The 72089-nt window shown below is 36.2% G+C and overlaps 1 protein-coding gene across 2 annotated transcripts; it reads right to left on the bottom strand.

Annotated features, from left to right (window-relative positions):
* Positions 1-16408: 16408 nt before the first annotated feature.
* On the bottom strand, positions 16409-53833 carry LOC145112574 (dihydroorotate dehydrogenase). 2 transcript variants are annotated; one of them, XM_079048725.1, is made up of 4 exons: positions 53633-53814; positions 52991-53151; positions 16883-16957; positions 16409-16717 (listed from the first exon to the last, which is right to left on the bottom strand). In XM_079048725.1, exons 2-4 carry the CDS (start codon positions 53141-53143, stop codon positions 16556-16558), a joined length of 390 nt encoding a protein of 129 aa, XP_078904851.1. In that variant the 5' UTR covers positions 53144-53151; positions 53633-53814; the 3' UTR covers positions 16409-16555. The 2 variants fall into 2 exon arrangements, with proteins under 2 accessions (XP_078904851.1, XP_078904852.1); XM_079048726.1 differs by lacking the exon at positions 16409-16717 and adding an exon at positions 17765-17828 and having other exon boundaries at positions 53633-53833.
* Between the last annotated feature and the right edge of the window lie 18256 nt (positions 53834-72089).

Raw genomic sequence — 72089 nt, 5'->3', positions numbered from 1 at the left:
TAAATCAAGGAGATGAGTCATACTTCGTTTCAGAACAAGTCTTAGAGTCATACTCCAAGACTATAAGTTGAGTGGCATATCTTAAAGAAAGGTTTATAACAGTTGTCAAATGTAAGAGTAAAAGTGTCCTACTCTTGTACATTTGAAGTTGGTAAGTTGTGATGTTTTGGATTAAACAAAGACCAACTAAGGCCAATTGTGTGAAGTGTTTGTCTTGATAAAGAATCCGCACTATCTCTTGAATATTTGGCAAGATAGTCTTATATGTCAAGAGGACAGTGGGCGTCTTAAAGATCCTAAAAAGAATTTCAAGAACTAATCAAGAATAAAACTTGAGGTTCTTCACTAGCACACGACTTGAGGTTTATAACCTATCATGTTGACATATTTTGTGCCCATTCCAGTTAAAGTTGGCTTTGCATAGGAGTTCTGAAAGTTCTCAATTGGTTGCATAACAACTTGGAAGCAATGGCAGGCCCTGTACTGCCAGGTGGCAAGAAGTTAAGATTGCATAAGTTCAGTCCATATGAGTTTAGATTTGTCATTATCCTTGTCTTGTGACTATGGTTTTGACGATTCACATGGATAAGAACACATACACCATAAAATCTAAGGGTCATAAGGTTTCTCTCCGATTCATGAAAATGATGGTGAGGAAACACTTCCACCAAGTAGATTTGAAGCAGATGGCAAAAGGTCTAAACAATTGAGACTATGATACGGCATCCCTTTTCATAGTTCTGAAATTGTTTAGACACACATGCATGCTATCTAAGGAAAGGTGTATGATTTTGATAAAGTTTTATCAAAGCATCTCGTATCAGAAATCTGAACTTTGGTAAGGAAGTCAATAAAGTATTGATTTCTAGAAGTCCAGCTGATTTCTGAGTACATGTCAAAGCTAGTGGGAGCATAAGTGTTATGCTAATAATCATCATGTTACTGGGAGTATGATAATTATTGTTAGTGTTGCAAGTTAACAATGTTAATTATAGAAAACAAAAGTTTCAATTCGTGAGGCTGCAGGGATTGAAAAAGTTGTTTTGCTATAATTAAGGGATAGGATATACTTCATTTCAGTTCTAAAGGCTTAGATTGAGACCTTAATCATCTTTAGTCAAGAATATATATATAAATTTCATGTTGGATTGGTTCAACTTAAGGAAATTTTATATATTGCGTTCTCAAAATTCGATTATGATTACGACATCCCTCTTCATAGTCAAATTTTGAAAACATGGCAAATAAAAATATTGTAGCAAAAGACTGGTCTAGAATCATGTCTTTATGGGAGACATCATGAATCGTGTACCATTTGCTTTGGGTACAGGATCGATTACATGTGCTATAATATTTGTCATTTCTAAATTTTTCCAAATGCCCAGAGGCATTAAGAAGGGAAAATGTCTAGAATTGGATATGACTAAAATGATTAAGCAATTGTCGAGGACAATCTAAGGCTTTACCAAAGATTGGTTGCTCAAGGACAGTTAGAAGTATAGTGTTAACTTTGGAAGGACCATATTGACCTAATCTGAAAAGAGGCAACTTTTTTCAGAAGGGGTAGTCAAAATGGGAATATGGAGTTGTCTCCATAGGTGGAAGTTATCTGTGTAAGATTAGAAAACTTAATGCAAGAAGCATGTCCAAAGCAATGTACTTTGAATATGAGACTTAGTTTCCATGGAGTTGATCTCCATTGGAATACCTTATAATGACTGTTGACAAGTCTTTGTGACTTTGTACATATTCATTACAGGAGGGTCAGTGCATATAAGTTTAAAATCTAAACAGATTTCGATAAATGATAGGAATTTGAAATTCTCACATTTTTCGATAAGGATTTGGGAGTGTGAAATTAGAATCATTGAAATTATGTTCAATTGGTTTATTTCACAAAGTAAGGATCATAGACAAACATAGAGTGCATACTTGGTGTATGGCAAAACTATTGTTTAAGAAAAACATAGTGTACATGCTTGGAGCATGGGACAACTAGTGTTTTTAATTCAAGTATAAAGTTGATAAAACCGAAACAATGAATAATGAGTAATCAGTATGGTGATAAATAAAAGTGTTTATTTATATTCATAGGGTTTGATACCATATTTGATTCATTTATTCTTGTGTTTCACTTTGCATGTTTTGACTTCCAGAATAACTAAGTCGCTCTTCCTGAATGATTAAGTTATTCAAACCATCCACAGTCGGTCATATGTTGGAAGAAGATATGAATCAAGACTGTCATGGGTTGGTTTGTAGAGGTCCAAGTTGGTGGACAAAGTGATGCTACAACACTCATGAGTGCTCATAAGTTCTGAGTATTGGATTCAACCCGCGCTCATTTGAATCACTTCATGGATTTTATCACGAGTGATCATGAGACGATAATATCTTATATTCTTCAAACCTAGAGATATGAGTTGTTACTATGAGTTGGTTATACATTGATTGCACGGAAACGCATTTGGTAACTCGATGTTATAAAACGTGCCTTTGTGTATGATTCAACAAGTAGTAGAACAAGCCATATGAGTCGAAGTTTATCCATTCCTTTTACCTTCGGGATAAAAGCGATATCTGTGGGCCCCTCGATGATTTAGCGATGACACATGTGAGTGCTTGGCCAAGCCAGGACTGATTTGATTTGTTCAATCAGTCAGTCATCATAAATCGAAAATCGGGAAACAACAAATGGACAGAGAGAATGATTATAATCCATGTCTCAGTCCATATGATATCTAGAATGGAGGAATATATGATCCCTTATCTAATGGACAAGTCATTGACAAAGGTCAGAGTTCATCAGCAAGGTCAGAGTTCGACAGAAGCTTTTGAGAGTTACGATTGCCAGTTGGTTTTTGAAGTCATACTCAATAATAGTTTTAGACTTATCCAAGTGAGAGACTGTTGGATTAATGTCTAAGTCCATTACAATAATTGGTAACACTTGACCCGACCCGGCATGGTCCATTTGGGTTGCATGGCATCGGGACAATTGGATAGACAAGATGAGGAAAAAGGATACTAGTGATTTATATTAATATATTATAAGTTCTAATATATTAATATATAATCATATTATTTAATTAGTATTGATCAAGAATTAATTTATAATTAATTAAGTGATCAAAAGGAACTAATTAAATATGGACTCTAAGATATATGTGTGTGATGGGCCAAGTTCATTTAGGTTGGGCTAAGCTTTCATGGATTGTCCATGGAGTGTTTAACCCATGGATCATATGAAATGAAAGGTCATGGGTATTAGGGTTTAACCCTAATCTCCACACTATATAAAGATGTCCTTGGTTGGTGAAATGGGCACTAGTGTGTGTACACAAAAGGGCAAGGCCGATTTCACTAGAGAGAACCAAAGTATCCTTATTCTCAAGGTTATTCCAAGTGTTCATGGTGTTGTGTGAACCATTTGAGGTGTCACACTTGGGGCACTAGGCACTCAAGCTTCATGAAGACAAGTTACATAAAAAAAAGGTATGTATTCTATCTATTTTATTACCCAAGTATATGATATTTGTATGCTAGTATAGGGTAATATCTTGGAAACTTCATATTTGCATGTATAATAGAGAAAACATAGATCCAAGGTATTTAGGGTTGTATGTGCACCATAGGATGTTTTAGTATACTAAAACCCAACATAACCTAGTGGGTCAGCATTGGTGCCTTCGTCCCACGAGTACAATGAGGTGAAACTCACCTCAAAGTCTGAAATGTATTTGAACAGATCACAGCTCCAACTGATGACTCTACCAGTCACCTATAGAATAAACAGTGACCTAAAATCAATCTACCACCCAAAATGACCTAAAGTCAAACTTGATCAAAGTCAACGGTAAACGATAAACGTCAAAGTCAACTCCAGCTGGTCGCCACGCTGTGGCATTCCTTGGCCACGCCATGGCCACAATTCGGTAAAACAGACGAACTTAGCCTAGTCTCTAGGCTGTGGCAGCCTAGGCCACGCCGTGGGCACTAGGCTCCCAACAACTTAACGGATTAAGTTGATTTCTTTGATCCTAAGGTTCCAAAGCCCAAATCCGGTGCATTCTAAGGTCCAATGGATAAAGTTTCAAACTGTATCCCTTTAGACCATCTAAGAGATAGAGATCTCATTTCTTAGTTCTAGAAAGGGCAAAACATAACTTGGCATAACTCATTAAGCACTTAATCATGAAGGCTCCTAGTTCCACACTTCCAGAAACGTTTCTAACATTACATAACAACATAAAAACCTTTACTTTCCATACATACATGTCCAATGCATGTCTTAGACTCTATTAGGTCAAAATGAGGGTTTTTGACCAAAACTTCCATGCATGATATTAAAACTCAATACAAATACAGATCCAAGGTATCAGAGGCCCTAAATGGCATGGAGATTGATAAAGTTGCAAACTTTATGAGATCTCACTACTCAATAATCAAGTACATGAAGATTTTGGGACAAAACGCAAGATCTAACAACCTATCATGATAAAAATCAAGTCTTGGACACTTACAAGGGTCCAGAAGGTTGCTAAAACAAAGGAAGATGGCTTACTTGCATATTCTAAGCTCACGTCTTCTTCTTCATTTCTTCAGTTGCTTCAAAAAGCACCAAAACAAGGTTTAAACAAAGGAGGAAAGGATTAGGGTTTTCAAAATCTCAAAGATGCTGATGGAGGCTGAGGGTGAGCAAACCCTAGCCTCCTCATTCCTTTAAATAGGGAGCAAAACCCAGAAATAGGGTTTTGTCATTCGCTAGCTGCCACGACGTGGCCATATACTGCCACATCGTGGCGGCCTTAAATGGATCCGTGATTTTTCTTGAAATGTCACGTTGTGGCGCCTTTCCCACATTGTGGCAACTTAAAAATGCTTAAAATATTGGAAATTTAATTACCTTGGGATCCGGATGTTATATATATATATATATATATATATATATATATATATATATATATATATATATATATATATATATATATATATATATATATATATATATATTAGAAAGTTTATCTTTATATAAGACATTTACAACATGTGTTCCCTCACATGTTTAATTAAAACATTGTCAGTCTTACCACGACTAGGCTCGCCCACTATAATGTTATAAGAGTGATTTAAGGAGGTCTCTTTAATTCCTAATGATGTCAGTTTTTAAAATCTCGTTGCTTACCACCCTCACCGTATCGTTGCATTTTGAGGGTGGGTTACCGAAAAGGTTTGTGTAACGTCCCAAATACACCGATAAAATTTTCATTTAAAAACATTAAGTTATACAACCATTTATTCAAAATCCAAACATGATAAAACGTATTTGTAAAACATTAGAGTAAATCAAAAGTATTTAGTGCGGAAAAAGCCATAAGGGGATGTTGTGCAGTCATGTCGGACCCTTCCTTTTGGAACTGGAAGTACCTGAAAATGTTTAAAACACAAAACCGTAAGCACAAAGCTTATGAGTTCACCAAAATACCACATACCATATATAATATAGGGAATTCTATGTGACAACCATAGTCTTACAATCACTATCATGACATGAGCCAAATAATGGTCTTTCTTTGCCATGTTAGGGGCCAAAACCATGGTCTTACAAACAAGTGCCAAGAGCCACCTCATGGTCTTCCATGCAAGCATCCTACATATAACTGCCAGGGCCTAGACACTGGTCTTTCATACAGTTGTCAAGGGCCACCACATGGTCTTCCTACATGATATAGTGAGAAGACTCACCTGTCTCACAAACTCATCTAACATACTGCTCAAAGCCATGCAATTGATGCTACAACACACCTATCAAAACATATAAGGTCCAACCTTAGCCTACACACTAAATCCAAGAATCATGGCCAAAAGTCAACCCAAGTCAACAAGTGATCGGTCCAAGGTCAATCCTCAAAGTCAACAGCCCAAAATTCATCACATCTAATCGTCACATCGTGGCCTTCCATTGGCCACGGTGTGGCAGCATAATGACAAAACAGTCGAGTTCTTCCCCAGTCGCCATGTCGTGGCGGCTAGATGTTACGCTGTGGGAACTGGGTTTCAGCAGCTTAATGTATTAAGCTGTTTTCCAACTATTCCAAGAGCTCCAATGCTCATATCTGGTACACCCCAAGGTCTTAATGGATAAAGTTCCCAACTTTATCCCTTAAGTCATTCCAATAAGCCAAAACTTCTAACCTTAATTCCTTAATGACATTATAAGACATGAGTTCATCCTTTAAGCACTAAATCACTAAAGCCACCCACTCAAACTTTCCAGAATACTTTTATGCTCCAAAAGCATCATAAAGATCAGTGCTTTATGGACATGCATGTCCAATGCATTTCTCTCCCAAATTAGGTCAAATCCATGGAAGAAATGAACTCAAACTTGTGTATGATTCCAAATACACAAAGGAACACTATATCTGAAACATATAATCTCAAATGGACCTCTAGGATCCATAAAGTTGCCAACTTTATGGAATCCATTCCTTCAAACTCTCATAATATGAAGAAAAGGGACAAAAACTCTAGATATAGAAGCACAAACTAGAAATCTTGGAACTTGAATACTCACAAGGGTCTAGAATATGCTGAAAAAGATGATGAAGAAGTTTGCTTGTTGGATCAATGCACCAAATACCTTCTCCTTCTTCTTCTTCTTCTTTAAGGCACCAAGAATATCAAAATCAACCACAACCCCTTAAGGGAGGCTAGGGTTTTGAGGTAGAGGGTTGGAGGCTGAAGAGGATGCCCTAATCCTCTGGAAATGTTGCTTAAATATGGAAAGAAACCCTAAAATTACGGGACTGGGTCAGAACAGCTGCCACGTCGTGGCCAACCTACTGCCACGTTGTGACACTCATCATAAACATGTGTTCCATACAATCAGTTCCACATCGTGGCACTCATTAAAAACACGCATTATTTTCAATCAGTGCCACGTTGTGGGCATCCTTGATCCACGTCGTGGCATAGAGTTTTTCCCAAAACCCCATCATTGGTCCTTGATAAAAAGCGAGCTTAACCAATCTGGAACACGGGTGTTACAGTTTCATAGGATGATGTTCAAGTTAAAAGTATTAACTAAAAGTATTATAACAAAATCCCATTTTATATAATTAAAAAATGTGAGTCTTAGGCTACCTATGAAAATCATACATTTTCTTTATAATTTGTTGATGGAGTGTGTGCGGTTTGCCGGCACATCAATTTGATATTATAGTTAGAAATGATGTGGTACTTGCGAATCTCAAGCATAAATTGAGTCGGGGATCATTCGATTTTTGCATGGTTGATTCACCATATGTTCTATGATCCACGACCTCCCTGTCATAGAATTTAGATGAACATAATCCAAGATTAACATGTCATTGACATTCAATGAATCTAAAAAGATCTAGAGATTTCATAGTGATTGAAATTAGAGAAGAGTATTGCCTACCTAAATAACTTTGTGGTGCGTTTAGGGCATCGCTTTACACATTATAGAGCCAAATACGGATCCTAGCCTTGTAAATAGTTTTTGATTTTGGGTAAATTATTTTCTAAGGATTAATAAAAAAACTAGAATGGAAATTAATATTGAATGATGTTTATAGTTTTATCCACCAAAATCCACTACTATAAAGCTTCTAAAAGGATAAGCTAAAAGGACTGGTCAATCTTGTCTAAATTTGTAGTTTGAGAATAGTTCTCACGAACAAATAGAAAGATCATGTCTTAGATAAATCTCTTCTCGGGGTTCCTCCAACCATTGTGCTCTAAACTATAAGATATTGAGTAGCTTTGGAGCATGACTAAAATATCTTGAGGTTAAAGGATTATGAACTAGTTAGATTCTAAGTTTGTTTGAGGGCAAGGAAGAAATAAGTGTATGGTATTTTGATATTGCCCAAATTAGTCATATATTTTTGGGTTATTATCTTAATATTTAGGGCTTAATTTATATAACTAAAGATAAAAACTACCTAAAATGCTTTGTATTTGATAAACATAGTAAAATTCGTGGCTTGGAGCAAAAGGAACAAATTGGAGCTGAAAAGAGCTGAAAAAGACTAAGAATCAAAAAAATGCATAAAAATATGAAAGACGTGTCACGCTCTTTAGAAAATCAGAAAAATCAGAAAAAGATTCCGACAACGAAAAGAACAGACCAGATTAGGCTTAGTGTCGTGAACACTTATCCTTAGCGTCGGGAAATTACATCGACTTAAAAACCTATAAATAGACGTTTTCTCAACCCTAATTCGATGTGCAACCCTTTTGGACTTCTCCCAAGATGTCAGAAGGTACACTGACTTAAAAAGCTATAAATAGGCGTTTTCTCAACCCCATGTTTTTTTTAAAACAAATTTAAAGCTATGGTTTAATCCAAACAAACAAGGTTTAACAAAACAAAACATTTAACAAACATCAAAGTTTAAACAAAGTAGTTTTAAAAACAATCTCTTGGGTGTTACTAATATTGTATCAAATAAACCATAGCAAGCAAACCAAGATTTACAAGATCAAGGAAATTGTAACTTATGTTCCACTAGTTTCCTATGGACTTCATTACTTCTAGAATACTTCACACCTTATCTATCACCTGAGATATATGGAATTAAAAAGAGATACATAAGACAAAATGTCTCGTGAGTTACATGAGTTTTAGACCACATAACATTTTCAATCATTTCATAAATAAAAGAACATTTCATACATAAAATCCCATATCTTATCATGGGCTTCATTACTTATTCTCTCATTTCATTATCTTTTTATCCATTTTCACTTTAGAAGACCAAGGTGGAAAGAACAACATCAATCCACCAAGGCATCATTTTCCAAGACCTAGGTGGAAAGAACAAATCAATCCATCAAGGCATCATTTTCAAGACCAAGGCGGAAGGAACAAATCAATCCACCAAGGCATCTTTCATATAGGACATCTACTTCACAAGGGGGATGCGCTACCCCCATCAGATTACCCTAGACCTCTTACGAGGCATCATGGTTCAGACGGGTTTTACTTTACTTTTATTTTACTTTCTTTCCTTTTTCTTTTAACATTATCATATAATCATTAAGCAATTCAAATAGACATACTTTACTTATCAAAACATTTTTCCAAAAGATAGTTTAACATTTAAACGTTCTTTGCTTTCAAAAACATTCTTGCCTTCAAGGCATTCTTTTAAAATATCCTTTCCAAACACATTTGAAACTTTCGTTTCAAAACATTTCATATATCAAACATTAGTGTTTCATTATCATAAAATCATTTTGTCATGTACCCCCAAAGTGGGAAAATGTCAACACGTACTCACCTAGTTCTCTAATATAGATTAGCTAGTCCTCTTCTATCTCATTTACTTAGAGCAACACTCTTAATCACCACCTATATAACATGGATGGACATAAGTCATTAAAATGACCAAAATACAACTCATAGATTTTTAACATTTAGATATTCCTCATAAGCTTATTTACTTCATATTAGGTTATATATAAAGTTTCAGGTCAACCATGGGTCGTTTACTAGGTTTTCCACGAAAAACAATACACTAAAAAAAACCTTTGACACCCCCGTGTCAAAGAGGCACGCCCCCGTGTCAAAACTGCAGGTCACCATTTTGTGCTGAATTTTGCTAAAAGTTTTGTAAGTTGCTCCCTAGACTTCCAATGGCCACCAAAATTTACCAAGTGATTATTAAGGACTAAATAAAGGTTATAAACTTCTCAAATACCCAATTAACCCCTATCCTCATGATGAATTAATCATTAAGACCTTTATCAAAATGTTAAGTTCATAATGCTTACTAACACTCAAATGAAAGGGTTAAGAGCTCAAGTTGAACAAGAACATTCTTTAACCAATATGACTTATTCCCAAATCATATAATACATCATTGGGTGTTTTCAAGTTCTTAAACATTACACAAATCTCATGTTAATTCCATAATGGAGTTATGGAATGTCCAATTCCATTCCAACTTTCCCATTTTGCCCTTATGACCAATAACTCCATATTTCAATCTATGTATCAAACATCTTAATTTTTTAGTTCAAATCGTCACAAGAGTATCCATTCATGATTATGAGCTTCCTTTACTCATCAATTATTCAACTATAAAGGATTCCATTGTTTTCATCATTTTGTCCCCAAATCCATTTACATTTAAGCTTATACATGATTCTCCCATCATGGATGAATTTGAGCATTCCAATTGGATTTATTGCTATCAAATATCATCTAGGTCATAGAATCCAATTACATGTCATCATCAATTGCAATATCCTAAAATTAGATTTCTAGGGTTCATGGAGCTTTTTACCAAAATCATCAAATCCATCAATAAGATGATTGGATTGAGATTAGAACCATGGAAACCACTCAAGGGAGGTTAAAAAAACAAACCCTAATCATTTATTGAAGCTAAATTCGACAATGGGGTTCAACACTAACCCATAAACTCGAAAATAGAGCTAGAGGAGGGGAAATTATACCTAGCAAGCCTTTGATTCCTCTTCCTTTTGCTTGGATGCTCAATTCCCCACTTGAATCAAAACCTAGATGATGAAGAAGAGTAAAAAACGCCATTACCTCCTTTCTTTATTGAAAAACACGATCAATGAAATGAGGGGAAGGAAGGTATGCATCTTATTTCCTCAATTTTCATATTTGGTCCCTCTAGTTTGCCCATTTTGGCCAAAACTCACCAAACCTCAATATTTATCACTTTAACTTAAGTTTTGACATAACAAATCCTTCTCCATTCATTATGTAGCTTGTGTAGTCCCTTTCATTAATTGAGTCAACCATTTGGTCAACTTACTTTGTTAATTTGGCACTTTTAGCCCTTTAACTTTTAGAATGTTATTATTTTCACCTCCAACTTTCTAAATTTCATATCAAATAATGACATGACTATTCCTTGATGATTTAACTATATAAATAATATTTGATTTATTTACTTTATTATTTTAAGAACATAGCCTTAAATTTTAGGATGTTACATAGTAGATTTATTATTATGTTTTTCATGTTTTGTCTTTCGATTTTGGGGTAAACCCCAAATGTTTTCACTAGATTAGATGTAACTTGTAACGTCCCAAAAACACCGAGTAAAAATTTCATTTTAAATAAATCAAAACCATTCATTCATTTGTTCCAAAAGACAATCAGAGTAACAGTATTCTCAAAACATTAGAGTAAAATCAAAAACAACAAATGCGAAATAAATCTCCAAGGGACGCAGTGCGAACAATCAGGACCCTTCTTTTTGGAACCAAAAGTACTTCAAAACATTTGAAACATAAACAATAAGCACAAAGCTTAGTGAGTTCCCCAAAATACCACATACCATACATAAGATAGTGAATTCTATGGACCAAATCATAGTATTACAGTCACTTCCTTCCATGGGCCAAATCATGGTATTTCCTTGAAATGCTGAGAGCCAAATCTCAGTTTTACATACAAGTGTCGGGGGCGACATCCTGGTCTTCCATGCAAGTATCACAAATATAACTAGACTCCTACATATAAATGTTAGAGGCCAAATTCTGGTCTTACATACAATTGCCAAGGGTCAGATTCTGGTCTTTCATACAATTGCCAGGGGCCAGATCCTGGTCTTTCATATATATGCCAGGGGATACATCCAGGTCTTCCATTCAAGTATCACAAATACCACTAGTATCCTACATAGTATAGTGAGAAGACTCACCTCACAGACATAATCCACAACAATCAGCTCACACCGACAAAAAGTGGGTGCTACACACCTCCTAATAAACCATACAAGGTAAACCCTAAGTCTACCTTCTAAAACTAGAAATTTGACCAAAATTCAACCCATGTCAAAATGTCAACGGTCAAGGTCAAAGCCAACAGTCAAAATCATCATCAGCTGACTTCCACATCGTGGATAACGAACTCAGTCCCAATCCAAAACTCCAATTACAAACAACCTAGTCGCGGATAATCCAATCTTTACACCGTGGTATACATGTCACCACGTCATGGCTAACTCCAGACAAAGCAATTGCGGAACCTTGATCCACCACGTCGTGGCACCCAAATGGCCACGTTGTGGGCACTGTCTGAAGACAACTTATTTGCATAAGCTCTTAATCCGCTAAGCCCTTAGCTTAAACTTTCCCGAAGGCTTATAGGGATCCTAGTGGTTCATTAAAATGTCAAATTTATAGACATGCATGACCCATGCATGTCCTCCACTCAACTAGGTCATAATGAAGAGAACTAACCTAAAATTCCAAACAAGATCCACAAATCTCAATCAAAACCTAGATCTACAAGATATAAGGCTTAAGGGACCTAGATGAGCCATAAAGTTGCAAACTTTATCTCATTGGATCATTCAAAACTCATCAAAGGACCCAAATAAGCAAAATAACCCTAGATCTACTAAGAAGGAATAAAAAATGTTGGATCTTGAAGCCTTAGAAATGGTCGATAATATGACCTCAAAGATGGGGAGGAGTTGTTTGCTTGATTCTTGCACCAAAACTTCTTCTTTTTCTATCCAAGTCCACCAAGAACACCAAAATGAGCCAAAACTTCCAAGGTAAGCTAGGGTTTCGATTTTAGAGGGTTGGAGGCTGAAGAGGATGCCCTAATCCTTAGGAGATGGTGCTTAAATATGGGAGAAACCCTAAAATTATGGGCTTGCTCTGAAACAGACGCCACGTTATGGCCTTTCTCTTGCCACATTGTGGGGCTCATCAGAAGGACACGCTCATTTAAGCCATGCCACATCATGGGAATCCTTGCGCCATGTCACGGTGTAGATTTTTTCCCAAAAAATCCATCTTTGATCTCGTTAAGTTTTTAGTTAAACCATTCTAAAAAATAGGTGTTACAACTCTCCCCCACTTAAATTAGATTTCATCCTCGAAATTTGTCCTTACAACTTACTATTACAACACGAGTCGGCGCCGCTTGAACTACCAGAATCCAATACAACACTGAAAAATCACCTCAAATAGACGATCACCTTCCGACACCGCTACCCAACAAAAACTTAGTAGAAATCATGTGACCCAACAAAGAAACGAACACCGACATACCAAAATTAACCTACAAAGAGAAAGAATAACTACTTTGTATGAAATCTGAAAACTCTATACTATGCTCGACTTCCATACGGACAGAACCACTCCAACCGCAACCATTTTGACCACAATCCACAATCTGAGTTGACCAAAACATCGCTGACCCTGCATCGTCTTATTGATAACTGGAAAACAAACTCCATAACCATCCTCCGATGTCGACAACCTTGCACTCGAATACAAAGGTGAATCCAAACATGAGCCCCACCAATTGAAGCTACACTAATAAACTGGAATACATAATCTGTGACCGACCGTTGAAGCTGACAACCTCTCACACAGTCGTACAACGAGACTCCAACCAAGATTCTGACCGACAAAGGCTATCCTAGACTATACTTCAACATGGCTCTAACAACCCTCAAGTCCAAACAAAGAACGACTAACCAACTAGCACACGAACGACAACAAGTTTGTGTCACCCTAAGTGAATGCTACAGGCAAAATCATAGTCTTACATTACACCCGACCCAAATCAGCCAACGGTCTATTTCAACCATGTGCATGTTGTGCCCCTCCTACAGTCTTACTAATACCCCTGCAACGGTCTATCTCAACCAAGTGAATGCTACGTCGAAAATCATAGTCTTACAACACTCTTGCAATTATCGCGGGCCCACCCTATGGTCTTGTCAACAATCCACAAGAATACTCATCTAAAATCAACACGACCCGAACCCCTAGCCTGCTAGACCCTATCAGGTGTTTGGGTTGTGCTTCGAACCCTAAAGCCTTAATCAGACAAGAACAGGAAGAGATGCCCTCACACAACCCTCAACCTAAACCTAGACACTGACCCAAAATGTGTCGCTTCAGATGCTTCACGTCTTTAGACGAGATAACTTTGACTCCTCAACATCTACTTCCCTGATTGCAACTAATTGTTGAACATTATTCCTGGTATAAGCTTCTATTCATACAACAACCAGAACTAGATATTCTCTTGTCCTTGGATATGAAACTCTGGGTTGACCCGTGCTTGGAAATATTTCCATTAACCCCAAGCGATTCTCCCCCACTTGGATTCAACTAAACTCTGACAACTTCATAACCTTTCGAATTTCCAATCTGACCCAAAAACTTTACTATTTGGTTCTTAACTTCCACGCCTGACATTACTGGGCATAAGAGAATCTGAATTCTTCAATCAACTTCAAGAGTTCCACTATATGACTACAACCCATAGCGACAAGACCCCAGGAGTTTCAACTTGTTCTTTCAACCCCACATCAACAAGCAATCCAACCAAAAATCTTCCCAACTTAAAGCAATAACCACATTTTTAAATAAATCGAACAGGCCCTACCAACGCACAACTTACCTAATAAAACAAGAGCATCTCGAAGGAAGAATTCCAACATTAACCATAATGTTGCACTTAGTAACTTGTACCCTTTTAAAGTTTATTTTATTTAAATAGTTAAATAAACATTTATTTGATTTAAGAAAAAAAGTTGTTTACCTTCTAAACACATCACCATTTCATATCATCATACTATGCTTAGGTGTCCATAAAAATATGATGTGATAATGTTTTAGCACATGTTACTACTCCCTATAGCCTTAAAACCATGTGGAAATTGACAATTACTTATTTATAATCGTATTTATAGGAAATCTGCAAAAAAATCTTTATATTTTGGCTCTATTGACAAAAAAATCACCCCTTATTTTTTAGAATTTTTTTTTTTGCAGTTTAACCATTGAAACCGGTAACACTTGCAAAACAACCCTTGTACCCGGTTAGTGTTGGTTTTAAGGGTTAAATTGCAAATAAAAAAAATCATGGATGACTTTTTCGTTAATAAAGTTAAAGTTTAAGGACTTTTATGGGGATTTTCATTTTTAAGAAAACTTATATTTATTTGAAGAAAACTTAAATTTATTTATTTAAAAACATAAAATAAAGATATCATCCACACCCCTTTCACTAAAAAACTTACTTTTTTTTTTATTAAAAAACACAATAATAATAATTTATATATTAATTTTTGGGATTTTTTTTATTCTCTTTAATAAATATCATTACTACAACCATAAAGATATCATATAAATACAAGTCCTAAATAGAGCTTCATGATATATCTGACCTAGAAACACAATTCTTAAAAAGAATGAAGAAGGTGGGTCGAAGATGGTACTGATGGGGGCTACTGGGGTTTCGTGGTGAAGATGGTGTTGTTGGTGACAGAGTGTGGTGGTGGTGATGTGTAAATATGAGGTCTTTTATGTCAATGGTGACCGGCTAAGAGGATGCAAAACCCGATAAAATGTTAAAATGAAAAAAATTGACAAATATGACGATTAATGAACACAAAAACAGACTTATGTTGATTTGTCGTAAAAGTGTATTTCTAGGCCACACGTTGTGTATAATGGAGCTCTATTTAATAATAAAAACCTCTGATAAGCTTTTATTTCCTGATGTGTCGTTCGGTTGTGAAAGGATCTTCGGTAAGTTGTAGTTTTATGGTAAACATTTTTCACCCAAAACCTAAAAATTCAACAATGAAGTAGCATTTGACCTAGAAATGCACTTCTTGTAACAAATCAACAAACTCCTCTTAAGTTATATAAGTTATATAGTATATAGATGGTATTTTTATAATTGTAGTAATGATATTTATTAAAAAGAATCAAAAAAATTCCAAAAATGATATATAAATTATCATTATTGTGTTTTTTAATAAAAAAATATCTTTATGTTTGACTTTTTTTAATAAATAAACATAAATTTTCTTCAAATAAATTTAGTATATATAAAAAAAAGAATATCTCTAGAAAAATCCTTAAACTTAATTTTATGAACGAAAAATTCATATATATATATATATATATATATATATATATATATATATATATATATATATATTGCATCTTAACCTTTAAAACCGGCACTAACCAGTTAGAAGGGTTATTTTGCAAGTGTTTACACGTTTCAATGGTTAAATTGCAAAAATAAATAAATAAATCGTGACTTTTGTATCAATAGAACCAAAATATATAGACTTTTTTGCATATTCCTCAGTCTGTATTAATATATTTAGTTATTTACTAACAAAACAAGGTTATTGAAGTTAAAATCGCATAATTATAACTGTTTTTACTATGATAATCAGTCTGATTACACTTATTTGTTACCTAAAGAAATTAGTTTGATCAAACATTGCTAAACATACAATTATAAATTCAATAAAAATATTCAAATTTTCAACACATTTCAAGGAAAACAATTTCAACCACTTGGACAACAATAAAAAAAATAAAAAGTTGGATAACAAACAGATACGAAAAAAATATCTATATTGTAGATCAAACACAAGTGACTTAAAAACGATTTTTGACTAAACATTAGAACGTGTAGGTAAAATAACTTTTGTTAACGTTATAAAAATATATAATAAAACATTATATTTAAAAGTAGCTTCCTTTCCTAATTCAACATGCTACAAACAAATTTGCCATTTGACAAAATTAGTCCCTCGGATTTCACAACCATGTCAAGAGTGAGAGGAACAAAACTTCGAGATGGGCCATAGAAATGTGGAAACACGTTGGAACCATCCACATCTTCATAAATCAATCCATCGCCAAGCTGCAACAAACAAGTCCAACTCACAAAAACAATTAATTCCATCAAAGTGATTACATAAAATTAAATAATCAAAATCAAGTTAGTTTTAACTAGTAGCAAATTGACTATTTTACCATAAATTATTATAGACGTGAGTGAAGATAATTGGACATGTAACTGTACTACCTTTTTACAATCAATCTGGAGCAGGAAAAGATACTTTGTAAAATTCAGGTAGAACGATTCTAAGACCCACTTTACCTACAAAATAAACGAATTATTTTGTCATGGATGCATACCATAAGGCTGTTGTTTCTATATTCTAAAGAAACCGATAGGTGCAGTTTTTGAATGGCTCGGTTTTGAGGTGTTCTCATGTTGTTTCAGGTTCAACGGTTCGATTTTAAACCGATTGTCGGTTTAATGAGGTGGGTCAGGTTTTTTGGGAACCGTGAAAACATATTTGATTACATTAAAGCATGATGCGGTTTTTCCAATGTCGGTTTCTTTTATACGAGACTTCAAGCCATGAAAACAGACTCATTAATAGCCAAGCAGCCTAATGACCAATCAAACTTCAAACCGAGAAAATTGAAAACACTTATTAAGTCATTTCTTTGATTCCATTTGCAGCCCACATGCACAAAGTAATGAGCTATCAACTCATTTCTTTGATACTTTCCCACCAACAAAAAAAAATAAGGATAAATTCAAACCAACAAAAGTTAATGATAAATTTCGACCAAGTGTACAAGCCATCTATGTGATATATTGTGTCATCAAAAATCCATCAAATGTATTTTGTCAATCCACTTGAGCATCCTAAATATGAAAAAAAAAGGACAAAAAATCCAAACGAAAACCACAATAATATATACGCCAAAACATAGTATGTTACTCACGTGCTAGCCTGTCGCCAAGTCGATCAACGTATATCCTTGAAAGATTTTTGCATTTTGAAATTGTATGTACGTAACAAATATATATATATATATATATATATATATATATATATATATATATATATGATAATAATAGTAAGTACCTCAAATATGAAGAAATCCTTACCGGTGTCTATAGCCACCAACTTCTCATTGAATTCATCTATTTGTTTGCTCGGCATAAGTGTGAACTAACAAGTAAAATACATATAACGGCTAGAGTTTCGTATTATTATCAAATAGGAGATACAAATATAAAAGAAGAGAAATACATAATTTATAGACTAGCTAATTAAGGTTTTCTAGCCAATGGGCCAACATAAACCCAATACAAAATAAAGTCCAAAATTTTATTAGGCTAACATTCCCCTTCAAACTCACAATGCAACAACAATAAACATTGAGAGTTTGTCAAATAGAAAATGAAATCGAAGAGCAGTAAATGGTTTCGTAAGAATATCAGCAATCTGCAAAATAGAAGGAACATAGAGAAGGGAGATAGTCCCTTCTAGAGATGATGTGTGAAATGACAATCAATCTCAATGTGTTTTGTGCACTCATGAAACATTGAATTTTTGGCAATCATTATCGTACTCTCGTTGTCACAATACAAAATGATGTAGATGGAAACACAAGGATTCAGAACTGTGTACCACGAAAATATCTCAAAATACGAAGAACGGTTCCCCAATGAACAGTAGAATAAGCAGTGACAAACTGGCTAACCACATGAACTGCATGAGCAATATCTGGTCTAGTGACAGTGAGGTAAACCAAACTCTCTACAATGGTACGATAAAGGCTTGGATCTAATAATGAGACCATCAGTTGGAGAATACTTTGCATTACTCTCTATAGGCATATCAACTGTCTGATCATCCTTGAGTCGTGCACGTTCAAACAAATCTAAAATATACTTCGTTTGAGAAAAAAGATAACCCTTTGGAGATTGAGAAACTTCAATCCCCAAGAAATAACGCAACAAGCTCAAGTTTTTCATAGCAAAATGGTGAGCCAATCATGCTTTAAAGACTATACCATCATGATCATCACCAGTAATGTAACACTTAAGTCGCCACGTAAGAACTCTTACTAATTATTTCATTTAATCATGGACTAGTCAAGAGTACGTTGGGCGTACACAAGGTACGCACGACGTACTCCTTAAGTGGTCACCAACTCATGCATGGTTGAGTTCTAACCCACAAGATCCGATTTTTATGACTTCATGCACCTTTAAGAGCCCAAAAGGACATCTAAAATGGTCTGGAGTAGTCCATACTCCATGAGACCAAGGTTATGAGACCAAAATATGCTAAGTTCTTCCCCAAACTTAGATCTAGACTTAGAATGAACAAGTTTCAGACTTTATACCTCCAATGAGCTAGAAATGATAAACAATATGTGGATCTACAAACTCCTTGTCCAAAGCTTCTCCTCAAGTCTTCTTCTTCTTCAAGATCACAAAAGAACACCCAAAAACTCTTTGTAAGCTCAAGAATGCCCTCAAGATGGCTAGGGTTTCGAGCTTAGCATAAAAAGACAATGGGGGCTGATAAGGTGATGAACTTGAACGACTTAATGAACTTAAATAGGGTGTAAATCCTAAAAATTAGGGTTTGCCACTGGCTTGAGTACGCCCTACGTACGCATGGGTACGCCCAACGTACGTAGGGGTTATCCCGATTCATGCCCTAGTCAAGAGTACGTTAGGCGTACACAAGGTACGCACGACGTACTCCCTTTGCATGCGTGAATCGGGATAACCCCAACGTACGTTGGGCGTACCCATGCGTACGTAGGGCGTACTCAAGCCAGGGGCAAACCCTAAGGAAGATAGAAATCCTTTTGGGCTCTTAAAGGTGCATGAAGTCATAAAAATCGGATCTTGTGGGTTAGAACTCAACCATGCATGAGTTGGTGACCACTTAAGGAAGATAGAAGGCTAAATCCATGGTTTAAGCCCCATTAAGTCATGCAAAAGCATAAAGTTGGCAACTTTATGGCTTAATACACTTTAAGGACCTTAGATCTGAATTTGGACGTCAAGAGCTTAATGTGTTAAGACTTTTGGAGAGATTTGGATGTCTGACCAGTACGTCGGGCATACTCTTAAGTACGTTGCGCATACTGGGCTTGCACCCCGATTTCGGATCAACTGCGTGCGTCGGGCGTACGAGCCAGGTACGTCGCGCGTAGGTCTGGCTGTAGGCTTTTGGAGTCTTAGGCTCGGGATTAGTTGGCTTTTTGCCTTATTTGGGTTTAGGCCTTGGGCCCTTTTGTGGTATCAGGTCATTTGTGGGCTTTAGGTCATTATGAAGCTCTCGGGCCTATGTTGGGCCTTAGGGTCCTTTTTGTTGGACTTGGAATACCTTTTGGGCCAGTATGGATTCGGGCCTTGGTGGGTTAGGCCCAATAAGGCGAGGACTAAAGTTTAGACCAATGGATTGGATTATGGACCTAATTTCTAATTAGGGTTTCATTATTTGTGATTTAGTGAGAGGATTATGTGAGTTAGCATCTCGAGTGTGATTTGATACCTTCAGTCTGAGGTGAGTTTCGTTCACTATATCCGTGGGTCGAAGGCACCAATGTCGGCCCACTAGATTATGTTTGTAGTATGATGATTGTCTTCGTGATAATTATCTGTTATGCTTGTATCTGGTTGATGTCTCTGTAACTCTTATTGTTATGATTATATGTGTTAGTAGTAGGGGTGAAATAGACCCGATAGCGGTTGAAAGATACCGAAGGGGTGAAATAGACCCAGTACCGGTTAAAAGATACCGAAGGGGGTGAAATAGACCCAGTACCGGTTGAAAGATACTGAAGGGGGTGAAATAGACCCAATATGTTTTTGACTGTTGTATATGTATGGTATGGGGTATTTTGGGGGAGCTCACTAAGCAATATGCTTACAGTTTTCAGTTTATGTTTTAGGTACTTCCAACTCGAAAGGGAAGGGTATGCCCTGATCGCACCGCATCCGCCCGTATTTTCCGCATTATATGATTTTGGGATTTGTACTCTGATTTTATTACACTATGGTGCATCTTTTGATGTTTTGACATGTTCATCAGACATTTTGGAATGAATTAAAAATGAAATTTTTATCTGTAAATTTTGGGACGCTTCAAGTAATAATCATGTCATCGACATATAAGGAAAAAATAATCCGACCTATACTCGTACACCGAATAAATAGAGTTGAATCATGATTACTTGGTCGAAAACCAAACGAAGTAATCATCGTATAAAATTTCTCAAACCAAGCACGAGGGGCTTGTTTGAGACCATATAGTGCCTTCCAAAGTCGACAAACTTCACCTGGTTGGTGAGCAATACCTAAGGGAGGAGACATGTATACTTCCTCATGAAGATCACCATTCAAGAACGCATGTTTGACATCCATCTGATAAATCTTGCATTGGCAAATGGAAGAAACTGCAATCAATGTGCGAACAATCGTCATTTTTGCAACATGAGCAAAAGTTTCCTCATAATTCATACCATACTTTTGCGCATGCCCTTTCGCAACAAGTCTGGCAACGCTCAACGGATCAATCAGACTTTGTTTTGATTTTATATACCCAACGACAACCAATCATGTGCTTTCTAGGCGAAAACGGAACCAGATCCCATGTACGAGTCTGATAAAGAATTGCAAGCTCCTCAGCCATAGTGGTCTCTCAAAGGGGATCATAGACAACCTCTTTGTACGATGATGGCTTCGAGAGACGATGTACATTAACAATAAGTGAGGCAAAGACTGGTAAGTAAAAGTAATAGACAAAGTCAGAAAGCTTTGTAGACTTATTATTCCGATAAGGCCTCGATGGTGGAGGATTCTGATCAGCTCTAAGCAGAGGATCAACAACGGGTGGTTGATCAGCGGCAGATGGTAGATCAGGTGGTGGATCAGTAACAGATGTTGGATTAGTGGCAAGTGGTGTATCATCAACATCAATGTTAAATGGATTAATAGTATGAAACTCCTCTCGAGTTGCATCATGTGACTGACCAGGAACGCTATAGAACGGAATGTGTTCTAAAAAGAGTGACATTGCGAGAGACATACAATTTTTTATTCGACGAATCATAACACCGATAACCTTTCTGGCCAATATTATACCCCAAAAATACACAAATGACTGATTTTGAAGACAACATATCTCTCTACATGAGGCTTCATGACAAAGCAGGTACACCCAAACACTCGTAATAAAGAATAATTTAGAAGTCGCCCAAACAAAATTTTATAAGGAGACTTCCCCGAAGTGTGCAATACGAATGCGATTAATAACGTAAGTAGCGATAATAACAGCTTCTCCCCCAAAGATATTGGGAACTTGAACAGAGAATAGTAAGGATCTTACAGTTTCTTATTGATGTCGATGTTTTCTTTTTACAACACCATTCTGTTGAGGGGTGTCTATACATGATAACTGATGCACAGTACCAACATATGCCAACAACTGTTTAAAATCATTGGAGGTAACCGGGGATTGGGCCCCACACATCAGAATGCACAATATCAATGGAAACGAATGACACTTGTATTAAACGGTAAAACAGAAAAAATTTCCAGTTTACAACCACAACAATCAAAAATATCATCAGTTCGCAAAGAATCTAACAAACCAGTGGAAACCAAAAACTATAAACATGATGCTAACACATGTCCCAAACGAGAATGTCAAAGATATTAAAAAAAACGACGAAGGACTTAAAAGAAAAGTCGATAAATCAACACTAGAGGCAATAACATCAAAAACATGTAGTTGCTCTAAAACATAAAGCTCTCCAAGTCTACGGCCTATCCCAATCACCCTCCGAGACCGAATGTCATGTACACAGCAGAACAAATCAGAAAAGAAGACCCAACAACCAGACTTACACAACTGACTGACCGAAACAAGATTCAAAACAAGTGTGAGAATATAATAGACATTTGTTGAAGATATATAAGGAGTGACAATATAACCAACACTCTCTACTGACATAGGTGTAACACTAATAGACATAAAAGAGAGGTGTACGAGATGATAATGAAGCAAAAGATGACAAATATGGTGACATGTGATAAGATGCACCAGAATCCAATATCCACAGGGATAAAGCAATACCTAAAGTGTTGGATGAAGAAAGACTTGAATGAGACATGGAAGCTGATATGGCAGTTGGATTGGCAGCAATGAACTGTCTGGACTGCTCAACAATTTGGGGATCCAAGGCTGATGGTGGTGTAAAATCTATCTCATTCTCAGCTGAAGGTGCAGCAGCATCGTACTGTGGTGGCCTAAAAGGTGGAAACGAGGAACGTGGCTAAAGTTGTCCAGAAGACTGAGACTGTGCAGGTGATCTGGTTTGTTGTTGTTGTTGATTTCCCTTGCTTAACAACAAAGGACAATTTGTTTTCCAATGGTTCTTCTTACAGAAAGCACACTCATTAAATGTAACTTTAGGACCAATCCTAGTTTGAAGACTGAGGTCGTTGTCGAACAACAAAGACAGTAGGAGTGGCTGTTTTGGGACCTTTGTCAGCATGGGACTTGATACGAATTTCTTCAGCAATCAACTCGTGAACAACCGAATCAACCATGGGAAGAGGTGTGCGATGCAAGATTGATCAACGCAAGCCTTCAAAATCTGAACGTAATGTCATCAAGAACTGAACCAAGCGTTGCTCTTCCTTTCTATCAGTATAAGGCTTAAAAGCCTTCAGCTCAGCAGGTTCTATAAGAGAGCCAACTGATCCAACCAATCCGACATAGCTGCATAGAATTCCTGAACACTGAGATTGTTCTGTTGGATGGCTCGAATATCAAACTCTAACTGAACTGCTTTGCAAAATTAGACTTAGTATACAGCCTATCCAAGTGATCCCAAACCTCCTTTGTTGTGTCATACTTCGCCAACTGAGTACCAATAGACTGGATAACAGAACTATTAATCCAAGTAATGATCTTGGAGTTATCAGTCTCCCATGAATCCAAAAAGGTTGTATAATTCACAGCCTTGTCATCTGTTGGTTTTTCCTTGTCACCTTTAACAATCCCCCACATACCCTTGCCTCGTAAGAAATTCTTCATTACATAACTCCATTATGCATAGTTCTTGCCATTGAGTTGGGTACTAACGGACCGAAAAGAATCATCTTTCGTGGCTATATTTCCAATAACAGTTCGATTCGCACAACATCGTGTCTGCCACAACTCGCCTCCAAAAACGAAAATACAAATGATCAATCGCGCTCTGATACATGTAAACTAACAAGTAAAAGACATAGAACGGCTAGGGTTTCGTATTATTATCAAATAAGAGGTACAAATACAAAAGAAGCGAAAGACGTAATTTATAGACTAGCTAATTAGGATTTCCTAGCTAATCGGCCAACATAAAACCCAATACAATAAGTACCAACTAGTTAAAGATAGGTCAGTGTAGATCGTAGCTAAACTTGTGCACAAACTAAGGCTTTCGCGGTCTTGATGCTAAGCAAACTTCTATACTTATCTATGACCTGATCGTTGGTACTAAATGTCGACTCTGATGTAACCATAGAGATCGGCATTGCCAAGTGTAACATCCCCCTCTGGCACGTATCACAATATTGTCCGCTTTGGGCTCCAGGCACGAAAACTTCCCAGGGGGTCACCCATCCCTGAATTGCTCTTGCCCGGGCACGCTTAACTGCAGAGTTCTTGTGGGATCTGCTGCCCTCACGACTTTAAAACGCGTTGTGACAAGGAAGGTATCCACACCCCTTATAAGGAAATGTTTCGTTCTCCTTCCAAGCCGATGTAGGATCAGGTGCAACCCACCTTCACCCCCCATTATAGGGTTCGACACCCCGTCGAACACATCGAACCGTGCCCTAGCTCTGATACCATTTGTAACATCCTCCTCTGGCATGTATCATAATATTGTCCGCTTTAGGCTCCCGGCACGAAAACTTCCCAGGGGGTCATCCATCCCTAAATTGCTCTCGCCCGGGCACGCTTAACTGCAGAGTTCTTATGGGATCTGCTGCCCTCACGAATTTAAAACGCGTTGTGAAAAGGAAGGTATCCACACCCCTTATAAGGAAATGTTTCGTTCTCCTTCCAAGCCGATGTAGGATCAGGTGCAACCCACCTTATGAAGATACTTGTCACCACATCTGGCATTTCGTTTGTCTCTTCAGTAGTAAGTTGATATAACCTTCCTTTGGCTTTCCCAGCTTCTGGTCCATTTCTTTTAGTGCCTGCTATTGCTTTTATTGGCTGAACATTCTTAGGCTTTGGGCAATTGTTCGCGAGATGCTCAGCTGAACCGCAACTGTAGCATGTCTTGTTCCTAGGACAGTTATTCATCATATGGCCAGGTTGACCACACTTATAACATACATTTATGCCCATCATACATTCCCCTGTATGCTTCTTATTGCATTTGGGACAAGTTGGTTTGTCAACTGTTATTGCACCTTCTTTTCTTGTCTTCTTGAATGCTCGACCAAAATTCTTCCCTTCAAACTTCCTTTTCTCACTTAACCGGTAGTTGTTTGGCTCATACCCATCTTTCTCAACTAGGATTGCTAGTTTCAGGCCTTCTTGAAAGGCCTTTGGTTGAGACATATTGATAAACCTTCGTAAATCTTTTCTTAAACCAGTTAGGAAACGTTTTACCTTGCTAGTTTCTGTTGTTATCATGTCAGTTGCAAATCAAGACTTTTCCAGAAATGTATCTGCATATTCTTCTACTCACTTGATTCCTTGTTCTAGTTTAATGAATTCCTCTTCCATCATATTCAGTCGAGCGTCTTGGCAAAATCTGCTATTGACTAGATTCTTGAATTCCTCCCATGGCATTGATGATGCTTCTGTGATGCCACGACTAGTTTGAATGGTTTTCCACCAATGGAGAGCGTTCAACTTCAGTTTAGTTGAAGCATACCTTACTCGTTGATCGATGGCGCACTGACATGTCTGGAAACAGCTCTCCATGTCATCAAGCCAATTCATCACTGCTATGGGTCCTCCTTTTTCGTTGAACTCAGAAGGACCTGCAGTAGTAAATGCTTTGTAGTCGCATCCGTGAGTACGACCATTATCACGTCCGTGCCTTGTATGATTTTCTTCGGGCGTTCCATGCACCGAGCTTTGATTCGTAGCCAATTGAATTTGAGCTATTATAGTCGGGAGACTTTCTTAGAGGCTTCGAGAGAGTTCTGCGGCTATATCAACTCCTCTAGCAGAGTTGTCTGGAATTGATGTAGGTCCGCTTCCTTGTCCCGATGGTCTTGTATTTCTTGGGTTGTTTCTATTCCTTTCTCGACTATTCATTCTACAAAATATCACTAATAATATGAATAACATTTATATTACATATGCGTCAATACAAAATTTGGGACATATAACATCAAAACTTAAGGAAATATTAAGGTTTCCTTTTTCCTGTCCCACTACAATATATATATATATATATATATATATATATATATATATTGGGGGAACCAGAATATCTTTGGTACTAAGTTGACATATTTGTATTCGTTTAATCCAGAATGTAGCCTTCCTTGCTATGTTGATGATTTTACTTTTCCAGAAGCATAGCCGATCTCTGGTCTTCATTGGAATAGATCGCTTTGCAACTTTCAAGTCCCTTTCGTATCTTTAATTGATGGTATCCTGATCGTAAATCGATTTTCGAGAAATAACTTGCTCCTTGCAATTGATCGAATAAATCATCTATCCGGGGTAAATGATATCGATTTTTTATCGTGACTTTATTTAATTCTCGATAGTCGATACACATTCGCATGGTCCCATCCTTCTTTTTAACAAACAATATTGGTGCTCTCCAAGGTGACGAGTTTGGGCGAATAAACCCTTTGTCAAGTAGTTCTTGCAACTGGGTCATAAGCTCTTGCATTTTAGAGGGTGCTAGCCTGTATGGTGCACGTGTTATGGGTACTGCTCCAGGTACCAAATCAATACAGAATTCAACTTGTGTATCAGGTGGTAATCCAAGTAGCTCATCAGGAAATACTTCTGGATATTCACCCACTACTGGTACCCCTTCTGTTGATTTCTTTTCCTTTTTAGTATCTATCACATATGCCAAGTAGGTTTCACATCCTTTGCATATTGACTTTCTTGCCTTTAAAATTAAGATAAGATTGACATGATTTTTCCTATGACTACTATAAATAATTATCTCCTTGCCATTCTTATCTTCAACCTTTACCATCTTCTTGTGACATATTATATAGGCTCAATTTTTAGACATCCAGTCTATACCTATTATGACATAAAATTCCCTAATAAATATTGACAATAGTTTAATGGCAAAGTGACATCTATACTCGAGTTCCCAATTTCGAGCATCTAGATCTTCAACTTGCTCTAAAACTCTTTCATACTCTTCTTGGTCTACCATTCAAAAATTTATGTATTTATAGTTGTCGATTTCTCCTATACTGACTTGTTCGATGATTTCGATATTTTCTTGAATATACGAATATTCAATTTGATCTTCTTGGATTTGATCCTCGTCTGATTCTGCCTTCTACTAAAAGATTAAATTTATTAATAATAATGACAAAATAAGATATTTATTTATTTATTTTTTAGATAAAATATTAATATTAAAGAAATAACTCAGGATGTCAAAATTTAGGGAAATAAGAAAATTTTCCCTATCTGTTGATTCTATACATTCCGAATAACTTAGGATGTCAAAATTTAGGGAAATAAGAAAATTTTCCGTATCTGTTGATTCTATATGTTCCGAATATGTATATATATATATATATATATATATATATATATATATATATATTATCCTTATGCTGCTTCTTTAGAGGGTGGAGGTTTAATCAAGCAGGTAGTGGTAATAACCGAGCTCGTCTTGCATCTGGAGTATTTGGACTTGGTTTTCATCTAAAAGTTGGGTTTTTAGTTCCAGTTTTGCTCTTGTTTCTTTAAGCTCTTCTTCCAAAGCCATGATATAAGTTCTCTACTCGTATGCTTCTTGCTGAGCGAGATAACATTGTTGATTGACCTCAGTTATCATGTTTAGCAGCTCGTTTATATAAGCCGATTTCTGGTTTGCAAAATCATAGTGATTTTCTCCAACATAAGATGCAGCATCTGGTGGTGGAGGATGCGCCACACGAGGTGGAGGTATAACCTCTTCTTCTGGCCAAATCATCTCTTCCCATGGAAGCTTGCTTATGAAGTTGTTATTGGCTTCTGAGAGTTCATCATCAGAGATGAAAATAATTGGTGCAAAGTTTTGGTATGGACCAACTTGGTTAATCGGCACCGGACATTCCAGAGGGTGATTTATTGGGTTTGGTTCCTTGCGCCTAACTCCAGAAGGGCCTTCACCGAGCTTTTTAAACATCTGAAACATGTATTCGTGACAGAGTATATCTATATATATAATTATATAAAGAAAATCAAAGCTATTAAATCTTTATTTTTAATTTAAGTCTAAGTCTAAGTTAGTCTTGGTTTAACCTAGATCATTTGGACTAATGCTCTGATACCAACTTGTCATGCCCCGTCCCTTCTGGTACTAATATTTAATTTAACTATGTCATTTAGTAAAAACATCTTTATTACATAAAGAGAAATTTATTACATATAAACTGGTAAACATGGAATATAAAATACTATCGTATTAACTTATATCACTTCAACTTATTTATAGAAAACTACTGTAAGGTCCTAAAAACGGATCTTTACCAATGATCAAGCAACAAACAATCAAAAGAAATCAGAATGAGAGTAGAAGTAGAAAAGAAATCAAGCTTGCACACGTTTATTGCTGAAAACGTCTGGTACAACTCGATACACTTGGCCGTAATCTCTAGAGCATCAACAACCTGACAATGACCTACAACTCCTCTATTTATACTAGACTTGGGCCGCAAACAGGGTTTACGGCCGTAAACAGGCTTACGACCGTAAACTCACCATATGGCCGTAAACTCACTAACAACCCACTAAATGCACTAAAGACTCAAAATAAACTATTACAATGAAAGCCTAGACCAAACCATTTACTGGACCCTTCAACTACTTCATGTGGTCCCTTACTCATGTTGTCCTGAGATACATACAAGAATACATAAGCTTTTAAGCTCAGTGAGTAATTATGGTTTTGATCATTTAAGAGTAATAATTTATGCATGCTTTAAAACATTTCTTTGAGATCTCATGGTTACATGTAAGTAGGCCAAAACTGTTAAGAGGTTAGCTAACCTCGGGATCCATAAAAGGCTGTCCCATAAGGTCCGGTTGCAAGTCGGTCCTTCATACCATACCCCCGTACGATGGGTATTTAAATGGCCAAACTTAACATGTATAAAACTTTCATGCTATCTTGATAATATACCATAAACATGCTCTTTAAAACATTAAACAATAATAAAGTAGTATAACTAATGTACTATAAAACATGTTTTTAAAACATTAAGCAATTAATCATGGCAAAGTAATTTACAACATATTATAGCATGTATGTATCCCATTAAATTACATAAGTACTCACTTTGCTTTAGATTGAACCTTTATGCTTTTAAAGCCTTCCTTCTACTGATTATTTGTAAATGATTTTGTTTTGGAATGAAGAAAAATGGTAATATGGTTAATATGACTTGTTCCTATGTTGTAGAACTTGTAAGCACCTTAGAAAGCATGATATAAGCATTTGTAAGCTACTTGTGTGCTTGTTTACTTAGGTTTAACTTTTCTTGCTAATGAAATATTACACTTTTTCTATAGCAATCATTAGTTGTTTATGGCTTTCCTTTATACAAGTGAGTCATATACTTAATTATATGTATCTATATAAACAATAAAAATATACCTTTGTTGTAAAATTTTCTATCTCTGAAAACAGGGCTGTTACACCTTCTCACCCTTATTAGAATTTCGCCCTCGAAATTTTATTCGAAAAGGTGTGGGTATTTATTGCGAATTTCTGACTCGACTTCCCATGTTGCTTCCAACCCATGAGAGCAAACCCAGATGAATTTGAAAAATGGGTTACTGAGATTTCACTAATCTTACAGACAAACCCAGATGAATTTGAAAAAGCAAAAAATGTTCTTATACTTTTAGAACACAAAACTGATGGAATTGTGCAAAAGTTCCTAAGAAACAATAATTGGAATGAAGATTTGCATGGTTCAGATCTTTTTGATAATCTTATAAATGTCATATACACTACTTTCTTAGGTCTTGATTATATTTCTAATAAAGACTTTACCATTAATAAGAAAGTTGACGTAGCAAGAGTTTCAATGACAAAACTCCAGTTACATGATATTAGTCTTCTCGACAAATACACATGTATGTATGAATCATATCTATATGATATTCCCCAGAGAAGTGAATATGCACAATGGATATCTGCTTATCTAATGAAAATTCCAATGATTGGAGAAATCTGTACTGAAAGATGGAAAAAAGAAGCTACTGGAGAAATCCAGCAAACCAGTCTTTCTTATGCAACAAAAATTGCAAAGGAAGAAATTGATAGAATCTGTCAAGACAGATATAAACAACAAAAACTCAAAACAATAAGTAAAGATTGTTGTAGCATTCTCTCTGATTTCAAAAACTTTGATATTGGAAGGAAAACTTATACTAAGAAAAAATATAAAAACAAAAAGAAATACAAATCTTTCTGGAAAAAGAAAAGAATAAAATTTTCACCAGGAAAATACTTCAAAAAACCTTCAAAAGAATCACCTAAGAAGACTACTTCCTGTCCACAAGGAAAGAAAAAATGTAGATGTTGGATCTGCAATGAAGAAGGACACTATGCCAATGAATGTCCAAATAGAAAAAAATATCCTGACAAAGTCAAGGTTTTACAAACTGCTAATAATGGAGGTTATGAAGCTCTTGAAGAGGAGTATGAATGTATACAACATGTCTTTACATTTCATGTTGAAACTGATTCTTCATCAAATTCTGATGAAAACGAATCAACCACGGATGACTCAGACTAGTCTCATACAGGCTCCACTTTTTAGGGAGGATGAGTTTAACCATTTTTGCGCAAACCTCCAGAAGATTAATGATTCCCTTATCATGAATCTCACTAATCCAAACTCTATTTATGTTTCTGCCTTCCTTAACTTTAAAGGATATAAGAAATTTAGAGTACATTGTTTTGTAGACACAGGTGCATCTTTATGTCTTGCAAGCAAATTCATCATTCCGGATGAGCTCTGGGAAAATGCTCCCAAAGAAATTTGTGCCACTATTGCAAATGGTGAAACCATAAAGATAAATAAAGTTTGTAGAAATATTAATCTCGAACTTTCAGGAGAACATTTCAACGTTCCCACTATTTACCAACAAAATTCAGGAATTGATATCATAATTGGTAACAACTTTTGTCAAGTTTATGGACCATTTATACAATGGATAGATAGAATTGCCTTTCATCTTAATAATGATATGGTAATTATAAAAAAGGTCACAGAAGCCTATAGCAAAGGAAAACCAGGTTTTCTCGAAACTCAAGAAAAAGGCTCTAAAGAAAAACAAATTACGGGTACTAATATAACCCAAGAAGGAATTAATAAAGAAATGATTATTTCTATTCAAACTACCAGGTTCAAACAGATTGAAGATCTTCTTGAAAAAGTTTGTTCTGAAAATCCTATTGATCCAGATAAAACCAAAGGATGGATGAAAGCTTCAATTAAGCTCATTAATCCCAAAACGGTTATTAGAGAAAAACCTATGGTTTACTCTCTACAAGATAGAGAAGAATTCTCCAAACAAATCAAGGAATTACTTGATATGAGACTAATTATAGAATCAAAATCCCCTCATATGTCCCCTGTCTTTCTTGTCAATAAAGAAGCAGAAAAAAAAAGAGGAAAGAAGCGCATGGTTGTCAACTACAAAGCAATCAATGATGCAACTATTGGAGACTCACATAATCTTCCCAATATGCATGAACTTTTGACTCTTCTACGAGGAAAAAATATGTATTCAAGTTTTGACTGCAAGTCAGGTTTCTGGTAAGTCCTACTTGATGAAGAATCGCAGCTTCTCACTGCCTTCACATGTCCTGATGGACTCTTTCAATGGAAAGTACTGCCCTTTGGGCTTAAACAAGCTCCTAGTATTTTTCAAAGACACATGCAGAACGCCCTTCGAGGACTTGAAGGTTTCTGTACTGTATACGTTGATGACATCATGGTCTTCAGCAAAGATGAACAAGAGCACTATGTTCATGTTACACAGGTTCTCAGAACCATTTTAAAATATAGAATAATACTTTCAAAAAAGAAATCTCATCTTTTCAAAACAAAAATTAATTTTTTGGGTTTAGAAATAAATGAGGGTACTCATTGTCCTCAAAAGCATATTCTTGAACATTTACATGACTTTCCAAATGTTTTAGAAGACAAAAAACAACTGCAAAGATTTCTTGGTGTTTTAACTTACGCTGAAACATATATTGAAAAACTTGCAGTCATGAGAAAACCTTTACAGGTAAAATTGAAAAAAGATGTCATCTGGAATTGGTCAAATGCTGATACAGACTACATCAAAAAGATAAAGAAAGTTTTAATCAATTTTCCAAAACTTTATCTTCCAAACATTGAAGACAGTTTAATTATTGAAACTGATGCTTCTGATGAATTTTGGGGAGGTGTTTTAAAAGCTAAAACCCCCAAAAATGAAGAACAAATTTGCAGGTACACCTCTGGCAGTTTCAAGGCAGCCGAGAAAAACTACCATAGGAATGAAAAAGAATTACTCACTGTAAAAAGAGTTATTACAAAATTCTCTGTATATTTAACACCAGTAAATTTCCTGGTTCGTACAGATAATAAAAATTTTACTTATTTCCTCCGAACTAAGATTGCAGGAGACAACAAATTAGGCCGACTAATACGTTGGCAAGAGTGGTTCTCACGATATACTTTCACTGTTGAACATCTCGCAGGAAATAAAAATGTACTGGCAGACTGCCTCACCCGTGACTTCAGGTATACCTTACATCATCCATGATCTCACTTGCTCCTCTCGAGCCCTATAAAAGGATATGATCCTCATGACATATTCCTCACAAAAAACTTCACCTACAAAAAAGAGAGGGGGAGATTAGAGAGAAAAGTAAACAAAAATTGAGTTTACAAAAATGGAAGACCTCAACACTTTGAGGATAAAGAAACAAATGCTCCTCATTGAGCAATCTGCAATTGAGCAGAAAATCAACTTGTATGAACAAGTAACAACGGTCACCAATGTACCGGAAAGCGAAAGCTTAAAAACAAAGGCTATTCCAGTGCAAACGGCACCTGGTAAAGAATCGAAAAATTCGTTGAAAGCTGATGCTTTGCTAAAAAGCATAATAAAGGAGACAGCTACTCCTCTTCCTGAAGGAAAAACTAGCTTATTGGTTAACCCCAATCCTTGTACTGAAGGAATCAGTAAAATGACAACTTTGTCACCCACCAACAAATCTGTGCAGGAGTTTACACCAGATTACAAAAAAACTCTTAACAAAGAAGCTGAAAGATTTTATGTAATCTACAAAGGACCACATGCCGGTGTTCATACTGACTGGGGAATTACAGAAACTTTCTGTAAAGCTGATAAAGTTACTTGCAAAAAATTCAGAAATGAAACATCTGCAAGATTAAGCCTTGCCACCTATCAAGATGATACAAGCAAAACTAACCAACCGCTTCTTCGACCAAAAATCCAAAAAGTCAAAGAAGCTCACAGAGACCAAAGGTTTGACGTTCCAATTGACGTTCAACAAACGGTTAACTATCCTGAAATCTCTTTTGAAGATTTCAGAACAATCTGGAAGAAAGCAAGAGCTGCATGCCCAGAAGATCTTATTTATGAAAAGTTTTTCACTACGGATAAGAAGACAAAAAGTCTGTTCAACTTCCTCGAAGGAGCAGATGCAAATTTAGTCTACCAAGCTATTCAAGCTGGACTAATCGACAATATCTACCCAAGTTGCAACCTTCAAGAACTCAAATTCTTCCCAAGCAGCATGGTAGAATCCATTAAGAACTTTCGAAAGAAAGTACTTAAAGCAAAAGATAACCCGATCTACATCAGATGCATCTCTTCACTCCCAGAATGGATTCAAGAATCAACTCTTTCTTCATACCCTTTTCTGGAAATTGGTCTTTCTAAAACCAATAGAGAAATTGAACAATCTCGACCAATGGAGGATAAAGATCTACCATTCACAGAAATTCTTCATCCCAATCGCATCAATGGGTTAAGAAGAATCTCAGAAAAAATCATTGAGATTATCTCTGGTTCAAAAAAGAAGATTAATTATACCAACTCACATTGTATAATTACAAGCTGGAGTTACAACAACACCAGTCAAGAAGATCTTCGTCAAGCCTCTATGTTTGGCAAAAAATTCATGAACAATACCATGGAAGTCTCCAACGCTACACACCAACACTTCTGCCGACATGCAGAACAACTTTTCGAAGAACATCTCTGTCACTTTTGCGAAAGCAAAGATTCGGAGACAAAGGAGGGGCCCTCCTCTGAAGATGACAAATCCTCATCATCTTAATAAAAGATGCTCCGCACACTTCCATCCACTCAGAAAAATAATACGTCTTACCTTTTAGAGATGCCTTCCAGCTATCCACAATAATGTAATTCGTTAGTGGAGAGAAAGTCATCCCTGACGTAACAAACAATTATCAGACCCTCTCAATGTATCTATAAATTGAGAGTTATGTTTTCATTAAGGGCATCGCAATAACGAGTGCAAGAAAAACACTCTCTATCCTATAAAATTTTAATGTCTTGTGAGTAAAATCTCCCTTAGAAGGGAGAAGATGTAAAATATTGTAAGAGTACTCCCATCTTGGGAGCTCTTTTATCAATAAATCCATGTTTTGTTATACTTGAGTATTCATACAAAATAGAGTCATGAAACCTGTAAGTGACAGAGTGTCAGGTCGACGATGGTCAACAGTACCACAGGCATGAGGCCAACAGGGAAAGCAACCACACAGACCAAAGGATGACACAGGCTGGCTTGAATAGTTTCTATCTATATAAGTAATACTCCTACTCCAAAACACTTATTGATTAAATGAGTTTTCTCTTTACAATCTTTGCATCTATTCCTTTCTTCTTGTTAAAGACAATTTACCGCATTCTTGTTAAAGACAATTTACCGCACAAAACCGCACACACATATCAAACTGGTATCAGAGCCGGCACTGTCGACGATGGTCTTTAACTTGTACTGTCGACGATGGTTAAAGACAATTTACAGGCTTAACCTGTATTGTCGACAATGGTCAACAGTACCGCAGGCATGAGGCTAACAGGGAAAGCAACCACACAGACCAAAGGATGACACAGGCTGGCTTGAATAGTTTCTATCTATGTAAGTAATACTCCTACTCCAAAACACTTATTGATTAAATGAGTTTTCTCTTTACAATCTTTGCATCTATTCCCTTCTTCTTGTTAAAGAAGGGAATAGATGCAAAGATTGTAAAGAGAAAACTCATTTAATCAATAAGTGTTTTGCATCTATTCCCTTCTTCTTGAATAGTTTCTATCTATGTAAGTAATACTCCTACTCCAAAACACTTATTGATTAAATGAGTTTTCTCTTTACAATCTTTGCATCTATTCCCTTCTTCTTGTTAAAGACAATTTACCGCATTCTTGTTAAAGACAATTTACCGCACAAAACCGCACACACATATCAAACTGGTATCAGAGCCGGCACTGTCGACGATGGTCTTTAACTTGTACTGTCGACGATGGTTAAAGACAATTTACAGGCTTAACCTGTATTGTCGACAATGGTCAACAGTACCGCAGGCATGAGGCCAACAGGGAAAGCAACCACACAGACCAAAGGATGACACAGGCTGGCTTGAATAGTTTCTATCTATGTAAGTAATACTCCTACTCCAAAACACTTATTGATTAAATGAGTTTTCTCTTTACAATCTTTGCATCTATTCCCTTCTTCTTGTTAAAGAAGGGAATAGATGCAAAGATTGTAAAGAGAAAACTCATTTAATCAATAAGTGTTTTGCATCTATTCCCTTCTTCTTGAATAGTTTCTATCTATGTAAGTAATACTCCTACTCCAAAACACTTATTGATTAAATGAGTTTTCTCTTTACAATCTTTGCATCTATTCCCTTCTTCTTGTTAAAGAAGGGAATAGATGCAAAGATTGTAAAGAGAAAACTCATTTAATCAATAAGTGTTTTGGAGTAGGAGTATTACTTACATAGATAGAAACTATTCAAGCCAGCATGTGTCATCCTTTGGTCTGTGTGGTTGATTTCCCTGTTGGCCTCATGCCTGCGGTACTGTTGACCATCGTCGACCTGACACTTTGTCACTTACAGGTTTCATGACTCTATTTCAGGGAAAGCAACCACACAGACCAAAGGATGACACAGACTGGCTTGAATAGTTTCTATCTATGTAAGTAATACTCCTACTCCAAAACACTTATTGATTAAATGTGTTTTCTCTTTACAATCTTTGCATCTATTCCCTTCTTCTTGTTAAAGACAATTATAACAACTGGAATACTTTTCAAGAGCTTCATAACCTCCATTATTAGCGGTTTGTAAAACACTTATTGATTAAATGAGTTTTCTCTTTACAATCTTTGCATCTATTCCCTTCTTGTCAATAAAGAAGCGCATGGTTGTCAAAGATGTAAAATATTGTAAGAGTACTCCCATCTTGGGAGCTCTTTTATCAATAAATCCATGTTTTGTTATACTTGAGTGTTCATACAAAATAGAGTCATGAAACCTGTAAGTGACAGAGTGTCAGGTCGACGATGGTCAACAGTACCGCAGGCATGAGGCCAACAGGGAAAGCAACCACACAGACCAAAGGATGACACAGGCTGGCTTGAATAGTTTCTATCTATGTAAGTAATACTCCTACTCCAAAACACTTATTGATTAAATGAGTTTTCTCTTTACAATCTTTGCATCTATTCCCTTCTTCTTGTTAAAGACAATTTACCGCATTCTTGTTAAAGACAATTTACCGCACAAAACCGCACACACATATCAAACTGGTATCAGAACAAGAAGATACTGAATCAGAACAAGAAGATAACTTTAAAAAAGAGCTCCCAAGATGGGAGTACTCTTACAATATTTTACATCTTCTCCCCTCTAAGGGAGATTTTACTCACAAGACATTAAAATTTGATAGGATAGAGAGTGTTTTTCTTGCACTCGTTATTACGATGCCCTTAATGAAAACATAACTCTCAATTTATAGATACATTGAGAGGGTCTGATAATTGTTTGTTACGCCAGACATGACGTTTCTCTCCACTAACGAATTACATTATTGTGGATAGCTGGAAGGCATCTCTAAAAGGTAAGACGTATTATTTTTCTGAGTGGATGGAAGTGTGCGGAGCATCTTTTATTAAGATGATGAGGATTTGTCATCTTCAGAGGAGGGCCCCTCCTTTGTCTCCGAATCTTTGCTTTCGCAAAAGTGACAGAGATGTTCTTCGAAAAGTTGTTCTGCATGTCGGCAGAAGTGTTGGTGTGTAGCGTTGGAGACTTCCATGGTATTGTTCATGAATTTTTTGCCAAACATAGAGGCTTGACGAAGATCTTCTTGACTGGTGTTGTTGTAACTCCAGCTTGTAATTATACAATGTGAGTTGGTATAATTAATCTTCTTTTTTGAACCAGAGATAATCTCAATGATTTTTTCTGAGATTCTTCTTAACCCATTGATGCGATTGGGATGAAGAATTTCTGTGAATGGTAGATCTTTATCCTCCATTGGTCGAGATTGTTCAATTTCTCTATTGGTTTTAGAAAGACCAATTTCCAGAAAAGGGTATGAAGAAAGAGTTGATTCTTGAATCCATTCTGGGAGTGAAGAGATGCATCTGATGTAGATCGGGTTATCTTTTGCTTTAAGTACTTTCTTTCGAAAGTTCTTAATGGATTCTACCATGCTGCTTGGGAAGAATTTGAGTTCTTGAAGGTTGCAACTTGGGTAGATATTGTCGATTAGTCCAGCTTGAATAGCTTGGTAGACTAAATTTGCATCTGCTCCTTCGAGGAAGTTGAACAGACTTTTTGTCTTCTTATCCGTAGTGAAAAACTTTTCATAAATAAGATCTTCTGGGCATGCAGCTCTTGCTTTCTTCCAGATTGTTCTGAAATCTTCAAAAGAGATTTCAGGATAGTTAACCGTTTGTTGAACGTCAATTGGAACGTCAAACCTTTGGTCTCTGTGAGCTTCTTTGACTTTTTGGATTTTTGGTCGAAGAAGCGGTTGGTTAGTTTTGCTTGTATCATCTTGATAGGTGGCAAGGCTTAATCTTGCAGATGTTTCATTTCTGAATTTTTTGCAAGTAACTTTATCAGCTTTACAGAAAGTTTCTGTAATTCCCCAGTCAGTATGAACACCGGCATGTGGTCCTTTGTAGATTACATAAAATCTTTCAGCTTCTTTGTTAAGAGTTTTTTTGTAATCTGGTGTAAACTCCTGCACAGATTTGTTGGTGGGTGACAAAGTTGTCATTTTACTGATTCCTTCAGTACAAGGATTGGGGTTAACCAATAAGCTAGTTTTTCCTTCAGGAAGAGGAGTAGCTGTCTCCTTTATTATGCTTTTTAGCAAAGCATCAGCTTTCAACGAATTTTTCGATTCTTTACCAGGTGCCGTTTGCACTGGAATAGCCTTTGTTTTTAAGCTTTCGCTTTCCGGTACATTGGTGACCGTTGTTACTTGTTCATACAAGTTGATTTTCTGCTCAATTGCAGATTGCTCAATGAGGAGCATTTGTTTCTTTATCCTCAAAGTGTTGAGGTCTTCCATTTTTGTAAACTCAATTTTTGTTTACTTTTCTCTCTAATCTCCCCCTCTCTTTTTTGTAGGTGAAGTTTTTTGTGAGGAATATGTCATGAGGATCATATCCTTTTATAGGGCTCGAGAGGAGCAAGTGAGATCATGGATGATGTAAGGTATACCTGAAGTCACGGGTGAGGCAGTCTGCCAGTACATTTTTATTTCCTGCGAGATGTTCAACAGTGAAAGTATATCGTGAGAACCACTCTTGCCAACGTATTAGTCGGCCTAATTTGTTGTCTCCTGCAATCTTAGTTCGGAGGAAATAAGTAAAATTTTTATTATCTGTACGAACCAGGAAATTTACTGGTGTTAAATATACAGAGAATTTTGTAATAACTCTTTTTACAGTGAGTAATTCTTTTTCATTCCTATGGTAGTTTTTCTCGGCTGCCTTGAAACTGCCAGAGGTGTACCTGCAAATTTGTTCTTTATTTTTGGGGGTTTTAGCTTTTAAAACACCTCCCCAAAATTCATCAGAAGCATCAGTTTCAATAATTAAACTGTCTTCAATGTTTGGAAGATAAAGTTTTGGAAAATTGATTAAAACTTTCTTTATCTTTTTGATGTAGTCTGTATCAGCATTTGACCAATTCCAGATGACATCTTTTTTCAATTTTACCTGTAAAGGTTTTCTCATGACTGCAAGTTTTTCAATATATGTTTCAGCGTAAGTTAAAACACCAAGAAATCTTTGCAGTTGTTTTTTGTCTTCTAAAACATTTGGAAAGTCATGTAAATGTTCAAGAATATGCTTTTGAGGACAATGAGTACCCTCATTTATTTCTAAACCCAAAAAATTAATTTTTGTTTTGAAAAGATGAGATTTCTTTTTTGAAAGTATTATTCTATATTTTAAAATGGTTCTGAGAACCTGTGTAACATGAACATAGTGCTCTTGTTCATCTTTGCTGAAGACCATGATGTCATCAACGTATACAGTACAGAAACCTTCAAGTCCTCGAAGGGCGTTCTGCATGTGTCTTTGAAAAATACTAGGAGCTTGTTTAAGCCCAAAGGGCAGTACTTTCCATTGAAAGAGTCCATCAGGACATGTGAAGGCAGTGAGAAGCTGCGATTCTTCATCAAGTAGGACTTACCAGAAACCTGACTTGCAGTCAAAACTTGAATACATATTTTTTCCTCGTAGAAGAGTCAAAAGTTCATGCATATTGGGAAGATTATGTGAGTCTCCAATAGTTGCATCATTGATTGCTTTGTAGTTGACAACCATGCGCTTCTTTCCTCTTTTTTTTTCTGCTTCTTTATTGACAAGAAAGACAGGGGACATATGAGGGGATTTTGATTCTATAATTAGTCTCATATCAAGTAATTCCTTGATTTGTTTGGAGAATTCTTCTCTATCTTGTAGAGAGTAAACCATAGGTTTTTCTCTAATAACCGTTTTGGGATTAATGAGCTTAATTGAAGCTTTCATCCATCCTTTGGTTTTATCTGGATCAATAGGATTTTCAGAACAAACTTTTTCAAGAAGATCTTCAATCTGTTTGAACCTGGTAGTTTGAATAGAAATAATCATTTCTTTATTAATTCCTTCTTGGGTTATATTAGTACCCGTAATTTGTTTTTCTTTAGAGCCTTTTTCTTGAGTTTCGAGAAAACCTGGTTTTCCTTTGCTATAGGCTTCTGTGACCTTTTTTATAATTACCATATCATTATTAAGATGAAAGGCAATTCTATCTATCCATTGTATAAATGGTCCATAAACTTGACAAAAGTTGTTACCAATTATGATATCAATTCCTGAATTTTGTTGGTAAATAGTGGGAACGTTGAAATGTTCTCCTGAAAGTTCGAGATTAATATTTCTACAAACTTTATTTATCTTTATGGTTTCACCATTTGCAATAGTGGCACAAATTTCTTTGGGAGCATTTTCCCAGAGCTCATCCGGAATGATGAATTTGCTTGCAAGACATAAAGATGCACCTGTGTCTACAAAACAATGTACTCTAAATTTCTTATATCCTTTAAAGTTAAGGAAGGCAGAAACATAAATAGAGTTTGGATTAGTGAGATTCATGATAAGGGAATCATTAATCTTCTGGAGGTTTGCGCAAAAATGGTTAAACTCATCCTCCCTAAAAAGTGGAGCCTGTATGAGACTAGTCTGAGTCATCCGTGGTTGATTCGTTTTCATCAGAATTTGATGAAGAATCAGTTTCAACATGAAATGTAAAGACATGTTGTATACCTTCATACTCCTCTTCAAGAGCTTCATAACCTCCATTATTAGCAGTTTGTAAAACCTTGACTTTGTCAGGATATTTTTTTCTATTTGGACATTCATTGGCATAGTGTCCTTCTTCATTGCAGATCCAACATCTACATTTTTTCTTTCCTTGTGGACAGGAAGTAGTCTTCTTAGGTGATTCTTTTGAAGGTTTTTTGAAGTATTTTCCTGGTGAAAATTTTATTCTTTTCTTTTTCCAGAAAGATTTGTATTTCTTTTTGTTTTTATATTTTTTCTTAGTATAAGTTTTCCTTCCAATATCAAAGTTTTTGAAATCAGAGAGAATGCTACAACAATCTTTACTTATTGTTTTGAGTTTTTGTTGTTTATATCTGTCTTGACAGATTCTATCAATTTCTTCCTTTGCAATTTTTGTTGCATAAGAAAGACTGGTTTGCTGGATTTCTCCAGTAGCTTCTTTTTTCCATCTTTCAGTACAGATTTCTCCAATCATTGGAATTTTCATTAGATAAGCAGATATCCATTGTGCATATTCACTTCTCTGGGGAATATCATATAGATATGATTCATACATGTGTATTTGTTTTTTGAAGTATTTTCCTGGTGAAAATTTTATTCTTTTCTTTTTCCAGAAAGATTTGTATTTCTTTTTGTTTTTATATTTTTTCTTAGTATAAGTTTTCCTTCCAATATCAAAGTTTTTGAAATCAGAGAGAATGCTACAACAATCTTTACTTATTGTTTTGAGTTTTTGTTGTTTATATCTGTCTTGACAGATTCTATCAATTTCTTCCTTTGCAATTTTTGTTGCATAAGAAAGACTGGTTTGCTGGATTTCTTCAGTAGCTTCTTTTTTCCATCTTTCAGTACAAATTTCTCCAATAATTGGAATTTTCATTAGATAAGCAGATATCCATTGTGCATATTCACTTCTCTGGGGAATATCATATAGATATGATTCATACATACATGTGTATTTGTCGAGAAGACTAATATCATGTAACTGGAGTTTTGTCATTGAAACTCTTGCTACGTCAACTTTCTTATTAATGGTAAAGTCTTTATTAGAAATATAATCAAGACATAAGAAAGTAGTGTATATGACATTTATGAGATTATCAAAAAGATCTGAACCATGCAAATCTTCATTCCAATTATTGTTTCTTAGGAACTTTTGCACAATTCCATCAGTTTTGTGTTCTAAAAGTAGAAGAACATTTTTTGCTTTTTCAAATTCATCTGGGTTTGTCTGTAAGATTAGTGAAATCTCAGTAACCCATTTTTCTACAACTCTTTCTCTGAGTTTTAGATCTTGGATACAATCAATATTGAGTATATTGATCGTATTGGGTCCTTTGCTACTATCTGGTATGCCATTGTGTACAGACATTTTGAACTCATATTTCTTTTTATTGCCTCTTCTTGTGGCTGTATAAGAAGATTCTGCTTCATCATCTTCCATATCTGAATATTCGAACTTAACAGTCTTTGTATTAGTTTTAAAGTTATCTTCTTGTTCTGATTCAGTATCAGGTTCATCTATTTTAGTCATTCTAAAATATTGATCAAAAAGTTTGGGTTCTTTTTTATACAATTCTTCGCATTCTTTAGTTTCTAAAGATAAAAGCTGAATAAGTTTTTGGTCAGCCTTATCATAATCTTCATATTGAAGGTTAAAGAAATATTTCTCAAGTTTCTCAGAGATTGTTTCTTTCATTTTTGCTCTTTTTTGAAAATATCAATTTTCTGGGAGTCTTTTGAGCTTCCTAAGTCAGGGTTTCCAATACTAGGATTGGGAGGTGAGTATTTCTTAAGACCTGAATATTTTCCAGGTTTGGTTTTTTGCTCTATGATGGAAATATTCTTGATGTGTTCAAGAATGTCTTTATTACAAGGGCAAGAGTCAATCTTTTCAGATAACTCTTTAGTAATGTCTGCAATAATTTTTGCAGATGCTACTTCCAACTGTGTAGTGGTTACGTATTTATTGACTGTTAAGTCAAAGTTTATGATCAGCCCATCTATTTTTTCATTAAGGAGGTTGATTGATCTATTGAGCTCGGGAATCGAGGTCATCCTATTAGTTGTTTTAACTGATCTTGTATATTAGTGATCTTAAGGTTGTTTTCCTTAAGAGTGCCTTCAATATTTGCCTTTTTGGCGACTTCTTCAACAAAATGGTTGTTTTTAAAGAGTTTTCTAAAAGAATAGAATGTTTGTCAATAGACTGGGTTAACTTGATAGTTAATTTATTTTGCCTTTCAATAACTTCGAAGAATTTTTCAAAATCATTTTTATCAAGATTGTTTTTAACCAAAAAGGCTAAATCGTTTTTAAATTGGTTAAAGGTATTTTATTTTTTGAAATATCTTTTGAAATACCAAGGTAATGGCTTATTTTTGAAGTTTTTAAGAGACATCTTGCAATGATCTGGTTGAGATTATTGCAATGATTTACAATTGTTTGAATACCAGCTTTTCCAGAAGTAGAGAAAATGTATTCTTTCTTTTCAGTATTGTCGTCAAGAGTTTTAATTTTTACTGTTTTACCTTTTTTATAAAAATGAAGAAAATCTATTTTATTACTCATTTATAACTTCAGAGATTTGTTTGATATTCTGACGAAGACTATCAATTTTTAAAGACATGTTTCTTATCAAGTTACTATCTTTTCTTTCTGAGCTTTCTCCTATATGGAGTGAATCCATAGAAATTCTTGGTCTAAGAGTTTCTCCTAGAGCTTTTTTGTTTCTAGCTATATTTAAAACCCAAGAGTTTTCTTGAGGATTTATGTCGCAGAATTGTTTATCTTTGACATGGTCTATTTCTGAAAAGACTTCATCAAGTTCGATGTACTCGTCTTTCTTGTAGTCTATGCTATGGTGACTATTGGTCAGGGCATATCCTATGAGATAGGTTATGGTGAATGGTTTATCACCTGAGTTCATAAGGTCACTTCTTTCAAAGTGATGTATAAAAGATAAAGTTTTATCTATATTTGCAGATTTCAAATCCAGAGCAATTTTTGGATAGACTGAAAACATAAATTTTTGGTAAGCAAGGTTTCCCCTAGCAGCACCTAAGATGCAGTCCTGTCTGTCAGTAATTCTGTTGTCAATTAAGGCCATTTTTATGGGAGAATTTATTCCTGCTTGGAATTGGGATTTTATCAAAATTTTTACAGCTCCGATATGGACCATTCTTATTTTTGATCTAATCTCAACTGGAATACTTTTCAAGTTATTGTTTATTTGTTCTTTAGTTAAAAGGGGTAGAAAGACAGCTTCTATTGTGTCTTTTATGTCTACAGACATTTCTTTAGTACTAACAAAGTAGAAAATTTCATTTTTTCTTTTAAGTGGATTTAAAATACTAAGTTTAGAAGGAACATTTTTGAAAATGTTTTCTTTCTTTATTTTTAAATCTGTTTTCTTAACTCGAGAGAGGAGGTCTTGTTTTATTAAGAGGTTTGCATGAAAGTCGTCTTCATCCTCGACATAAGTTAGGATTTGTTTTTCTTCTGAATCATTTTCTTCAGAATTGTTGAAAATTTCTTTATTCATTTTAAGAAATGTTAACAAGTTAAAATCCTTTTTCTGAGTTCTGAAACTGAGTTTAAAGCTTTATCAAGGTGTTCTTGATGCATTTTTTGCCTATGAAGGAGGTACTTACGTATATTAACCATGGTTGGTATATATTCGTGAGTATGTTTATTTTGTGCTTGTAGAATTCTGAAATGTATATGCACTAAATCTTTTTTATTACTTAAAAGTATTTCTTTATGTTGAGAAATCTCATTCTCTTTATTACGAATTTTTTCGAAAATTCCACTGTAAAGTGTTTCATTATAATGTAATGTCATTTTAACAAAGGCTCTGATACCAGTTTGATATGTGTGTGCGGTTTTGTGTGGTAAATTGTCTTTAACAAGAATGCGGTAAATTGTCTTTAACAAGAAGAAAGGAATAGATGCAAAGATTGTAAAGAGAAAACTCATTTAATCAATAAGTGTTTTGGAGTAGGAGTATTACTTACATAGATAGAAACTATTCAAGCCAGCCTGTGTCATCCTTTGGTCTGTGTGGTTGCTTTCCCTGTTGGCCTCATGCCTGCGGTACTGTTGACCATCGTCGACCTGACACTCTGTCACTTACAGGTTTCATGACTCTATTTTGTATGAACACTCAAGTATAACAAAACATGGATTTATTGATAAAAGAGCTCCCAAGATGGGAGTACTCTTACAATATTGAATAGATTGTATCCAAGACTTAAAACTCAGAGAAAGAGTTATAGAAAAATGGGTTACTGAGATTTCACTAATCTTACAAACAAACCCAGATGAATTTGGAAATGCAAAAAATGTTCTCCTACTTTTAGAACACAAGACTGATGGAATTGTGCAAAAATTCCTTAGAAATAATAATTGGAATGAAGAATTTCATGGATTAGACCTTTTTGATAGTCTTATAAATGTCATTTACACTACCTTCTTAGGACTAGATTATGTCTCCAATAAAGACTTCACTATAAATAAGAAAGTCGACATAGCAAGAGTCTCAATGACAAAACTCCAGTTACATGATATTTGTCTCCTTGACAAATATACATGTAGATATGAATCATATCTTTATGATATTCCACAGAGAAGTGAATATTCACAATGGATATCTGCTTATCTTATGAAATACCAATCATTGGAGAAATCTGTACGGAAAGATGGAAAAAAGAAGCCATTGGAGAGATTCAGCAAACGACAAACTTAATTTTGTAGAAAAACTAATTGCTATCGCAGAACGTAAGGTTAGAAAACTTCGAAACAAGGAGATATCTTTAGTATTAGTCTATTGGGATTGCTCTCATGGGTTGGAAGCAACATGAGAAGTCTAGCCAGAAATTCGCAATAAATACCCACACCTTTTCGAATAAAATTTCGAGGACGAAATTCTAATAAGGGTGAGAAGGTGTGACAGCCCTGTTTTCAGAGATAGAAAATTTTACAACAAATGTATATTGTTATTGTTTATATAGATACATATAATTAAGTATATGACTCACTTGTATAAAGGAAAGCCATAAACAACTAATGATTGCTATAGAAAAAGGGTAATATTTCATTAGCAAGAAAAGTTAAACCTAAGTAAACAAGCACACAAGTAGCTTACAAATGCTTATATCATGCTTTCTAAGGTGCTTACAAGTTCTACAACATAGGAACAAGTCATATAAGCATAGAAGTCCATAGCTTGGTGACCAAGTAAACCTATAACTAGATTCTAGGCATAGATTTATAAGTTGTCCAGATTTTAATTAAGCTATAAATGACTAATCAAGGCTATAGGAAATGATATGTAACACTCTAAGGAGATAAGATGAAACAAGTACAATATGTGTCATATTCCTACGAGAGTACCATGTCTAAAGCATAAAGAACAAGAGATGTAATGCACCTAATTCATCTATAAATAGCTAACCATATTACCATTTTTCTTCATTCCAAAACAAAATCATTTACAAATAATTAGTAGAAGGAAGGCTTTAAAAGCATAAAGGTTCAATCTAAAGCAAAGTGGGTACTTATGTAATTTAATGGGATACATACATGCTATAATATGTTGTAAATTACTTTGCCATGATTAATTGCTTAATGTTTTAAAAACATGTTTTATAGTACATTAGTTATACTACTTTATTATTGTTTAATGTTTTAAAGAGCATGTTTATGGTATATTATCAATATAGCATGAAAGTTTTATACATGTTAAGTTTGGCCATTTAAATACCCATCGTACGGGGGTATGGTATGAAGGACCGACTTGCAACCGGACCTTATGGGACAGCCTTTTATGGATCCCGAGGTTAGCTAACCTCTTAACAGTTTTGGCCTACTTACATGTAACCATGAGATCTCAAAGAAATGTTTTAAAGCATGCATAAATTATTACTCTTAAATGATCAAAACCATAATTACTCACTGAGCTTAAAAGCTTATGTATTCTTGTATGTATCTCAGGACAACATGAGTAAGGGACCACATGAAGTAGTTTTCTATAAATAAGTTGAAGTGATATAAGTTACTAAGATAGTATTTTATATTCCCTATTTACCAGTTTATATGTAATAAATTTCTCTTTATGTAATAAAGATGTTTTTACTAAATGACATAGTTAAATTAAATATTAGTACCACAAGGGACGGGGCATAACACCAAGACATGTCTAGGTAGTTTAGACAATAAAAAAAATTTGACAAAGTTTGATTTCGACCACACCAAAATATCAAAACTTTCGTCCCTTTTTCCTCTCCGTTCGCTAAATAAATATTCACTTCACTCTTAGTCTCTTGACCTGCATCATCATACTTGTCAAATTCAAGCTCTACGTCAATAGTTGTGTCACAAAAACTACTTGACTTGTCACTATGTCTATTTTGTACTTTTGTTTTCTCCACTTTATTCTTGTAGTGGTTAAACAATTCATGAAGTGTCTTCTCCACCTTTTGTAATATTTGTTTGTCTTTCTCGAAATTTTAGCATAAATTGTTTCAATGCAAAAGGCAACATATTGATTTTTGAAGCATAGATCCAAAGATAACCGCAACATATGTGATCTATATAGTCCAAATATTTATCAAAGTTAGCTTTCATCGACTTTTAGACCCGACAATTTGAAACACGACACGAATATGAGTTTTCCTTGTAAGGGTTTTAGAAATTCGTGTTTTGTGTCTTACTTGTGTCAAACACATGAATTTATCCTTTTAAACACGTATATTACACGAATTAAATTTGTGTTGACACGCGACACGTATAGACACAAATTAAATTCGCGTAAATTCATGTTTATCCGTGTTTTCGTGTAACACGATTAAAAACTTATCTATTTGTGTCGTGTTCACGTTTGATACCCAAGACACGTTTTACAATCCGTGTCGTGTTTGTGTTTGCCAAATTCGTGTCATGTAAATTTGTGTCTAACACGTATACACGACACACAGACACGGATTGGCAGGTCTAATCGACTTTGCCATATACATGACTCAAGTCCGGGTGAACAAAAGAAAAATATGGCAAAGTCGATGAAAGCTAAATATGAAAATATTAAGACGACATGAATGGCATATGTTGCGGTTGTCTTGGATCCACGCTTCAAGATTCGATATGTAGTTTTTTGCATTGAAACAATTTACGGTAAAACTTTCAAGAAAGGCAAACAAATACTAGGAAAGGTGGAGAAGACTCTTCATAAATTATTCAACCACTACAAGAATAAAGTAGAGAAAAACAAAAGCACAAAACACACGGGGTGGTGTTTCTAGTGACAAATTAATGATTTTTTTGCAACACGACTAACTTGGAGCTTGAAGTTGACAAGTATGATGATGCAGATCAAAAGACTAAGGGGTCGTTTGATAGTTGTTGACTGAGAAAGTGCTGATTGAGAAAGGTATGTCTGAGTAATAAATTCTGACTGAGTAAGAAACCATGCTGTTTGATTATACATCTGACTGAATGTGCTGACTGATGCAAAATGACAATTTTACCCTGGTGCTCTTTATAATAATAATAAAAATAATAATAATAGTAATAGTAATAGTAATAGTAATAGTAATAGTAATAGTAATAGTAATAATAATATTAATAATAACAATAACAATAACAATAACAATAACAATAATAATAATAATAGTGTATACAAAACTTTCAGCATAAATGACATTAAATATACTATTTTAGAGATTAAAACACAAAAAAACCTTTTAGCTTGCTGGTAAACGCCATTGTGTGTACAAGGGAGACCCGAGTTCAATTCCCGTAACCTCCCATTTCACTTGTTGAGCTGCGATTTTAATTCAAAGGCAAGGGTATTATTGGAAAGCCTTGCTTTCTTTCTCAGTCAGCCTTCTGCCAACTCCTTTCTGGGTCAGACATTTCTTACCGAGTCAGATGGAAAGGCAGCAAGGGTATTATTGGAAAGCCTTGCTTTCTTTCTCAGTCAGCCTTCTGCCAACTCCTTTCTGGGTCAGACATTTCTTACCGAGTCAGATGGCCAAAGTTGGATTATCAAACACATTTTGCTGACCGAGTCAGCCAAAAACGTCTGACTTGACTCGGTCAGACGCATATCAAACAGGGCCTAAGAGTGAAGCGGATATTTATTTAGCAGAAGGAAAAGAAAAAGGGATGAAAGTTTTGATATTTTAGGTTGGTGAAAAGCGAACTCGGTCAAATTCTCTATGTTGTCTAGACTAGCTAGACATATCTTGGCAATGACGATCTCTACGGTTGCATCGGAATTCACATTTAGTACTATCGGTCGAGTCATAGAAGCCTTAATAGAAGTTTGCTTAGCATCGAGACCATAGAAGCCTTAATTTGTGCACAAGATTTGCTACGATCTACACTAGCGGATCTTGAGGTAGTTGGTACTATGTCGAGATAAACAAATAGAAGAATTGAATGAGAAGTTGGTCGCTACATAAATTAGTAAAGTTTTCTTCATATATTTTGAGTTTTAACTTCATATTTGAAATACATACTAATATTATCAAATTATTTGTTATGTAGATACATTTTCAATGCGCAAAAAATTTTCCAAGGATGCTAAACAAAATGTAGATTGTTTGGCTAGCAAATATGTAACATATTATGTTTTGGTGTATATTTCGTTTAAGTTATTGTGGTTTTTCTTTAATTTTTGTTTGGACTTTTTGTCTTTTTTTTATGGTTTTTTTCATATTTAGGATGCTCAAGTGGAAAATGGCAAAAGACATTTGATAGATTTTTTATAATGACATGATATATCACATATATGACTTGGACACTTGATGGGAATTTATCCTTATTTTTTGTTGGCAATAAAAAGATGTTTAGTGCGAATTTATCATGATTTTTTGTTTGTTGGAATTTATTAAAGAAATGAGGTAATAGTTGGATAGTTCATTATTTTGTGTTTGTGGGCTGCAAATGGAATCAATAAAATGACTCGATGGAATCAAAGAAATGACCTAATGTCTTAATGAGGGGGGATTCTATATACACCATGCTGCAAAACCATTTAATAGTCAAAACCACTATTGGTCAAGTCATATTAAAAAATTGAAATAATCATATTTGATTAATGATAGGCTAATATGATGGAAGGTTAAATTCCATTCTTCTTTTTTTCACTTTGACGCCAATTAAGATTTTTTATTTTTACTTTTATGTTTAAAATAATTATTTTTATATTAATATTTGTAAGTACATAATTTACTTTCTAAAATTTATTCTTAATATTTTTTATTGATGTTATAATCTCTAAATTAATTTTTCATAATATAAAATAAATTTGTTAAAAATATCATAAATTTTTTTCTTTATGTTGATTAGTTTCGTATTAATAATTTGTCTTTCTTTTCTATGTTTGATTAGAGCGCAGCCGCACCTAACTGATTAATCTTTGTGTATGCAAATAGTAAAAAATATAATATTAGTCATTTCGGTGCTGCCACTTTTTGTTTCTTTTATTATTATTAACGTCAAACAAAAATCATATTAGAAAAACACAATTATCACTTGTAACATCCAATTTTCACAGCAAAAGTTTTTCAAATTTATATTTATCAGAGTTTGGTTGAATATATATAAGTGGCTGAATATTATTCTTATATATCAAGGTTTTTTTTCTATACTAACATAATATATATATATATATATATATATATATATATATATATATATATAAAAACAAGACCATAGAAATTTAGAAACTCTAGGCAACTGCCAAGTCGTCCCACGCATTCTTATATATGCACGTTTTAGAGATGCATAATTTGTTTTGAATAAAATTTATGATGGAAAAGATTATCGGGTTCTTACAAGTGTCTGACAGTGGCGGAACCAGGATCAAATCAAAGGGGTATCCAAAACCGATGGGTTCAGTTTCTCGGTTTACCAAACTCGGTTTCGGGTTTAAACTCAAACCCATTCAAAAGTTTAACTTGTTGAGAATTTAAAAGTTTGTGTTGCTTATATAACATAAGTATATGCGTTATGTTTCATGTTATGACCGATGTGGGACAATTTTAGAATTTTAAGAAACTAGTTGAAAAACTGATAAACAAAAGAAAGTATACCCGTGTAAGGGCCAAAATTCGAAATAGAGACATCAAAGTTAAAAGTCCAGCGCTTTACCACTTAGACAACTCAGTACTTGTGTTTAAATTTCACAATGTCATAATATAATAGATATAAAATCCATATAAAGCTATATAAAATGAGCTACGAAAAAGTGGGTCGACCCTACAAAAAACAGTTTGTTCCCTTAAAAGGCACGAAAAAAACTTTAGCGACTGAAAATGTAAAGTCAAAATACATACTAAGGCTGTTTCGTCACTCAAAAAAATTTCAATACCCGAAAAAGCAGGTCGACATCAACTTTGTTCCCTTAAAGGGCACGAAATAAGCTTTAGGGGCTGAAAAGGTAAAGTCAAAATACATAGTAGGTTTGTTGCCTCATTTTATATATATATATATATATATATATATATATATATATATATATATATATATATATTGAAGTAATAAGGATTGAAAGTAATTTTTCAAAATAAAAAAGGGTATAAATTGAAAATAAGTTTTAACTAGGAGGATTAGAGATGTAAAATTGTTTGATAAAGTGGTTGTTTAATGGGACGTAAAGTGATTGTTTCATGGGATGTAAAAATTGTTTGATAAAGTGATTGTTTCATGGGAAGTAAATGATGAAATAATTCAGAAGTCATAAGTTTATTTAGTTTATTATATTATTAGTTAAATGCAATTTTTGTTTACAAAATTGAATAAGTAAAAGCCATGTGGGCTATAGTACCGAGTCTCAAGCCCAGTGGAGTTAGTTGTTGTTTATTTGCATGTTTTTAGTCTTTAAATATGATGCATTTATGTACGTTGAGATCATCACCTCCACTTCAATTCACTGAATAAAGTTCAAAGCCTTAAGCTTGCATACTCTGTTTTTCGTTTATTGTTTCATTGCCAATCAAAGTTGCAGGTTTGTGAAAAACCAACAATAAAATAATAATTGGTAGATATTAATGTGCAAGTGTATAATATATAATTATTAAGTCCCATCAAATTGAGTTTTTTAACCCAAGTCAAAATGGTTTTGAGGTTAAAGCGGTTTTTGACCACCTAAATTGGGTGCGAATAGCAACACCCCTTAATGAGCCTGTTTTCACTTTTCACAATTTGAAGTTCGATTGGCAAACGAGCTGCTTGACTATTAATGGGCTTGTTTTCACAGTTTGAAGTCCACGACAAAAGAAACCAACAGTGGAAAAACCGCACAATGCATTCATGCAATCAAATATATTCACGATTTCAAAAAAACTACCTGCCTCATCAAAACGGCACCAAAGATGACAATCCGTTTAAAACCGAAACCAAGCCATTGGAAAAACCGCACCCATCGATTTTTAGAGTACAAAAACCGCAGCCTTCATTTTGCAGTTCGGTTTAGCCCAAAAACCGCACCATGCACACTAATCTAAATTGCGTTACAGCCATCTAAGTTGAACTATTAAATTTTGAGAACCAACCCATAATTAAGTAAGTATTATATTTTACTTGTAGTCTAAATTGTGATGTTTGGACTAGGATTTTCTTGTGCTAGAAATTTATATATTTTATAGATCTGCCTAAATTATTATTTGTGACGTTAGATTATATATATATATATATATATATATATATATATATATATATATATATATATATATGGGATTAACATACATATCATTATGGCATTTAACCCAAGGAATTAAAAGGCTTATAATTGATGAAATGTGTTTGGGAAATTTATACGAATATATTTTAGACCTCGGTTTGTTAAATGGAATACATAGGAATTCAACTACATTATAGAATCCATCGCAATGTACTTCTAGCAATATTGCCTTAGAATTTTTGTTTACTGGAAGCATTAAAGAAACATTGCACCCAAACTTTATGTTTAGTTGTTGAATTTTCTTTAATTTTGCTTTGTCTAAGTTATTATGTTTGAAATTGTAAGATCTTAGGAGTTATTATGAATATTGAGGTTAAATCTTGTTATGGAAATTTGGGATGTTACAACATTATTTTATTAAAATTGGTGTATCATTGTGTGTTATTATACCTCAACAAACAAAACCTGATAATAAAATCAATCTAAATACCATATAAAGACAATGCAATTGAACGCAAAAGGAGAGATGAGAACCTGATTGAGCTTACTGAGATGGATAAAGCCAGAATCTTTGTCTAATTGTTGACCGAATGTACATCCACTTGTTTGCAGTTCTGACCACTCATCAGCAGTGCTAATTCTGTACACAAATTCTTCATTCTCATTGAGTCCAATGTTTCCAGCCATTTCTGCACCTGCTTAATTCCAGCCAACTGATCAATGGATTGTGATGTTGTGCTCAAATCCATAAAAAGAAGCAATTGATTTTGGCACATAGAGTGCCCTATTGAGAACATAATAGAAGCACAATCTGAATCACAATAAACTTGAGTTGAGGATATATGACGAAGTTCCTTCAAAAAATGACAAAAATTTCAGCTATGCCCAGCATCCCAGTATTGAATGAGCTCTGTAAATGAACTTTTCAAAAAGCTAGCAGAAAGTAGGGTTTATAACCACACAAATAACACATGGTAGATCTCTTGAATAAACTCGATTCCATACGCTTTAGAGAAACCAGGAGAAATCAACCAGTACTAATGACCATAAAACCAAAAACAATTGATGAATTTGTCCCTTTTGTAGCGTGTAATAAAAAAATTATGTACAAACCCTCGATCAAAATATGGGCTTGATAAGTGAGAGTGAAATTGCACCAGTAGACGATCTACATACCTCAGCAGCAAGCGACGCCCACCAATGTCGACGTACGGATGGCTACACCGGCTGATAGAAGAGACGTGGATGTTCTGAGCAAGGCCAGAGTCCAGGCCTTCAGTGGGAGCATATAGGGTTTTGTGCGAGTTAGGATGTCAAAAATATCCGAAACCAGCGGTAAAACCGAACATGAAACTTTTGAGCAGGTAAATGGTTATGGTACGGAATATGAGATATTTTCAAATTTTTGGTCTTGGAATTGTTATGGACTTATGGCATCGAGGATTTAGGTTGTTGGGTGTACGTTATTACATTTTATTACACCAAAATGTCCACCTCATCATCTTATGGCATGTTCGGCACGGAGCGTTTACGAGCTTGTAGCTTTTAGCGTTTGACAAAACGCTCCATTTTAAACAGAAAACATTGTTTGGCACTACAAGCTTCTAGCGTTTAGTTTAAACAAAACGCTCCAAATCCAAATACTACTTCATATAGCGTTCAACAAAAACGATACAAGTTACCCGCTACCAGCGAATTTTTTCGAACACGCCCCTAGTCATACTTTTGGTGTTATAACACCAATGTGAAAATAGGTAACACCAAATAACATATGATAACACCTACCATTTTCTATTTCTTTTTTATTTATTTATTTATTTATTTATTTTGATGTTTTTAATTTCTATTTTTCTAATTTGTTTTATTTTTTAATTTATGTCATAATATTTTTAAAAAAACATATAAATTAATAAAACATAATTAAATTAAATACTTAATTAAACATTCCATTTTAAAAATAAAAACGACATTACAAAAGAAAAAAAAAACATTGACCGAAAACATATGATAGTCCTAATAATTTTAAAAACATAAAACCGATACACTATTCTTCGCTTAGATATCTCTGCTCGATATTCGCCTTCATTTTTCAGAGCACTTCCGCCCGTCTCGGTTCTCCTCACTAGTTTGAAGAATTGTCAAATCCTTCGTCATGTGATCTTCCTCGGCTTCTCGACGAAGGAACTCCAAATGCTCACGTTACAACTCATATCTTTTAAGCACAATTTCGTTGTAGGCGTCAAATTTCTGTTTCGTTTCCGCTTGCTCTCGAAGTCTACTTTTGCTTTCCTCCGCATGTCGTTAAGCCCGCCCCGCTTTGTCATGCCCTATCGGTCGTCGAGGCAGGGAGATCTCATCGATGTCGTTGAGGTCGTCTGGTAGCTCGTCCGTGTCCGCATTGAGGTCGATGTTCGTACGTGCTCCCAAAACGTCGACCAAACCCGAGCTGCAAGACCTCTTGGATTGTTGTTCCGAAAATGTGTCCGTTTTATTCCATTTTGGGTCTTCCTTAACAATCTCCCAAATCTTTTTGTGCTCGAAAACGTGACGCGCCTCGACATAATATTGGTCAATCGCCGCTCTATAAACATCAAAATCGTTCACACCACTTTACTTATGCGAGGAAAGTTTGTTGTAGATGAAATTAAATTTGGTGCACTTCCTGCTTATTTGAATCCACTTGCTACTCAACATATCGTGATAGCGATAATTTTCATCCTTCTTCTCTCTTTGAGTTGAGTATAAATGTATGGTTTAAGGTTGAGCTGAACTTAAAATGTACGGTCATGTGATGGTGGTAATTCTGGATTACTAAGGTCGAATAACATGCATGAAGCTTTTGTGTAAAAACTAAAAGATGAAAACCAAAAATTAAAGATATACTTGCTCATTAGTTGGACGCCATTTTTTTTTTGTGCATAATATTTCTTAGTTGGTAATGTTAATATATAATATCGTATCAACTTATTTTGTATTGTGTTGTGAGTGTAATTAATCTAATACATATGAAGTGTGTGTAAATGGTTATAATTAGTCAAATATTTATTATTGTTATATTTGACAATAAAATTACAATTTATGTCATAATGCTTAATAATATTTTCAAGAGTAAATTACATGAATGGTCCTTTAGTTTTATAGTTTTTTCTTAAAATGGTCCTTACGAAACTTTTTTCCATGAGATGGTCCCTAAGGAGCAAATCTTGCACACAAAAGGCTCATGTGACTAACTTTGTTAACAGATTCTGTTAAGTGATTGTGAATGACGAAAATATCTTTTGTTTTTTGCATACAAATGGTCCTTAGTCTCAATCAAATCCTAAGGTAATTTACGTTTTTGACCCTTATTATGTAATTTTTTTGCAAAGTGGTCCTAAGTGGCATTTAAATGAAAACGTGAGTCTGATTACATACGTTGGGCATACGTGGATGACGCCTAAACCCTAATTTTTAGGGGTTGGACCCTATTTAAGCATCATTATCTCATTGAGACCCTCTCTTTCATCAGCTTCCATTGCCCACTTCGCCCCTTACAAACCCTAACCCCCATTTGTGGTGTCTTGAGCTCATTTTTGGTGTTTGGTGTTCATCGTGGAAGGAAGGAAACCATTGGAAAGCAAGGCAGGAGCTCCAAGCTTCATACATATGAGTTTTACACCCCTTGAACAACCTCCAGAAGGTATAAAGTTCTGAACTTTATGATTATATCTCTAGATCTTACTAGTTTTAGAAGTTATGCGCTTTTAGTCCCATATTGTTGGTCTAAGTAAGTATGGATTACCCTAGACCAAATGAGTTGTCATTTTGGGTGTTTTGGAGTGTTTAATGTTATAAAAATGTGATTTTAGCCCTTCTTTTCCTTCCATGCAAGAGTTGTAATGTCTTAATAGATTATGGAGTTAGGGTTTTAGCTTTTGGGCCTTGTCTAGCCATGGAAAGTCATAAAGGTGGAAACCTTATGACTTAGAGCAATGTTTTGTTTAACATCCCAAAAATTTCAGCAAATTAAAACTTTTCAAAATAACCCATTTATTAACAAAAGTGTTTACAAAAACATTGTCTCCAAACACATGATTTAAAATCAGAGTCTCCTAAGATCCAATCTGTTGTAAAACCAATGATGTGTACGGTCATGCCTTCACCTTGACACGGATCATCTGAAGAACCTAAAACCATAAACAAAACTCTAAGCACAAAGCTTAGTGAGTTCCCCCAAAGTACCAACACACAAGCAGATAACATATACAAATAACAGCATGTACTAGGTCCACAACTAAGAGATTAGATTACCCCTGAGCCCACAATATGATTCTGGCTTGCCTAACGGGCGCACAACTCATATATAGCCTGCTCTTGAGCCCATAACATAAGCATGGCTTGCCCCCGGGGGCCCACAACTTATGTATGGCTTTCTCCAACCTAATCAGTCATCAGACTGGAATATCGATGTTCAACCCTCAATACGAGTCTGGAATACCAACCAGGTCCTCGGCTCGTATCTGGAATGCTACTGAGCCCTCGGTATGCGTCGGGAATGCCCTACCCGGCCCTCAACTCATATCTGGATTGCTCCAATATCATCAAGCCCTCAATACGAGTCTGGCATACCAACCAGGTCCTCAGCTTGTATCTGGAATGCACCTGAGCCCTCAGTATGAGTCTGGTATGCCTTACCCGGCCCTCGGCTCATATCTGGAATGCTCCAGGGTTTGTTGGCTACAGCACGAAGCAATACAACCTCAACCCAACACAATATGCCAACAACTAACAAACATATACAGGTAATCATGAAAACAGAATCACAAGTAATTTTACCGATCTATCAGACTAGCATATCAAGACTAGCATCCATATCTATTCCATACTTAGCATATCAACAATATCAGGTTATCAAACTAATGGGCCAGCCTTGGCGCCTTCGACCCAAAATGTAACGACGTAAATTTTAAAACAATTTTTCATTTTTCAAACATAATAAATCTCATATAATATTCTCAAAATCTCATGTATCAATGTCATCACAATAAAACATATCCCAAAATCTCAACACAGAATCTTCTGCCAGTGTGTACAATTCATGTCGGCGCCTTCCCGCGACCCTCGCTGATACCTGAAACACATATCACATAACACGGTAAGCATAAATGCTTAGTGAGTTCCTCAAAATACCACATACAACACATATGCCACTCGAGGCTACAGCACGACCCTCCGGTCGATGTGTCTCAGCGGAAACCTCCAGTCCCGTAGCTCGTTGGACCCTCTGGTCCGGTCATAGCTCGTTGGACCCTTCGGTCTGGTCTGTATCGTTGGACCCTTCGGTCCGGTCTATATCGTTGGACCCTCCGGTCCGGTCTATACAACACATTGCATACATATATCACAATGCACATAATCTCATACATACACATAGCACACAAGACCCTTCGGTCTACACATAGATACCACTCTAGGTAATGTATAGTGAGAAGACTCACATCGGCTAGCAGGTGAGCAAATAACCTCGCGCTCGGATCTCGAACTAGTCTCCTCCTAACACAAAGGATGAATATCTCTTATTATTACTCTTCTCACAACTCAGATAATCGAAGGCGGGTCTTTCTCTTTCTAACTCATTAAAGTGGGTAAAAGACCATTTTACCCCCTCCAAGGTCTCCATCACATATGTTGACCAAAACCCCATGGTCAACAGAAGTCAAACTCGAGTCAACAGTCCAAGTTTGACCCGACTCGTCGAGTTCACTCCTGCGACTCGTCGAGTCCCCTCGTATCCTCAGAAGTCTCAAAAGTCCAGCTCAACTCGTCGAGTTGACCCCAACTCGTCGAGTTATCGCACAATCAATCCATCGGGACAAACCTTGCCGACTCGTCGAGTCAGGTCATGGACTCGGCGAGTCCCTTTGATCCGATTTCTCATTCAGACGATTTCAACCAGATCTATCACTCTAAACTATAGATCTATCATCCCAAGGCTCAATAATTACGTAAAGCTTCGATCTTTACGTTCATACATGATGTTATTGCTTCAAAACGCCAATACATGCTCTTCATGAAGGTTTTTGCTCATCAACCCTCATTTGGACCACTAAAGCTGAGACATCTAGACTCTAAGGACCTTAGGAGGTCCAGATCTGAGGTTTACAACCACAACCAGGTCCCATTCGACTCATAGATTCAAAAGAATGGAAGCAAAGCCCTAAAACTCCCAAAATAAGATCTAGTACAAGGAATGAACAAGATGAGAACTTTGTACCTTCTCTTAGCAGCTGAAACACTCAATACCACAGATCCACTGCCTTCCTTTGTTCCCCATCAAGAAGCTCTTCATCCTTCTCCATAGAAATGCACCAAGAACCACAATATGAGCTTCTCTCTCACTCTCTAGCTACAATAGCAAATAGGGTTTGCTCTCAGGGGAAGGTAGCCGCAATTGAGGCTATAAATGCCTTTAAATAGGTCCCAAACCTGGGAAATTAGGGTTTCTCTACCCAGCACCTACTCGACGAGTCCCTCCTCTGACTCGTCGAGTCCATTCATTAAATCCACGCGGCAATCTCGACTCGACTCGGCGAGTTGGTCCCTCAACTCGTCGAGTCCCTCCTTAAATCTCAAGATTAACATACACAATAATGTCCCTGAAAATCCGGATGTTACACAAAAGTACAGTGAGAAAAACTCACCTCTCACTGCCGAATCATACAGATGATCCCTGGCTGCTAGCTGACAGATACCCGAACCGCCAATAACAAGACAACACCCCATCAAAAGTTGATCCCACGAATAATCTCTGACTGCAGATCCGCTAAAATCCACGCGCTATCAGATACCAAAATGACAACCCATCAACATCTAGCCCCTAACTCACACTATGAGTCCAAATTAGGGTAAAAGACCTTTTTACCATTCCTCAAGCTTGACCCAGTGCCAAGGCTCAAACTAGATGACCAAAGGCCCAAAATCCAAAAAATAAATATCTAAGGCCCAAAAATGACCCAATTCCTTTCTTGGGCCTTTACCCAAGAAAGTCCATCAAGTCACAACAGCCCAACCATAAAATCCAGGTGACACAACATGGCCCAACACAACCAAGCCCAAAATGAAAAGGCCCAAGTCAGCTGAGTATGTGGGCGCGTACTCAGCCTGTACGCTCAGTGTACAATATGGGAGGCTTGTATGCGCAACGTACATACTTGTACACCCATCGTACTCACCAGCCCAAAACCAACTTTCTAATTAAGAACTTAATCCATTAAGACTTGGATCCAAACTCAGATCTGACTTTCCCAAGGTGGTTAATCACATAAAGGTGCCAACTTTATGTGCATGCATGGCTAAATGGGACTCTAGAGCTCAAAAGAGCTTAATACTTGACTTAATACATGCATGCAACCAAAATCATCATAAAGTTTGCACCTTTATGCCCAAGAAACCCATGATATAACCAGATCTACAATTACAAGCTTCACAAACAACTTAAACTCCCAATCATCAACCAAAAGGGTCAAAATGACCAAAAATGAACCAAGAAGAAGATTTATGCAATGAAAAGGCAAGGTTGGGACTTTATACCTCCTAAGCTACCAAAAGGAGATGCAAATGTTGAATCTTAAAGCTTTCCTTCAAACAATAAGTCTTCAAGTTCCTCCTTTTTCTTCTAGATCCACAAAATGAACACCAAATCCTCACCAAAGGCTCAAACACCCAACAATGGAGGCTAAGACTCGTTTTTAGGGTTTTTGGGGCTTTAGTGGCTGCTCAGGAGGCCAACCCTAAGGAATAATGATGCTTAAATAGGGTACACATGATCAAAATGTAGGGTTTAGACACTCCTCATACACCCAGCGTACTCCTCGTACGCCCTACATACGAGGCCGAAGCTTCGCGACCAAGTCTGTTGACTACGCTTAGCGTACGCCAAGGTACGCGCCGCATAAGTGCCCTTGCACGAGTACGCCCAATGTACTCTCCATGTACGCCCCGCGTACTAGGGTTTTTCCCCAAACCCTACATTATTCTGAATGCAATAACTTCTTCATTCTAAGTCTGTTTCCGACGAACTTTATACCCACGGAAGGTGACGCGAATCCCTACACTTCTAGCAATCCATCATAGCCTTAAAACTCCCCGATCCAAACCCAAATTCATAAAGGACTGAGATAACAATTTGATTATGCCCTTGAGCTCCGAAACAGCATCGAACACTCGGATCACTTAGACTTTAACACCCTCATCCAAAAAGGGCCAAATCCTTATTCCCCAAGATCCTAAGCCTTACGATAACTGATGATCGGGTCGCATCCCCAGATAATGAAGCGATTTGAAACCGGGTGTTACAACTCCCCCCATTTAAATTTGATTTCGTCCTCGAAATCATTCCTTATCATCCTCGGCATGCTCGACTGCCTGGGGGACATAACCACAACCTTGAACATACCATTACCTTCCTAAGGCAACTGATCCCAACAGAATTTTCCACCCGAAGAAGACGAATCCACAATCCCATGCAGAAACCCAACCTACGTTATATGAAACTAGAGGTCTCGAATTGGTCTGACTCCCTAACAGATCGCCCATACGGAACCAGTGATAAATCCATCAAACTATCTATTCAACTTCTGACGATAACAATTTCATGAACATAATGAGATACAAGATATAAATATCCCTAACTGACGGACCAATATGATGCTACTATAATCATGAGGCCTCATCACTTGCCCGACCTTCACACAAGTAGAACCATCCCCGAGCACAAACGCATAAGCTAAAACTTGAACCCTCCAGCTAATGCCTTGACATACAGATTTCTTAACCCACATCTCCCTGAATACAGACCTTGCATGGATACACTCGTGATTCCTAATGCGAGTTTTCACCAAAAGCCCACTCGGAAATGGCGACTCATAATATCTTCTTGTAGACCCTTCCCTAAAACTGATGAGCATCTAATTATAAATCTACCCCCAGTCCCTGACTGGAGACACTACCAGAAACATGCATAAATGATCCTCAAAATATATTGATCGCGATCTTCACCCAAAACCAAACCATATGATGTACTGAAACCTTAATAACCCTTGACTCTCTGCTATGCTATTACCAACCATTGCTTCGATGAACAAAGATGATCAAACCAAAAAAAATTCCACGTTACATCCAATTCCTTATCAGCTCAGGTGTACCCCCACCTGGGCATCTGCTCGAGACATTCATAAAGAACTTTATGACTTGCGACTTTCCAACCAATTCCCAACTTGAAAACCAAAACCCTAGAAACAGTTTGCAAACAACCGGAGTTATAATGCATACATCCCACAAAGACTTACTGATACATAACTGATACTCCCTACAACCTTTACTGCTTCCCTTATCCAAACCACTTGATTTGTGACTTGCCCGGCTCCCATTAGTGTGTCAACACCGAAAGTATCACAAGCAGATGAAATGAACAATCATGTTCACTAGGCCCACAACTTATGACTGGAATACCTCTACCAGGTCCTCGGTATAGGTCTGGATTGCCTCCGAGCCCATAGCATGAGTCTGGAATGCCCTCCCTGGCCCTCAACACATGTCTGGAATGCTCCTGATATCACACTGACCTTGTCGTCATCGCATCATTCACCCAACACTCCGGGCCTAAATATACGTACCTCATTCCATTGCATTGAAGGGACCTAATTGTAACAAATCGTAATTTCAAACCTATGTAATAGTTTAGGTCAATGTATAGTTCTTTTTATAATAATAAAGAGAAATTTTAGCATAATGTGCATATTTACATAATTGACCCTCAAAAATAAATTATTTAGCAATCTCGATTGGGATGAACCAAGTGATGGAGATTGTAACAAGGTTTCCAAAAACATAAAGAACACTAAAATCCGAGTTATAACGAAGAAGTTATGACCAATCGAAAATCCGCGACAAAACTGACAAAACACTGTTCAGTGTAAAAACTGAATTTTTGATAAAAGGCTTTTTAGCCTTAACAATCTAAATGAAAGTTGTAGTTTATGTTAAACCGAGAACTTTCATAAAAAGAACGGAAAAATCTGACTTCGTATGAGGAAATTATGATTTTTTCTAAGTTTCAGTAGCAGTGTACAGCTAAAAACTCGAAATAAAGATCGAGCGATTTTTAGACGACACAACCAAAACGAGAATTGAAGGTCTCGTCGGTAGTAGTACAACGGTAAAAAGACAGACGAAAACGGACGTCGGATGAAGAAGTTATGAATTTTTAACGGATTCCCGTCCCAGTCTGTTTAAAATAATAATATTAAAAATAAAGTCAAAATTAGCCGAAGAAGTCTAAACGAAAGTCGTAGAGTATGATTTTACCTACCGTGCATATAAAGAACGCCAAAAACGGAGCTCGTATGCGAAAGTTATGATTTTCGCAAGTTTGGCACAAAAATAAAGAAAAAATGGGAAAAACCGGGCAATTTCGCATGCCACGTCACCCTCGCACGTGGCAGCTGCTGAGTGGACCGAACCCATGCGTGGCACTTCCTGATTGGACCGCAGCTGAGGTCCACTTAGAAGCAAACAGCTTCGCAGGAGATCAACTATATTGATTTGAGATATGACCAACATGTGTTTGGGAGTGATAGTAGTGTTGAGACATGTCTAAAACTTACCATACGTATTCAGAAGAACTATAGAACAGAATACAAAGATTAAAATACTATGGAGAGTATTTTACTAATCTTATTTCTAATACAGAACCTATGGCCGCACCCAATTTACCGGGAGACCCCTACAATCCACAGAATGCAGGCTGGATCACAGACTCAGACGAAGAACCCTTTGAGGACAGCGAGTCAAGTGGTACGGATACATAGCCACAAGTCTGCAACCCTGGGGAGCGTCCCCAGAGGCAAGAGGACGCAGAACCAATACCTGAGTGGGGCAATACATAAACCATTGGAGTCGACAAGACGGCCAACGCCCTCCATACGGAATGGCACGAGGTTTCTATAACGTATCTAGAGGAGGAACTGCTGACAGAGCTCTTCCAGTTATAGTAAACCGAATAGCCCGACAGTTCGATCAATCAAGGATGTCGATCAATCGAATCCTATAGGTGAATGCGGTTGCGCAGGCAAACACTGCAGATATCCTTCGTTTTGACGAGATGCAAGATGACACCCAGCACCATACTGAAGCCCTTCAAAGGCAACTTTATACTGTTGAATCAGAGATCAGAGAACTGAGGGAGCACCAAGCTGCCCAAGAAAGGCGTTGGAAAGCGCAAGACGAAGCAGAACCTAGCAATCGTCGTAGAAACCGTCGCAAGTAGTGTTCGCACTACTTCTACTTTCTACTTTCTATATCGAATGTGTATACTACTTTCTATGTTATGTACAAATCAAGTATCAATAAAACGATAAGCACTTTACTTCAACAAGAGTTATTACAGTTTTCATAATCATCTTATTCCAAAGTTTTGGATCACAGAAACGTTCCAGTGTTATTTTTCATGCTTTCACTACGACCGCGGAAATGTTATTTTCGGTAGGTTGGTTTGATGTCGACACTTTCTCAGTATTGGAGTATATTATAATCCTGCTTTAAGGTCAAGTTTTCTGGACCTTATATACTTAATATACCAATACAGTTGACATGTACATTCATACTTTTTGAAAAATAACCATTCAATTTCATATTATCCTGTTGCAAGTTATACTTGCAGTGGATTTCTATTTCCAGTTCTTTGTAAGATTCATGTTGAATTAAGTGTTTAGTTCAGAGATATCAAATTCATATTCCTTCTTGATATCTCACTATCTTTTTATCTATTTGACTTTTATAGCAAGAGATGCCTCCTCGTAGAAATCCAAGACGTATCAACACCAATGAAGCACCGACGCCACCCCCACCACCACCTCATCAATTCGATCCCGCTATGTTTCAAGCGGCGGTCACGGCGGCTGTAGCGGCTGCCATGTCTCACGTTCATACTCCTGGTGTTAGTGGGTCGGGAGTCGGTGCACATCCTTCTAACCATGGCGAAAGTCATGGGCATTCGCGAGAATGCACTTATAAGGATTTCTCTAATGCCAAACCCAGGACCTTTAATGGGACTGGGGGAGTTATGGCACTAAGGCAGTGGATAGAAAAGACGGAAGCAATCTTTGAAATTTGCTCCTGTCCTGAGGGTAGCAAGGTTAAATTTGCTGCCTGTACTTTTTCTGATAGGGCTCTAACGTGGTGGAATGGCCACATTAAGTCACTTACTCTAGTTGTGGCTAACTCCATCAGCTGGGAGAGCCTAAAAGCCATGTTAATGCGGGAGCACCGGTTTTGTTCGTAAAGAAGAAGGATGGATCATTCCGCATGTGCATAGACTACCGCGAGCTGAATAAACTTACCATCAAGAACCGATACCCTCTACCTCGCATTGACGATCTGTTCGACCAACTTCAAGGTGCGAGCTACTTCTCGAAGATAGACTTAAGATCCGGGTATCACCAATTACGAATTTTGGAGGAAGACATTCCCAAGACCGCGTTTAGAACTCGTTATGGCCATTACGAGTTTATTGTGATGCCATTCGGATTGACGAATGCACCTGCTGTGTTCATGGATCTAATGAACAGAGTGTGTCGTCCATTCCTGGACAAATTCTTCATAGTCTTCATCGACGACATCCTTGTCTATTCAAGAAGCAAAGAAGAACATGGCCAACATCTTCGTCAAATATTACAAACCCTTAGGACCGAAAAACTTTATGCGAAGTTTTCAAAGTGCGAGTTTTGGATTAGGAAGGTTGAATTCCTAGGTCACGTGGTCAGTTCAGAAGGAATACACGTGGACCCTTCCAAAATCAAAGCAATTGAAAATTGGCCAGCACCCACGACTCCTACAGAAATCCGACAATTCTTAGGTCTTGCTGGCTACTACCGCAGGTTCATCCAAAATTTCTCCCGAATCGCTAAACCACTTACCACCCTGACGCAAAAGGGTGTAACCTACAACTGGGGAGAGAAGCAAGAAACCGCATTCCAAACGCTCAAACAAGCCTTGTGCAGTGCACCGATCTTGTCCCTACCCGAAGGGACAGAGGACTTTGTAGTGTACTGTGATGCTTCAAATCAAGGGCTTGGGTGTACTTATGCAAAGAGGAAAGGTTATCTCCTTCGCCTCACGACAACTTAAGACGCATGAAGTCAACTATACAACACACAAACTTGAACTAGGAGCGGTGGTGTTTGCTCTGAAGATTTGGAGACATTACCTATATGGCACGAAATGCACAATATTCACGGACCATAAAAGTCTCCAGCATATCTTCAATCAGAAAGAGCTGAACATGAGACAACGACAATGGGTGGAGCTACTGAACGACTACGAATGTGAAATTCTTTATCACCCTGGTAAAGCAAACGTAGTAGCTGATGCCCTTAGCAGAAAAGAATACTCGGGACGCCGAGTAAAGTCGTTGACCATGACAATCCATTCACATCTGTCCACACAAATCAAAGAAGCTCAACTAGAAGCCTTGAAACCCGAAAACGTGGCAGGTGAAACCCTGAGAGGAATGGATAAAAACTTCGAAGTCAGGGATAATGGAGTTTATTATTTCATGAACCGGATCTGGACACCAAAGTTCGGTGGTTACAGAGACGTGGTTATGAATGAAGCACACAAAACCCGATACTCCATTCATCCAGGTTCAGACAAGATGTATCTGGACCTTAAGAAACTATATTGGTGGCCTAACATGAAGGCTTAAATTGCTACCTTTGTGGCCAAGTGTCTTACTTGTGCCAAAGTTAAGGTAGAATACCAGAAACCTTCAGGTTTATTACAACAACCTGAAATCCCTGAATGGAAGTGGGAGCGGATTACAATGGATTTCATAACCAAATTACCCAAGACTTCGGGTGGTTATGATACTATTTGGGTAATCGTTGACAGATTAACCAAATCCGCACACTTCTTACCAATAAAAGAAACCGACAAGATGGAGAAACTAACCCGAACTTACCTCAGGGATATTGTTAGACTGCATGGTGTACCAATATCTATTATTTCGGACCGAGATAGTAGATTCACCTCTCGTTTCTGGCAGTCTTTACAAAACTCTTTGGGAACTAGGCTGGACATGAGTACAGCCTACCATCCTCAAACCGACGGACAAAGTGAGAGGACGATTCAAACACTAGAAGACATGTTGCGAGCTTGCGTGATAGACTTGTTGGATTAATGTCTAAGTCCATAACTATAATTGGTAAGACTTGACCCGACCCGACATGGTCCATTTGGGTTGCATGGCATCATGCATTTGGATAGACTATAATGAGAGACATAACACTTAAGGTTGGTTAATATATTATAAGTTCTAATATATTAATAAGGTTATTTAATTAGTATTGATCAAGAATTAATTTGGAATTAATTAAGTGATCAAAAGGAGACTAATTAAATATATGGGTTGATTGTGTAAATCATTCATTCTTATATATGTGGGCTTGTGATCCAAGATTCCTTATGTTGGACTAAGTCTATGGGGTGACCCATGGATACTCCATGGAGGTTAAAATCCATGGAGCATAAGGAATGGGTAAAGTTATGAGTTACATGGTGTAACCCTAATAGCCATCATATAAAAGAATCTCATGAATCAAGAAATCGTGCACTAATGTGTGAATATGAGGGCTAGACGATTTCAAGGAGTGTTCCATTTCTCTCAAGTCATTCCATGTGCATTTGGTGTTGTGTGAACCATTTGAGTTGTCACACTTGGGGCACTACGCACTCAAGCTTCATGGAGACAAGCTACATCAAACAAAGGTATGTATTCTATCCATTTGATTACCCAAGTATCAAGTATTGTATGCTAGATAGGGTAATACCTTGGAAAGTTCATAATTGCATGTATAATAGAGAAAACATAGATCCAAGGTATTTAGGGTTGCATGTACACTTAGGAGTGTTAGAATGTGCAAAACCCATCAGTGGTATCAGAGCCAAGGCTTGTTTTCTTGTTATACTTGCAAAATTAGCTGAAAAATCGAATTGTATTAGTTTAAAAGTTATGCTAATTACTTGAAAAAAAATTTGATGTGAATTATCTTTGTTCATATGAGTTTATTAGATTAATAGAAAAGTTAATTGATTATGTGTTTTCAATCCATTTTAATCTAAGAGTTGATTCTAAAATGTGTTTTTGTAACTTGTCCTCAAGTTATATGAAAAGTCACATTTAAGTTTCATAAAACTAATAAAAAGTTGGCAATGGTTACAAAAATGAAGAGTCTTGTCCTCATTAAATGGTTTTATGACTCCATAACTTGTCCTCAAGTTATGGAGGTTCAAGAGTCACTTCATTAAATGATAAAATGTGTAACCTTAATTAGTTCCATAAGTTACAAAAATAAAGAAAAGTTACATTCTTTTATTAGTTTAAAGTCTTCCATAACTTGTCCTCAAGTTATGGAACTTGAAGAGTTTTTTTTAATTAAAACTACTTTAAACACATAAGTTATGGAATTAATTAGTTTTGAATATTTTCAAAACTTGCCCTCAAGTTTTGGAATTTGTAAAGTTTTCCCCATGAATACTTTAACTCCAAGTTAGCCCTTAGAATTTTAAAAGTTAAAATTCAACCCTTATACTTTATAGTATTATAAGTTAATAATAAATATATGTAGAAGAGCAAGTCAGTCTTACCGTTAGTAGGCCTCATTCACGAAGCCGGTCTATAAGGGGGGTATAAGGTTACTGCCTATAAAATGGCAGTTTAATGGGTGTCCACTCTCACCCACCGCTTCCTTGACTGGTGGAGGGTCGTTAGCCGAACGGGTAGGACAAGGACTATAATTCTCCCTTCATTAAAAGTATTAATGATAAATACTAAGTAACTAAACACTTATAAATTCCCAATCTTAGTTACTTAGGAAAATATGAATAAGGTGCTAATCCATGAAATTACACTTTGCACTTTGTTTAAACCGTTAGTGGAGCGTGTGTGGTTAACCGGCACACTAACATGGATTTAACAAAGTAGGCAAAGGGTAACTTAATATTTATCATAGTATCGGTGGAGCTCGTGTGGTTAACCGGCACATCGATTGAGGGGTAAATATTAAGGGTACCAAGTATATTTGCATGGTTACTTCACACCTTGTTTTGTGATCCTCGGCATCCCAGTCACAAAACCTGAAGGGCACACTCGAGATTGAAACATGCCATTGAAAAGTTCAATGAATCTCAAAAGATCTAGGAGTTTCAAATCCAATTAAAAACCTAATTACATTATTTCGTTTTTCATGGTGGAAATTGGTAAATCGTCATTTACCTACCTTCAACTATTTTATAACTCGGATTACGGCATCCCTCTTCCAGTTATAAATAGGTTGTTGGATCCTAGCCTTAATATTTCATATTGGGTGTTATATTAAGGACTTTAGATCAACTATCTTGAATATCTCCCAAAAGATGTCTAGTTCAGACATCTATGATCTTCCCAAATCTCTTGGAACTTTACTTCCTCTACCTCCTCCAATTATTCTCCCTAACCCACAAGTTCAAGGTCACTCAAGCCCTAATGGCAAGCAAGGTCTATGTGTGATCACATCTTAGAGATGAAGTCACATATTGACAAGCCGGGAGAGTTGGGTGTCAAAGTCTTGAGAAAGTTGGATGTTCAATCACTTTCTAAGTCACATAGTGAGTTCCTTTGGGACTACTATGAAACAGACTATGACATGAACCTTAATGATCATATCTATTTGCTTGGTGCTGCTGAATCAGCAATGATTTGGAACGATAGTAAAGCAAATTTGATTAGAAGATCAACTTCCCAAAAACTTTATGGACAGTGACAATGGTGACACTGGAAATCCAGAAAAAGCATTCTCTTCCCAATGGAAAGGGATTGGCCATAGTCAACCCGGTTGACCAAATGGTAAAGAGAAAGGCTAAGTCTGAGATAGTCCCATTACCAAAGGGTCCATATGTTTATTTTGCCAAAGGAAGGGGCGTTGATTGCAAAGCTGCCAAATTTACCTAAGGATGTTAAAGTCAATAAGTTTGACTCTACATCAGGTAGAGCCCATTATCTAACTCTGTTAAGTTCTATTCTGAGATCCTCATTACATGATGTGACTGGGTCACATGTTGATGTTTTAAGAATCAAAGAATAGAGAGAAATCTTAAAGGAAGTATATGTGGATTTCGATCGCGAAGGTGGATTTCGATCGCATCAGAATTTTGAGCAAGGAATAGATAACAACAATTTTCCATGTGGATTGTAAGGATAAGTTTTTCCGCAAAGTTTTAAAATAAAAGAAAATTGTTTAGTTTTATTTATTTGAAGTATCCTTACAATGGTATTTGTGGAAAATTGTTGCTTATATGATTCCACTGACAGCAATATTGGAAAATGGATTTGATTCTTTCATTTGTGGTAGTTCTAAATTTACCAAATCAGGAAAGTTCCTCATCGCCCAAGTTTCAATTGGACCGAAACTTGGAATCATGCAAGTTGAATAGTATGATGAATGAGAACTTTCAAGCATTGGAAAATCAAGACTAATTACTTGTTCACATGGATGTGTGAGTCAAGTGAAGGACTAAAGGGATCGAGTACACATTCTTGTGCACTGGTCATGTCCACCACAAAGCTCGTTAAGACTATTTGATTTACTAAAGTTTAGTAAATATGGTTATACTTACAAGTTTAAGTATAATTCTGAAACATTGGAAAAGTCTCAATGTATGGCAGAACGAATGAGAAGAATCAAATTAGGCAGAAAGATAAAAGTTTTCTCAAATCTGAAAGATGGGAGAGTACTTTAGTATCATGTTTTGTGATCATATTAATGATTTAAGAACCACATCACAATTGGTCTTCTAAGGACATCTTAGTGCATTCTTATGACTAAGAAGAGGAGTCATGAATTGTTGAAATGGTTAAATCAAGGAGATGAGTCATACTTCGTTTCAGAACAAGTCTTAGAGTCATACTCCAAGACTATAAGTTGAGTGGCATATCTTAAAGAAAGGTTTATAACAGTTGTCAAATGTAAGAGTAAAAGTGTCCTACTCTTGTACATTTGAAGTTGGTAAGTTGTGATGTTTTGGATTAAACAAAGACCAACTAAGGCCAATTGTGTGAAGTGTTTGTCTTGATAAAGAATCCGCACTATCTCTTGAATATTTGGCAAGATAGTCTTATATGTCAAGAGGACAGTGGGCGTCTTAAAGATCCTAAAAAGAATTTCAAGAACTAATCAAGAATAAAACTTGAGGTTCTTCACTAGCACACGACTTGAGGTTTATAACCTATCATGTTGACATATTCTGTGCCCATTCCAGTTAAAGTTGGCTTTGCATAGGAGTTCTGAAAGTTCTCAATTGGTTGCATAACAACTTGGAAGCAATGGCAGGCCCTGTACTGCCAGGTGGCAAGAAGTTAAGATTGCATAAGTTCAGTCCATATGAGTTTAGATTTGTCATTATCCTTGTCTTGTGACTATGGTTTTGACGATTCACATGGATAAGAACACATACACCATAAAATCTAAGGGTCATAAGGTTTCTCTCCGATTCATGAAAATGATGGTGAGGAAACACTTCCACCAAGTATATTTGAAGCAGATGGCAAAAGGTCTAAACAATTGAGACTATGATTACGGCATCCCTTTTCATAGTTCTGAAATTGTTTAGACACACATGCATGCTATCTAAGGAAAGGTGTATGATTTTGATAAAGTTTTATCAAAGCATCTCGTATCAGAAATCTGAACTTTGGTAAGGAAGTCAATAAAGTATTGATTTCTAGAAGTCCAGCTGATTTCTGAGTACATGTCAAAGCTAGTGGGAGCATAAGTGTTATGCTAATAATCATCATGTTAGTGGGAGCATGATAATTATTGTTAGTGTTGCAAGTTAGCAATGTTAATTATAGAAAACAAAAGTTTCAATTCGTGAGGCTGCAGGGATTGAAAAAGTTGTTTTGCTATAATTAAGGGAGAGGATATACTTCATTTCAGTTCTAAAGGCTTAGATTGAGACCTTAATCATCTTTAGTCAAGAATATATATATGAATTTCATGTTGGATTGGTTCAACTTAAGGAAATTCTATATATTGCGTTCTCAAAATTCGATTATGATTACGGCATCCCTCTTCATAGTCAAATTTTGAAAACATGGCAAATAAAAATATTGTAGCAAAAGACTGGTCTAGAATCATGTCTTTATGTGAGACATCATGAATCGTGTACCATTTGCTTTGGGTACAGGATCGATTGCATGTGCTATAATATTTGTCATTTCTAAATTTTTCCAAATGCCCAGAGGCATTAAGAAGGGAAAAGGTCTAGAATTGGATATGACTAAAATGATTAAGCAATTGTCGAGGACAATCTGAGGTTTACCAAAGATTGGTTGCTCAGGGACAGTTGGAAGTATAGTGCTAATTTTTGGAAGGACCATATTGACATATTCTGAAAAGAGGCATCTCTTATTCAGAAGTGATAGTCAAAATGAGAATATGGAGTTGTCTCCATAGGTGGAAGTTATCTGTGTAAGATTAGAAAACTTAATGCAAGAAGCATGTCCAAAGCAATGTACTTTGAATATGAGACTTAGTTTCCATGGAGTTGATCTCCATTGGAA

The sequence above is a fragment of the Lactuca virosa genome, chromosome 5 (assembly GCF_052849685.1).
Source record: "Lactuca virosa cultivar CGN04683 chromosome 5, Lactuca_virosa_CGN04683_v6, whole genome shotgun sequence".
Classification (NCBI taxonomy): domain Eukaryota; kingdom Viridiplantae; phylum Streptophyta; class Magnoliopsida; order Asterales; family Asteraceae; genus Lactuca; species Lactuca virosa.
The sequence above is the reverse complement of the archived record's forward strand: the minus strand, read 5'-3'. Positions and strand labels throughout refer to the sequence as shown.

Bases quoted from the DNA above. Each gene is read 5' to 3' on its own strand.
- LOC145112574 (XM_079048725.1), bottom strand. From the start codon at position 53,143: ATGGCTGGAAACATTGGACTCAATGAGAATGAAGAATTTGTGTACAGA. The intron at 16,958-52,990 runs GTTCTCATCTCT...TTTATTTTGTAG, and splicing joins ATCTCAGTAAGCTCAATCAG to GTAAAGTGGGTCTTAGAATC. The intron at 16,718-16,882 runs GTAGTACAGTTA...TGTTTGTTGCAG, and splicing joins TCCAGATTGATTGTAAAAAG to CTTGGCGATGGATTGATTTA.